The sequence below is a fragment of the Dendrobates tinctorius genome, unplaced genomic scaffold (genome assembly GCF_039654945.1).
Source record: "Dendrobates tinctorius isolate UK_male_01 unplaced genomic scaffold, ASM3965494v1 ptg000062l, whole genome shotgun sequence".
Lineage (NCBI taxonomy): Eukaryota > Metazoa > Chordata > Amphibia > Anura > Dendrobatidae > Dendrobates > Dendrobates tinctorius.
The window spans coordinates 32,133,947-32,206,035 of record NW_027361730.1 but is presented as its reverse complement, the minus strand read 5'-3'; positions in this window follow the sequence as shown (position 1 = coordinate 32,206,035).

The following is a 72,089-nucleotide window of genomic DNA, read 5'->3' as shown; positions in this document are numbered from 1 at the left end:
CCTTCGTTGCCCTGGCGGTGTGCTTTGGATCATTGTCATGTTGAAAGACCCAGCCACGTTTCATCTTCAATGCCCTTGCTGATGGAAGGAGGTTTGCACTCAAAATCTCACGATACATGGCCCCATTCATTCTTTCATGTACCCGGATCAGTCGTCCTGGCCCCTTTGCAGAGAAACAGCCCCAAAGCATGATGTTTCCACCACCATGCTTTACAGTAGGTATGGTGTTTGATGGATGCAACTCAGTATTCTTTTTCCTCCAAACACGACAAGTTGTGTTTCTACCAAACAGTTCCAGTTTGGTTTCATCAGACCATAGGACATTCTCCCAAAACTCCTCTGGATCATCCAAATGCTCTCTAGCAAACTTCAGACGGGCCCGGACATGTACAGGCTTAAGCAGTGGGACACGTCTGGCACTGCAGGATCTGAGTCCATGGTGGCGTAGTGTGTTACTTATGGTAGGCCTTGTTACATTGGTCCCAGCTCTCTGCAGTTCATTCACTAGGTCCCCCCGCGTGGTTCTGGGATTTTGCTCACCGTTCTTGTGATCATTCTGACCCCACGGGGTGGGATTTTGTGTGGAGCACCAGATCGAGGGAGATTATCAGTGGTCTTGTATGTCTTCCATTTTCTAATTATTGCTCCCACAGTTGATTTCTTCACTCCAAGCTGGTTGGCTATTGCAGATTCAGTCTTCCCAGCCTGGTGCAGGGCTACAATTTTGTTTCTGGTGTCCTTTGACAGCTCTTTGGTCTTCACCATAGTGGAGTTTGGAGTCAGACTGTTTGAGGGTGTGCACAGGTGTCTTTTTATACTGATAACAAGTTTAAACAGGTGCCATTACTACAGGTAATGAGTGGAGGAAAGAGGAGACTCTTAAAGAAGAAGTTACAGGTCTGTGAGAGCCAGAAATCTTGATTGCTTGTTTCTGACCAAATACTTATTTTCCACCATAATATGCAAATAAAATGAAAAAAAAACAGACAATGTGATTTTCTGGATTTTTTTTTCTCAGTTTGTCTCCCATAGTTGAGGTTTACCTATGATGTAAATTACAGACGCCTCTCATCTTTTTAAGTGGTGGAACTTGCACTATTGCTGACTGACTAAATACTTTTTTTCCCCACTGTACACATCACACATCCTCCATCATATAGGCACCTCTTCCCTCTTAAAGGGATCATTGGTATTGAAGTCAGAGCAAATTCATCCAGCGCTTTGGTTTTGATCCCAGGCCTCTCTTAAAGGGATCTCTGGAATGGAAGTTAGGACAGTTCCACTCAGCTCTGTGGTTCTGACCCCAGTTTCTCTTAAAGGGATCATTGGTATGGAATTTAGGGCAAATCCACTCTGCGCTTTGGTACTGACTCCAGGCCTTTCTTAAAGGGATCCATGGTATGGAAGTCAGGGAAATTGCCTTCAAATGCTCTGGTACTGACCCCAGGCTCTCGTAAAGGGATCTCCTGTATGGAAGTTAGGGCAAATCCCTCAGTGCTCTGATTCTGACCCCAGGGTTCTATTAAAGTGATCATTGGTATGGAAGTCAGGGAAAATCCACTCAGTGCTCTGGTTCTGACACCAGGCCTCTCTTAAAGAGATCCCCGGTGTGGAAGTTAGGACCGTTCCACTTAGCGCTCTGGTTCTGACTCCAGGCTGGCGGGATGATGTGGGATATTAGGGGTAGCAGTCCGGTGGCTCTGGCTGACGGGATGATGTGGGATATTAGTGGTAGCTGTCCGGTGGCTCTGGCTGACAGAATGATGTGGGATATTAGGGGTAGTAGTCCTGTGGCTCTGGCTGACAGAATGATGTGGGATATTAGGGGTTGTTGTCCGGTAGCTCTGGCTGACGGGATGATGTGGGATATTATAGTGAATGTGGCTATGCGGAGTGGGCGGGGCTCTAGACTCAGCTTTATTTATATATATATATATATACATATATATATATAGATATAATCATTATAATTTGTTATAACTAACCGTAGTTAGTTACTATGCCCGGGCAGCGCTGTGCTCTTCAGCTAGTTGACTATAAAATGTTGTTACTCTCCCGATTAAAGCATTAATGGTTGGGGAGATATGGAGCCTGAAAGTCAAAAGTTCAAAACATTATTACCTCTTTGCTCTTCACTGTACTAGGATGGGTCCAAGATGGGGAACGGATATTTACCAGGAAGGAGCTCAACATAGAGCACATTACTACATAACGTGGAAAGGAGTGCAACTCGTATGTCCTTATAGGATTTAGAACACTCATACATTTGACCAACATGCGAGGAGGGAGGCAAGTCCAAATTTTACGTCGAGGCCCATTGGACTCTAATTACGCCACTGTATATACAGTCATAGCCGAAAGTTTTGTAACCCAGAAAATTAATGTAATTGCACATGTTTTGTTATACACATGTTTATTTCCTTAGTGTGTATTGGAACAACACAAAAAAAAACAATGGAAAAAAAAAGCAAACCAGACATAATTTCACCCAAAAACCCCAAAACTGGTTTGGCCAAATTATTGGCACCATCAGCTTAATCTTTGGTTTCACACCTTTTGGATTTAAATAACTGCAACAATTGCTTCCTATAAGCTTCTTACACCTCTCAACTGGAATTTTGGTCCACGCATGTGGTCCAAAATTATGTTCAGTTTGACTTATTTTACAAATAACATGTGTAATTGCAATAATTTTCTTAGAGAATTACTTCATTTTCTAGAACAATTTCAGGGGTACCAACACTTTTGGCCTTGACTATTGTGAGGAGTTGACTCACTCTGCTACTTCCAAAGGTAAACACAGGAATGTGTATTGAGTAAGTCACCTGCTGGTTTACTATAGTACAATATAAACCATGGCAGGGTTTAACTAAATAAACATGCTATTTCTGGTAAAACGGCAAAAGACAATGTATAGCAAAATCCTTGTGTTGGTAGGACTCGCTCGCAGTGGACACCACAAGTCTCCAGCTCCACCTGGAGCCACTGTCGGTATTCTTTCCTCTCCAAACATAGAATCATAGAATTGTAGAGTTGGAAGGGACCTCCTGGGCCATCTGGTCCAACCCCCTGCTCAAAGCAGGATTCGCAGTGAATCATAGAATCGTAGAGTTGGAAGTGACCTCCTGGGCCATCTGGTCCAACCCCCTGCTCAAAGCAGGATTCGCAACATACAACGCAGAAAAAAAACCAGTGGCCACTCCCATGAGGTGGAGATATGGTGAGTAGGCTTCCCGCCCATCTCTTACCTACTCACCCAAAAATACAACAATCCCTTATCATGGCTGGTTAATCCCTTCGGCACATAGCATGCTGGAGAGAAACTTATGGGTTTTTAGATCACGGAAGAAAGCGATCTTCGTGACATATATCTCCCCTCACATACTGTGCCAGTGACCCTGTCACACTATATACAGTATACATATATATATATATATATATATATATATACACAGCATATATATTATAAGGGCCAGGACATTGCTGGAACATGGTCTGAAAAAACCACATCTTCTAGGCAGCAGAGGAAGCAAAGTAATGTCACAGCTGATTCTTTTGTGAGAAAAAACATTTCACTGCCTGTTTTTAATCAATGTTTAATGTCAAAGAAAATTCAGCTGTGATCCAGTTCTGTAATGTCTGTATATATTCTTTTTTCCTCTCCTGCCCAGGAGCTGTGGTATGATCAGACCATGTTCCTCTACGAGAAGAGAAGAGAAGAGAAAGACGCGGACTCTAACTGGTTTGGTGCAGACTGAGTGTGGATAATCCACAGATTATATTCACGAAGATAGACAGTCGCACTCACAATTCGTTATTGCAAAAAAAGGTATTTTTATTCTTTTTTTCTTTTTTTTGTCAATTCACCAAATAATGTTTCACCACAGTTTTTAAAGAGAAGGAAGAAAGTATCCCAGAAGTATATTGTATATGGTTATGTTTCGACCTAACCATAGGTCTTTCTCAAACCATACTTAAGTAGAAATTTCAGAGTGTGGGAGGCAGGAGTCTGCGGTGAACTCCTGCCTCCCACACGTTAGTAGCCCCTAACGGGACTTTGAAATATCGCCACTCTCCACTTTGAAATTTCTACTTAAGTATGGTTTGAGAAAGACCTATGGTTAGGTCGAAACGTAACCATATACAATATACTTCTGGGATACTTCCTTCTATTTAAAAACTGCGGTGAAACCCTATTTGGTGAATTGAAAGAATTGAAAAACAAAGAAAAAAAGAATAAAAATACCTTTTTTTGCAATTACGAATTGTTTTGAGTGCGACTGTCTATCTTCGTGACCATGTTCCTGTACGGGCAGACACAGCCATTATAAAGGGAGACACATCAGGGGACATGGATTATCTCAGCACAGGGACATTTTTTAAAACACATCCAATTGTGGAACTTTGAATAATGACAAGATTTATTTATTAAAATGTTGATTAAAATTACCATGTATTGTGTATGGGATCCCCTGACTGTTCCCTGACGTAAGCTGTCAGAGAACACTACAGGGGCTCCATACACATTGGGTGGTCGGGTTATCTTCCTGAGTTTGGACAACTTTTAGCTAATGTCTATGGGGGCTTAAGAATTTAAACCAATATGTATTAGAGTAATCTAATAGATATTGAACAATTTTTCAATTCTTTAGCTGGACCTCCTCCAGAGCAAAGGTATGTATCAGGCAGTTGGAGTCAGAGTGCCACAGTACAGGGTCCTGATGCTGCACATATTGGGTCAAGGCACACACAATGTATATAAAAGTAGTACTCAGGACTAGCGGTGGATACAGCGTCATTGCTAGCAGTCGACTCTCTCCTACTGGACCGATGCATGGCCTTGTACTGCTTTTCTACTACCTAATGGACAATTTACCCTATTATCACGAGCTCACAGTACATTACATGGTTCATTGATGAAGGTCGTTGAGACCGAAACATCTTACTGTATGTACTGTACTTTATTAAATCACATATTTCACTGGATTTGATATGTGTGTGCCAAGTTAATTTAAAGAAGGCGCACACAATGTCCAGATGCTAGAATGGTCAGGACTGAACTGATTGTGCAAGAGTAATAGGAACTCAAGTTAATGTCCTGCGTCCTTATATCTCAGCCCCTAACGCAATGCAGTCAGACGGACAGATAACAAGATATAGACCCAAGACCAAGAAACCCGCATTGAAAGATTACTAGATGGTACAGGTAATAACACTAAACCACTCTCGTAGAAAGGCTATAAGAATCCTCTGTGAATGTGAGCTAATCATGGGATAAAGTTATCAAAGGAAAGGTCGTAGATGAAGCTGGATCATCCTGATTAGGGTCATCCCAATTAGACAACTCGACTTGATAATCTGATTTTGGGGTGGGAGAATGAGAAAGTGTCACAACTCAAATTATCTCAGTGGTGACCCGAACTGATTGAGTGAGAACTTATAGTACATTGTCTGATATTAAAAGGATCTTCCCTCAGTAACATTATTTTTAACAAATTACAGTATGCATACTTACTGTTAATATACAGACTTAGCCCAACATAAGTTTCTTTCTTGTAACTTTGTGTCTTTCTTCATCTCTACTTGCCTCTCTGTGCTTGCAGCTTCACATAGTATAATGGACGGTCCTATTCTTACATTACTAAAGCCACATTTCCCAGCAATACTTAGCTCTCCTCATTGCTAGACTCTAATCCTTCCCTCTCCTGTGTGCTCAACAAGCCCAACCTCTCTGTGCTGCCTTCATACACGTTGACACAGTGTGCAATCTAGCATACAGCATAAACCACCTTCTATATTCCAAAATAAGCAGACCGTTCTCTGTAGTCTAACTTGTTTATTGGTGAAGAGTATAGAACATGCGGTAAAACTATAAAGAATACAAACGACATGGGTAAGTATTGGGTAGATGATCACACAGCTTACACTACAATTACAGGAAGTATACAGTGTGGTGCAAACTTTACATGGAATACACAGGTTTCTAATTACATCTACTGAGCACTGGGTGCTATACAGTTAATAACATCTCTGAACTATCATCAATCTAAGTGCAGAATTCACCTTGTGCTTCTGTCCAATCTGCTCCTGTACAGTGCACTGCATGACTGATTTTATTATCTGATATCTACATGAGTATAGCTTCCTCTGGTCTTACATAATTGTTAGCTGATTTCTAGTAGAGCTAAATTCTCCTGCACTCCTACTCAGCAGAGTATGTAAATACTAGTTAGTGCAGTACAGAGCCTTGTTTGTTGACTGATGCTTAGAGATCAGTGAAGTAGAACTGCAAATGCTGCTCCCTTGATCGATGTGACTGAGGATTATCTTCTGCCATATGCATTAACAGAGCAGAATTTCCAGCTTCACATCACTGATCTGTCAGCATCAGCCAACAAACATAGTCATGCCCTTCGCTGACTAGTAATGGCAAGCTGCATTTTTGAGACATGCAGAAGAGATTTGCTCTAACAATGATGTAAAAACACAAATGCATCTGTACTGATGCAGATGGCAAAAGATAAAATCGATCAGACAGCGTACTATACAGGAGCAGAGCATTCATAGAGCTATAGAGTGGATTGAGCTATGATGGCAGGAAGCCATCTGAAGAGAGAATGCACTCTGCATAATCTACCAGGAGCACTGGAACTACTGTGTGACGGTTCCACTGGCAATTGGAAAGAAAGTAGAGCCTTGAGTGGCATTTTTTTGGGAGGGGTGATATGTGGAAAATGAAAAAAATTTAAAAAAGTTATATAGTCACAAATAATTTAAGGGGTTGTTCAGTCTCCTGTGACTGCAGACTTCTGAATCTTTACAGCATGCACACCATATGCTTTATGGTTTTTCTGGTGTTGGTGGGAAAAAAGAGGGCAGTCATGTGACCTCAAGTATGCAGTTTGCATACATGTGGTCACATGTCAACTGAACACGCTCGGCCTCGCTCAATATAAGTGAGGATGTGCATATCTAGTTGAAATGTGAATGGAAATATGGAAACCGCAAGCTTGCAGTCACATGATCACCCGCTTTCAACGGAAACAATGGAGGATCCAGAAGTCTGCAGTCACATAAAGAGCAGATTTTCACCAGAAGACCATCAAATATATTTGTGCATTATTATAAGACCACATATGGATTTTGCAAATATGAACTTTAATATGGAGGAGCTATATCTATCCAGCCATGCACTTTTTTTTACAAGCCATATCCTTCATAAAGGCCGATCTCCTTTTTGATGTGACTCTCAGCTGAAGTATCATTTTGTGAGGTGTTGTCCTGGGCAGGGTCCGCAATAGGGCAAGTCAGACTAGGCAGCTGCCTAGGGTCCCTATTATCTTGGGGGCCCCCAGTGTCTACAGCAGAAGCTTCCGGATAATAACATTATCTGTGAAGCTTCCGATGTAGAGACTGGTTGAGGACCTTAGTGACATCACGATCATTGCCAAATGACCGTGATGTCACCACAGGCCATGTAGTTATTAGCCACTGCTTCTGAACTCCTACATGGAGCCTCTGAATGGGAGGGGGAGAGAGACCTACAACTTGAGCTGTCAGATAAGTAGTACAGCACCCACTGTGTGTTGTGCTCCAGGTGAAAATGGCTCCTGTCCTGCTGTCAGCTCCTCCTGCTCTTGTCCGTAGTCACAGCACAGGAGAGGGCAGGGAGTTGTCTGCTGGGACAGTGAGGCTGGGAGCAGGAGAAGCTGCAACTGATAGTGTGGAACATCACATTCAATCCAGAATAAAGCAGTGTGTGTATCTGCTGTGTGTGCAGTGTATGTATCCGAGGCTTGTGTGTATCTGAGATGTGTGTATCTGAGGTGCGTGGGTGGGTCTGTGTGTATCTGAGGTGTGTGTGTATCTGAGGTGTGTGTGTGTTTGTGTCTGAGGTGTGTGTGTGTATTTGAGGTGTGTGTATGTATCTGAGGTGGGTGGGTATGTGTGTATCTGAGGTGGGTGGGTGTGTGTGTGTATCTGAAGTGGGTGGGTGGGCCTGTGTGTACTTGAGGTGGGTGTGTGTGTATCTGAGGTGTGTGTATGTACCTGGAGTGTGTGTGTATGTATGTATCTGAGGTGTGTGCAATGTGTGTGTATATGAGCTGTGTGGTATGTGTATTGTGTGCTGTCTGTGAGTTATGTGTATGTGTTTATATGAATGACATGTATCAAACGAGCATTTGTTGTGCAGCAAGTGTGTGCCATGTACATGTGTGTGCCATAGAAGTGTATGCCATGTACATGTGCGTGCTATGTATGTGTGTGTAGATAAATGTGTGCTATGTACGTGTGTGTGTGTATATATATATATATATATACATTTTATTGCATTATTGCATTATTCTAACTTGAATATATATTAGTATATGTAGACTGCCGGGTATAGAAACACAGTGGCAGTGTGTGTGTGTGTGTGTGTGTGTGTGTTTGTGTGTGTGTGTGTGTGTCACATTTGTAAATACCGGCTGCACAGACGAGAGTTCATACATAATATAAACATCTTAGCAATGGTCCAGCGAATGAGCAAAATGCTGCTCATTCATCGGGTGATTGGATTATTTATGGCAGAACATTAATCATTGTTCTCAACAGCACATCACTGGTGTAAGCTGCTGATATGCTGCTATCAGGGCTGTGGAGTCGGTAAACCAAACCTCTGTCTCCAACTCCTCAACTTCCCTGACTCTACAGCACTGGTCACTCACAACTGAGCATGTGTATAAAGTGCAGCATAGATTCATCTCCACAGCACTGCCTCAATAATAATAATAATAATAATAAATTTTATTTTTATAGCGCCGACATATTCCGCAGCACTTTACATTTCAGAGGGGATTTGTACAGACAATAGACATTACAGCATAACAATAATCACATACAGTAGATTATAACAAATACCAAGAGGAGTGAGGGCCCTGCTCGCAAGCTTACAGTCTATGAGGAAAGAGGTAGACACGAAAGGTGGGTGGACTGAGCATGTGCATAAAGTGCACCACAGATTCATCTCCACAGCCCTGCCTCACTACTGAGCATGTGCATAAAGTGCAGCACAGATTCATCTCCACAGCCCTGCCTCACTACTGAGCATGTGCATAAAGTGCAGCACAGATTCATCTCCACAGCACTGCCTCAATACTGAGCATGTGCATAGAGTGCAGCACAGATTCATCTCCACAGCCCTGCCTCACTACTGAGCATGTGCATAAAGTGCAGCACAGATTCATCTCCACAGCCCTGCCTCCCTAGTGAGCATGTGCATAAAGTGGAGAACAGATTCATCACCATAGCCCTGCCTCACTACTGAGCATGTGCATAAAGTGCAGCACAGATTCATCTCCACAGCCGTGCCTCACTACTGAGCATGTACATAAAGTGCAGCACAGATTCATCTCCACAGCCCTGCCTCCCTAGTGAGCATGTGCATAAAGTGTAGCACAGATTCATCTCCACAGCGCTGCCTCAATACTGAGCATGTGCATAAAGTGCAGCACAGATTCATCTCCACAGCCCTGCCTCCCTAGTGAGCATGTGCATAAAGTGGAGAACAGATTCATCACCACAGCCCTGCCTCACTACTGAGCATGTGCATAAAGTGCAGCACAGATTCATCTCCACAGCCCTGCCTCACTACTGAGCATGTACATAAAGTGCAGCACAGATTCATCTCCACAGCCCTGCCTCACTACTGAGCATGTGCATAAAGTGCAGCACAGATTCATCTCCACAGCCCTGCCTCACTACTGAGCATGTGCATAAAGTGCAGCACAGATTCATCTCCACAGCCCTGCCTCACTACTGAGCATGTACATAAAGTGCAGCACAGATTCATCTCCACAGCCCTGCCTCACTACTGAGCATGTGCATAAAGTGCAGCACAGATTCATCTCCACAGCCCTGCCTCACTACTGAGCATGTGCATAAAGTGCAGCACAGATTCATCTCAGCTAAAAGCCCAGATCCTTAGATCAGAAACAGAACAGACATTTATAGGACATTTCATAACTTTCCCAAATTCATATGAGAATTTACAGCATATGCTGCACCCAATGTATTATATACTGTATTTAAGGAGTTGGAGTCTGTCCATTTGATATGGACTCCGACTCCACAGCCCTTCTGCTTATAAAATTATACTACATGTGGACAGATTGATCTACTAGCAATCGCTCTGTCCCCATCATTTTTCCTCAGCCGGTGTAAAGAGGCTGGAAAACAAGAGCCAAACAACTTCAATATTGTTGACGTAAATGCAACCAAAATGTTTGAGTGTAATGGTGCAATATGTGAGCACTTAGGGCCTCATTTTTAAGCTTTGCATAGGGCCCCACTTTGTCTAAAACCAGCTCTGGTCCTAGGTTGACTTTTCTGTTGCTGTGTTTTTTAGGGATATTCTGGAAGTGTTTTTGCTGTCACTTCTGTAACATTTTGTGGGTAATATGTGAATGGTTTTCACTTCATCAGTTTGGAGTACCCTCAAGAAGGATCACTCTCTTCTCTGTAGTCAGTATGTTACAAAGTGTAGTTTATTTCCTTGTTATTAAATTAACCTTAGGCAGCATTGGTTTTAATATTTGTAAAGGGATAAGATACATTTTGTAGCATAGTGGCTGTAGAGAAGAGAACATACTGTATATGGTTATGTGGAGGCTCCGACTGATATCTCTGAGCAAAGATTCCCAGTACATCACTATATTTGACCTATATTTGACTTTGCTTTCCATCTTTTTTTTCTACTCACACAGTCCACAGACTCTACACAGGGGATGGTACAAAAAAAAGCTGAAAGTGAAGTTAGCAGTTAGAAGGCTGTAGCAAGGGAATATTGTGCTGCTCAGAGTACCACCATTCTGTGATTTAACCTGTAGACATATCAGCTTCATCCCTTTGGCTCCTCTACATTCAACAGTGGCACAAGTGCAATTTTATTTCCCGCAAAAATGTTACAATTATTTTCCTAGTTAGACATCACGCCAATTCGAATATTTGCACTTTTATTTACAGATAAGGAAAAAATTACTTTATTAAGAAGGAAATAGGCTAATCACAGAATGTGTCACTGGTGGGAGCCCCGCAGTTGTCTGTAATTTCTCAGGAAACCTGCAACAAGTGTTAATTTTACCTGCGCACCACCACAGGGAAATTAGGTACAGTATTACATGTTTCCCTTCTCTGTCGCCTTATCTCCAGATAAAAATGCTCTTTGTAGTGTAACAACTCGGAGTATAGAACTCATGGAATCGACACCTTCTTTGATTGAAGGTTAGCATGCAAAAAGATTTCATTCTTTCACATACAGGTTTTTTTTTTAGACTGACATCAACCAGCTTTATTTTCTTGCCACATGGCAAATAGTGACTGTACAAATTAAGATCTTAACCTGGCCAGTCCCGAATTAAACATTACAGAGTCTAAAACTATCAGGCTCTTAGCCTGTTGCCCTTCACCAAAACACAGTGTTTATGCCAGCCATGCCAATAACTCCTAATGATGGCTATGCACACCAAACTGGGTCAGCTTCATGTGAGCGAACCACAACTTATGCAAATATTATACCACCCTGCTAAAGTAAAATTAAACAGCTAGAAATGGGATTGTCTGCAGTGCCGATTGGCATAGCGAGGGTAGGGTACACAGAGACCCCGCAATTTCACCCCTATCTCTTCCTTCCTGCACCACTCACACTGTTGAATGAGCAGTGCCTGCAAGAGTCATATCTTCTTGGCACAGTACTGTGGGTGACCAATGGGCAGTGTTTGTGGAGAACACAACATAAGAGATTAGTTTGAAATCAGCAGTGGCGCTCTGCATAGACAGCAACTGACATGACAAAGCCCAGTATAATCAAGTAAGCTTATCTTGGTCATCGCAGAGTACAGCAGCCTGTGACAAGTTGAGCTCAATTTATGTTAACTGCATAAGCTGCGACGAGATGACAGAAGATGAGCAGCTATTGAGTAAAGACCATATTGCTTTGTGTAGTAGTGCAGAGCACATGATTTGTTACAGTCTTTTATCAGTATTTAGACATGTTTTTGTTACACATTTACAATTTTTTCTAGCCCTAGCAATGGATGTGGGGATAGAGTTAGGGTATGGTTAACCCTAAAGGATAGGGTTGGTGTTAGGGCTAGGGTCAGACTTATGGTTAGGCTTCAGGTTAGGAATAAGATGAGGGAAATGGAAGGTCAAATAAAGCTAGGAAATCAAAGCACAAACTATAATAACATCAGTACCTTCCTCAAATTATAATACATGCTCTTGGGCAATAATAGTACAATACTGGACTGGTAGAAGAGATTCAGGGAGTGCTAATGGTTCATAGAATAGGGGGCACAAAATTCCTGACGTGTCCCATTCGCTTACAACTCACGCTACATCATTTTTCAGAGTCTACTCTTCTCTCCATGCTCCGACAACTAGCCCTATACAGACCTTTGCTCTGCAGCACGCACTCCTTGTTTACTTAATATTACATTTTATGACACATATCGGCCTCCTTAGTAACTGACCCACTGCAGTGGTTGCCCTGAAGACTGGCTAAAATGGGGAATTCTACTGAGCATTTGATTTTTTTTCTTTTTTTAATTTTTAAATCCAGAATGCAAATTTTAGTTGCCATGTATCGAGTGAACTGCTGAAGCTCTGGGGGAGGTTGCTGTGATATTTGATTAAAAACAGACCAACCCCTTTTTTGAAATCATTAGCCATATTAGTAAATGCAGAATCACAACTAATTAATTGTATAACTACCGAGAAGAAAGCATCTACATTCCTCCTCCTAGTGCCTTTAAATTAACATGAGGCTTACAGTCATTGTGTTGTACAAATTAGTGAATTGGCATGACTTAATGGATCCTCCTTTTATTTTGTTGTCAATACACAGCTGCTTTGTTTCTTTCTGCATTTCTCATTTTCTACCTGTATCGTTTCCGGATGTAATTCACTTGGTGGTCCTATGTAAAGCAATGTTATTAGAACATGTGATATTATTCTACGTTTCTGAGACTGCGTCTGCCTGGTGCTTCCTTCAGATACTATGTATCCATTGCCAGATCTTACAACAGTTTGATTTTTGTAATTTTTTCACAAACTATTTATCCTTTTCCTGGAGATTTTATTTTTTTTTTTTTTAAAGCTGGCCGTACATTATGGCTAGTGGAGTAATGTATGACTAGTACTTTTCATTTTAATTACTGACATTACCGTCGGTAATGACAACCTAAAGTGTCTGAGCAGCTGTAAAGACTAAGAGCCCTCTAAAAAGTACCAAAAGGGCTCACGTGCCCACATTTGCATACAGCGTGCATAATCTTTAAGCCTCCCCCGATTGGAAGATTGGGGGCCATTTAATGGATGCAGGTGCGCTCACTATCTTCCTGTAGCGGGGCATGTTATAGACACTTACAAAGCCATTTCTGGTGACAAATGCTCTTTATATCTAGAACCCCATGATGAGGTGTCCCAGGTGGTGCATTACTGGTATCTCACCCTTTATTTTACTGTAAATCACTGCAAGGAAAATTTCACTTTTCCTGAAGGTCTGGTTTCCCTCCCAGTAAATCATTAGGCACCTGACAACATAAAGATTATACTTTAATTCTTCCTTAATACTTTGAAGATTTGTGTGTAATGTAAGAAGAATGATATCTTGAGTGACATATAAAGTAAGAATGTGATGAAAGAAAGAAAGAACTAGAGCTCAGAAAGCCTTGATCTTAAATACCCTATTAATTGATGCAACAGCCAGTTGAAAATGTGTCTACTGTGAGAACATTTTAGGGAAAAAAGGCGCATTTAAAGGGGTATTTGTACCTTATATATTTATGGCATATTCAGAAGCCATGCTCTTAAAATCTAAAGCAATAATATCCCTTTTATTTTTTATGTCATATTGCAGCTTTGAGTTTTGGGCCCTGATGTTTCACTTTGGTAAATAAAAACACTGCACAAAATTGCCAATGCAGTGATGGATTTTGCAGTCACCAGTAATTAATTAGTCTCCTGAGTGCAGGAAACCTGCACTATCCAGAAGCAGCTCACTTAGAAAAAATAGTACAAAAACCTTACAAAGTTTGAGGGTAGAACTTGACTTTTTGTTAATACATCATTAAAAATTAAAGCTTACAGGTTTACTGAAAAAGAAAAAAACAGATGAAAACCAATGCAAGAGGCAAAATCACTGATCAGTTTTCAGTTACATATTATTTCTTGAATTTAACTGTTTATTCTTTCTAAAGTTAAAGGAGTCAACAGTTCGAGAAGAATGATTCCGCCTGTTGGAAGTATTGACACTTGTCTTGCTCCATAACTGCAGTATTGTAGAGGTTTCCCCTCTGGCTGACCCCTCTACCAATTGCCTTCAAAATCCAGGCCTCTTTCCCGGATCTTTATCAAATGAACAGACAGACCAGACCACAGTTTGGAATTAATTTGGCCAAATCGATCTTTTTTTTATAACAAACATTATACTAATAAATAACTTTACAATAACTTAAGAATTTAAATCTCCTGGTCCAGGTGAATTACATGTTAGGGTACTGTAAGAGTTAGCAGAGGAAATGGAAGAACCACTAGCCAGAATCCTGGAAAAATCCTGGAAAACAGGAAAAGTCCTAGAAGAATGGAGAGTATTACCCCATCCTCAAAAAAGAAAAGAAGTCGGAGCCAGGAAATTCCAGGCCAGTGAGCCTTACTTCTATACCAGGAAAGATCTTTGAACAAATTATTAAACAGCATGTATGTACTCTAAGGGCTTGGATAAGAATATAAAAAAATGACAAAAATCTTGGCACTCAATGTGTGAAATATTCAGACACTTATTTTGTGCATTTTGACACGTCTGGCGTCGGAGAGCATATGTGGACTGAGCCGTCCAAAATTAGAACAGGCAGCTGTACAGAGTAGGGCTGCAGAAAAGGAACCTCCTGGGTCACTAAAATAAGGAGTGAAGACAGCGTCTTCCAAATAGGGCAGCCAGACCACGGACCAGGGTGTCACCAGTGCAATTCAATTCTAGAGGTTGTATACCCACTGCTATCAGCGCTGTCTTCACTCCTTATTTTAGTGACTCAGGAGGTCCTTTTTCTGAAGCCATATGTTGTACAGCTGCCTGTTCTAATTTTGGATGGCTCAGTCCACATACACTTTCCAGACGCCAGCCATTTAACATTTTCACAGGCCATCCAGACTCTCTACTTTGTCCTTCTTTTGGATACCATTGAAAGGATTTATTTATTTCAGTTTTTGGTGAAAGTCCTATGCTAGACCAAAAACGTTTAAACCTTTCTGTCTAGATGCACAAAATAAAAGTGTCTGAATATTTCACACATGGAGTGCCAAGATTTTTGTCATTTTTGATTGATGGTTGGATACCCGACTTGAGCACCAACAACCAAGCCTGAGGGCCGTGCTCTCTTCATAGGCTAGGATAAGAATATAGTAATTAACGAGAGCCAGCATGGGTTTGTAGCAAAAAAGTCATGCCAGACTAATCTAATTTCTTTCTATGATGTAATCACTGACTGGGTGGATCAGGGAAATGCGGTAGCTATAGTATATCTTGACTTCAGCAAAACATTTGATATAGTATCTCATACTATCCTTATTGAAAAAATTATGGGATTGACAAGGCTACAGTTAGGTGGATTCATAACCGGCTCTGTGATCATACTCAAAGAGTGGTGATAAATGGTTGCACATCCAATTGGAAAAGTGTTTCAGGTTGGGTACCACAAGACTGTCCTGGCCCTAGTGTTGTTCAATATTTTTATAAATGATATAGATAAGGGAACTGAAGGTAAACTGATGAAATTTGCAGGTGATGCATAGGTAGGAGGGATACTAACAGTAGAGAAGGCAGAGAAAGGATTCAGAAGGATCTAGATAAGCTCGAACCATCTCCCTTTTTCCACCTCTTAACCTTTTGACACCACAAAAATCCACACTTAACTTGAAACTTTGCTTAAACCCTGCTTCCCTAACAAAGTTGAGTAATGGGTCACTATACCCATGGCTCTGCTGGGTATTCATTTTTCCTTGACTGAAGTATTGTAAAGGCTTACCCTCTGGTTGACCTGCACACCATACGCCTTTAAGCGGGTGGGCTTTTCAGGATACCCTGCCAATAAAACAGACAGATCACCATTTTGGATTAATTTGACCAAATCGACCTTTATTATAACAAACCTTACAATAATAAATAACTTGAAAGTGAAAAGGTTCTTGGAGCTCCAAAAACCTGACAGAAACCACTATCATAAATAAACCATCCAGCATTAACCCAGCTGCGACCACAGTCTTGGGGGCACCTCTGCTACTGGAAACCCATTTTCATATTACCGACTCCCATGGACCCCACCCTGGAGAGTCCAAAAATCTGCCAGGCAATTAACCAAATTCCAAACATAACATGAGGGTTACTATATACCAGATGTGCAACCCTCCCCACCACAATTTTACCACCAACTCCAAGAACCCCCTCTTCACTGCCCCAGTGAGCATTACTTGACCCCTTGCTAACAGAAGTGCACCCCATCGTGCACCCACCCCCAGCCCCCCACCCACTCCCTAAGTATTTATATTCCCTTCTAACTGCCATCCACATCTCTTTTTTACCCGTTAAACTTTTGACCCCCCAAATGGCCACACTTAACTAGAAACTTGGCTTAACCCCTACTTTCCCTACAAAGCTCAGTCATGGGTCACTACACTCATGGCTCTGATGGGGCTTCGTTTTTCCTTTCTTGGGCATATTAGCAACAGTAGTGTGTAGAAGAATTTGTGGCTAGAACTGTTGCATGAAGAAACAGGTGTAAATGAAAAGTGTCAAAATAGAATTTAAAAAAAGTGTGGAGACAACTCAAGAGCACCTATTTTGGTGGATTTTATTGATTTTAAATAGAAGTGCTCTATAAATACTATAAGACAATTCAGATGCTTGAGTGACACGTCATTGTGACAACATTGCTTTTTATTAAAGGCAAGGTTGGGGAACCTCCGGCCCACGAGCTACTTATGGCCCGCAATGTCCTTCTCATTAGCTTCCGGGTAGATTTCCAGGGACCCCAGTAATTGAGCCAAGGATCACAGAGCTCGGACCAACTGCCGTGAAAACGCCGATTGCCAGCGCTTTAATTACTCTTGATACTGCATGCATGCGTTCACAGCGTTCACTACTCTGAGAAGAGTCAGCTCCAGCTTTGCGCTCCAGTCCCACTAAAGACATCAATGGCTGCACCTTCTGTGATGTATATTTGCCCCTAGCTCTCTTGTGATGTATATATGCCCTTGCCCCTCCTGTGTTGTATATATACCTCTCAGCTCATCTTGTCATGTATATATGCCCCGGCATTTCATGTGATGTAAGTGCCCTGGAATCTCTTGTGATATATATACCCCAGCCCCTCATGTGATTATATGCCCCGACGTCTCCTGTAATGTAAATGTATATTTCCCCAGCATGACCTGTGATGTATGAGAAATATGTTGTGTGCACTTCCGGACACTACACATCAGAAGTAGCTGCTATATTACTACTAAAAGACATTTACTTTACATCTGCCCCACTCCACCCCCCACATATTTCACTGCATAAGCCAAATTCTTTAGGGGAAATGACACTGCCTTACTCATGCTCAAAATTTTTGTTTGTATGTCATCAAAGTTGTGTTAACACTTAAAGGGGTATTCCCATCTCTATTCCCATAGGCGTGGAGCGCGTATGAATTACTTTAATGAGCTGTACCACATGACCGCTGAACACAGGAACAAAGTGCTGGCGCCGGAGACCATCGGAGAAGCAGGGAAGCGCAGAGACCACGCCAGGAGGGAATAAGTATGATGGGGAGGACGGGGGGAGCCGTGCATACAATAGGGTGAGGACTGAGTAGCTGTGCATGCAACAAGGGGAGAACGGGGGAGCCATGCATACAGCAGGGGAGAACGGGGGAGCCATGCATACATCAGATGGAGGATGGGGGAGCTATGCATACAGCAGAGGGAGGACAGAGAAGCCATGCATACAGCAGGGGGAGGACTGAGGAGCCATGCATACAGCAGGTGGAGGACGGAGGAGCCATGCATACAGCAGGGGGAGGACAGAGAAGCCATGCATACAGTAGGGGGAGCCACACATAACAGGACAGGGATGAGGGGACAATGCATACCTGGTTTATACTTGAGTCAATAAGCTTACCCAGTTTTCCGTGGCAAAATTAGGTGCCTCGGCTTATACGCGGGTCGGCTTATACTTGAGTATATATGGTAACTGTGGGTGCCTAAGGTCCTGCAATGTCTGGACATGAGGAAAGAGACATAGCTAATAACATCTTTAACTATTCAACAAAAGAATTGCTGTTTCCTTCTACATTATATTTAATTGACAGGTGGCTCCACCAATCAATATGCATACATCTTAGCCTATCAATGTAATTTTTGGCACACACGCTCTCCTATTTTTGTACACTACCTAGAATATTCCAAAGACATTCTGTTACTACATTATAATTAATGTAATTTGTAGAAAAAATACATATTTTTGGAACAAATGTAAACTGGTATCTATATGGTTAGTATGAACAATAAAATATGAGGACACAAATCCTCTTATCAAATTGGTTAGTCTTTAATGACTTTGTTTATGCTGCAATTTAAGTTGACAATCAAATGAGAAAACACTGACTGGCACTTCCAAGCTAGTGTGAACAGGTGCATACTAGGAGCAGCCATCTCCATATACAATAAAGAAAAAAAGTTGCACTCTGTAATGCTAAAGCATGTCAATATGAAACCGCCTTACCGTTGGCTGCTGGGCATGCATGAATTGGCCAAATTATGTACTAAGCGTCTCCGTTTTTTCCTAGTATCCAGAATGCTATTCATATTTCATATTAACATGCTTTACCACTACAGCATGTAACTTTTTTTTTTAGTATGCACCTGTTCACACTAGCTTGGAAGTACCAGTCAGTCTTTTGTTATTTGTATATTAGCTCTCTGATTGAACACTCCGCCCTCCAGCATATGATGGATTTTAATTTCAACAGGGTCCTACCTACCCATAAATTCAGGCTTTAAAGAGAGGTATTCACACCTACCCAGAAATTCAGACTTTAGTCTTAGAGAGGTATTCACACTAGACATATAGGTCCCAGCAGTTCTGAGACCACTGTATCGTTTGATTCGCTATGTATCTTTCCTCATGTGAAGGCATTGCAGGACCTTAGGTATCCATAGATATGACCACTAGCAACTAGCTAACTGTCACTTTACAGGCTTTAAAGAGAGGTATTCACATCTACCCAAAAATTCAGACTTTAGTCTTAGAGAGGTATTCACACTAGACACGTAGAATCCAGCAGTTCTGAGATTGCCTTATCATTGGCTTCTGGGCATGCTTGAATTGTCTAAATTATCTGCTAAGCGTCTCAGTTTTTTTCCAGTATCCAGAAGCAGTATTGCTATTCATTTTTCATATATTTCATATTGACATGCTTTAGCACGACATAGTGCAACTTTTTTGTTAGTTTAGTTTAAAGTTGACAATCAGGCATACAGAGCTGGCATCACTTTAATATATTTACCACTAATTTCTAGTTTAAGTGCCAACGCATATGCTTTTGTTTCATAACATACTAATCCTCATTTTCAGCTCTATTTGTCAACGCATTTGGTCTTGTGCTGGAATTGATTTGGAAGCTAAAGGGGGTTTTCACATAGCGATATCGCTAGCAATATCGCTATAACATCACCGATTTTGTGACGTTATAGCAATATTGCTAGCGATATCGCTATGCGTGATACGTGATACTTACCTCCGACTGGCTCCCCCACTGTCTGTCGCTGATCACGCGAGATTGGCCAGCTCGATTTCTCGTCGGGCACTTCCTGCTGGGCTTCCTGTGGCGCCGACGAGCGACGTGTGGACGCGGGCGGGAGGACGTCAGGATCGCCGCGTCTGAAAGGCGTCTGAAAGGTAAGTATCATCCTCGGTATCGCTGCTGCATCACTATGAGATCTGCCTGTGTGGCAGCTCACTAGCGATCATTTAGCGATGCATCAGCGATCCTGACCGGGTCGTATCGTGGTCGGGATCGCTGGTGCATCGCTAAATGTAAAAGGGCCTTTAGTCTAGTAATATGTGTGCATATTAAAGAAGAAGACGGAGCCAGGAAAATACAAGCCAGTGAGCCTAACTTCTATACCAGGAAAGATCGTTGAGCAAATTATTAAACAACATGTATGTAAGTACTTGAATAAGAATATAGTAATTAACCAGAGCCAGCATGGGTTTGTAGCAACCAAGTCATGCCAGACTAATCTAATTTTCTTCTATGATGAAATCACTGACTGGGTGGATCAGAAAAATGCAGTTGATATAGTATATATCGACTTCAGCAAAACATTTGATAAAGTATCTCATAGTATCTTTACTGAAAAAATAACCAAGTATGTGATTGACAAAGCTACATTTAGATGGATTCATAACTGGCTCAGTGATCGTACTAAAAGAGTGTTAGTAAATAGATGCACATCCAATTGGAAGAGTGTTTCAAGTAGGATACCACAAGGCTCTGTCCTAGCCCCAGTGTTGTTCAACATTTTTATAAATGATCTAGGTAAGGGAATTGAAGGTAAACTAATCAAATTTGCAGATGATGCAAGGCTAGGAGGGATAGTTAGTACTAAAGAAGACAGAAGAAGGATTCAGAAGAATATAGATAAGCTTGAATATTGGGCAGTGACTAATAAAATGGCATTTAACAGGGAGAAATGCAAGATTGTACATCTGGGCAAGAAAAACATATACAAAATGGAAGGAATAGATCTAAGCAACAGAACGTGTAAAAAAACACCAGGGTATATTAATAGATCACAGACTGCACATGAGTCAACAGTGTGATATAGCAGCAAAAAATTCAAACACATTTCTAGGATGAATTACGAGTCTAGATCACGTGAAGTAATTATCCCCCTCTACTCCTTCTTGGTCAGGCCTCATCTGGAATACTGTGTCCAGCTTTGGGCAGGACATTTTAAAAAAGGCATTGAAAAACTGTAACAAGTTCAGAGAAGAACTACCAGGATGGTGAGTGGACTGCAAAGTATGTCCTATGAGGAAAGGTTAAATGATCTGGGAATGTTTAGCTTGCAAAAAAGAAGGCTACAAATATCTGTAGGGATGTCACAGGGTAGAGGGATCATCCTTTTTCTCATTTGCACATGGAAACACAAGAAGCAATGGAATGAAACTGAAAGGGAGAAGAAACAGTTTAGATATTAGAAAAAAATTTTTGACAGTGAGGGTGATCAATGAGTAGAGCAGGCTGCCACAAGAGGTGTTGAGTTCTCCTTTAATGGAAGTCTTCAGAGGCTGGACAGACATCTGTCTGACATGCTTTAGTGAATCCTGTGCTGCATTGAGCAGAAGGTTGGACACAATAGCCCTAGAGATCCCTTTCAACTTTAACATTCTATGATTCTGTGTTCATCACTTCGGACATGTGAGGATGTGGTTCTTTTTTATTTTTGTTTTTTTTTTTGCAGGAGACAAGGGCTTCAATGGAATGGTTGTAAGGTGAGTATAACTTTGTTTTTTATTTTTAAACACATTTGTAAAACAGGGTGTGGATATTTATTTCAAATAAAGTACTTTATTCTGGGTGTTTTTTTATTTGCAAGGGAAGGAGAAAAGCGTTTATGAACTGAGAAGAGTCGCCAGATCAAAACCAGCGATGCTCATCAGACCAAACTGCCCCTTATAGGGACATTATAAAAGATATTTTTGGGCTATGCAGAGGGTATTGTAAACTGATATACAGGCAGTAAAGGTAGTAGGAGTATTTTATATTGGTAAAACCTGGTTAAAGGTTCCCTTTAAGTACTAAACCCAGCCAAGTAATTATTGACCTTTGATTAAGCGTAGAGACAATGAAAAGTCATAGAAGGAGTGAACGATTCTCAGCAGACAGGATCTAGAGCAGAAGGCATAGCGGAGAGGTCCTGAGTTTCTAAGCCAAAGAGGTAACGGGACAAATCATAGCAGGCAACACAAGACGAAGAGAGTGCCCCACTGAGTAGTTCCGAGGTGTGGACAAGCAGAGAATGAAAGTAATGGCCATACTGGCAGAAGTAGCTCCTCTAAGGGGAAATGATGTGAAACTGCGGGTTGAGAAATAGGACTCTCGCTTACTGGACTGTAGTGTCATTATTGGAGACAAGGAAAGCTCTCAAAGCACTGTGCTAGGTTGTGGTGAAGGCAGAGGAATGAACCAAGAGAGTTTAGGAATGACATAAAAAAATTTGTATAAAGATGTTCTATGTGTTAAGAGAAACATCCATGAAGATTTTCACCCACTATCCACTGTATATACTCTGCCCTATGTTATTGTTCAGTTAAACACTGATTATTTTTGAGTGGTGGTCTCCCTTATTGAACTCTACAACAAATGATCCTGGACAGCCAAAGTCAACGGGTACCATGAGGCATGCAAGGGCGTAGACCCTCCATAGACAAAGTCCACACACCCAGCCAGGACCCCCATTTTCATGTAACATGGTAAAACCTGGTTAAAGGTTCCCTTTAAGTACTAAACCGGTTTCCGCTCTTTACACTCCACTGAAACTGCCCTCACTAAAGTCTCTAATGATCTGCTAACAGCGAAATCAAATGGTCATTACTCCATGCTAATTCTCTTGGATCTCTCTGCAGCATTCGACACTGTGGATCATCAGCTCCTCCTCACTATGCTCCATTCCATTGGCCTCAAGGACACCGTTCTCTCCTGGTTCTCCTCCTATCTCTCCGACCGCTCCTTTACTGTTTCTTTTGCCGGTTCCTCCTCCTCTCACCTTCCCCTTACTGTTGGGGTTCCTCAAGGATCGGTTCTAGGCCCCCTCCTCTTCTCCTTGTACACTGCCCCTATTGGTCAAACAATCAGTAGATTTGGTTTCCAGTACCATCTCTATGCTGATGACACCCAATTATACGCTTCTTCTCCTGACATCACGCCAGCCTTTCTAGAAAACACTGGCGATTGTCTAAACGCTGTGTCTAATATCATGTCCTCACTATATCTGAAAGTGAACCTGTCAAAGACTGAACTCCTGGTGTTTCCTCCCGCTACTAATGTACCTATACCCAACATTGCTATTTCTGTGTGTGGTTCCACTATTACTCCCCAGCAACATGCCCACTGTCTTGGGGTCATACTTGATTCCGAGCTTTCCTTTGCCCCCCACATTCGATCACTGGCTCGCTCTTGTCATCTGCACCTCAAAAACATTTCTAGAATTCGACCTTTTCTTACTTTTGACTCTGCAAAAACTCTTACTGTTTCTCTTATTCATTCTTGTCTCGACTATTGTAACTCTCTTCTAATCGGTCTCCCTCTTACCAAACTCTCCCCTCTCCAATCTGTCTTGAATGCTGCAGCCAGGATCATATTCCTCACCAATCGTTACACCGATGCCTCTACCTTGTGCCAGTCATTACACTGGCTACCCATCCACTCCAGAATTCAGTATAAACTTATTACCCTCACCCACAAAGCCCTCCATGGCTCAGCACCACCCTACATCTCCTCCCTTGTTTCAGTATACCACCCTACCCGCGCCCTCCGTTCTGCTGATGACCTGAGGTTAGTATCCTCAATAGTCAGAACCTCCCACTCCCGTCTCCAAGACTTTACACGTGCCGCGCCAATTCTTTGGAATGCACTTCCCAGGTCAATACGATTAGTCCCCAATCCCCACAATTTTAAGCGTGTCCTGAAAACGCATTTATTCAGACTGGCCTATCGCCTCAACACATTAACCTAACCTATCCCTGTGTGGCAGAGCCAAAAGTTTTACCATAACCAGGTTCCCAGCATCATGTTCCCACATGCTTTATGCATCCATTAGCCCTCTGTGTCTGTACTGTTACACACTTAACATTATGGCTGGTCCATACAATCAGAGCAACTGTTACCACCCACCTTTCGTGTCTACCTCTTTCCTCATAGACTGTAAGCTTGCGAGCAGGGCCCTCACTCCTCTTGGTATTTGTTATAATCTACTGTATGTGATTATTGTTATGCTGTAATGTCTATTGTCTGTACAAATCCCCTCTGAAATGTAAAGTGCTGCGGAATATGTCGGCGCTATAAAAATAAAATTTATTATTATTATTAACATGTGGGGGCTTGGAAGACAAGTATCTCAGCCATGGCTATTGCCCCACACCACGTTACAAATGCCTATGAAATTTTTTGGTCAATTGACTCCTATTTATTTCAGCTGCCAAAAAGCACACGTCTTGATGTACTGCCTATACCGACAGCACAGGCCAGTTAGTGTGTGTTTCCAATATGAAACCCCCTAGGGAATATCACTTTTAGCTTGACTATTCAGAATAACAAGGGATGCAATGTTTTCTCACTTACCCTAATTGACACTTAACAACAAGTATAGAACACACAAAAAAATAAAACAACATTTTTGTAATCCGAATACATCCAACACAGTGTCACGGGGTCCTGATTAACACTAACGTATTTTGGTTTGGGGTTATTCACTGAGCCAATGATATACAGATAAGTCTCCAGAGTCAGGCACAAATACTAATATACCCTGTTTGCCTATGTAAATGGTGCAATTGGGGCACTTTTAATTCCGCAAGCACTATACGTACTCTTAAACCTTAGACAAAGTACGTATATTTGGTATGGGATAATTAAAGACATTGTTGGATCAATTCCATAGGGCAAATCAATGGCATTGGAGCACAATGGAGTACATCAAGGCCATATAATGAGGGAGGGATATTGTCTGGATCAATCTCTGTTAGCAACAGCGGTCCACAATTATTCTTGGATTAAGGTCCCTGTAGTCTGAGATACAGGGAAGTATTTCCAGGAGAGCAGAATGCAGATAGCTGAGGCATTACAATATGGGGATTGGAAGCAAATGGTCTTTTTTTATTGACAAACAACCATGAATACTGAAGAACTAAAAACCATTTTTAATGAAAGGTTGCACAAAGCATTCACATACAGGGGATTAATATGAGTTATATGGAACAAGAGGAGGGGTTCCCAAATGCAGAGAGATAGGAGGAGTTTATAGGAGCATTTACAGACACAATCTGACAGGATTCTTCCTCCAGGTCCTGCAGTTCTTCAAAGCGTGTGATATGAGGGGCTTGGACAAAATTGGGCTAATGAGATTAGTAGCCGGGAGCAACGGGATGGCATTAATACGGAGGGGGTGTTAGACCAGCGTCTATAATCAGCAGGATGGGGGCAGCAGCCCTGGGGGGAAATCAAATTACTGCTTATCTCAACTCGTGTCAACATAGATAGCAAGAGCTTAATATGCCATTATAGAAGCACCGAGAAGATGCTCTTCTGAGGGAGACTTTCCACTAATAGAGGTTTCAGTATAGAATATTCCTATTTAGAAGAATAGATGGCGATTTTCATTCCAGAATGTTTTGCTTTTAATAGCAATGAGGAGATCTCTGTCGGCTGAATGGTTAAAAATAAAAAGCCTTGCACTGTGTGGTACTGGATTTTTAGAAGGTTCTTTTCCTAAAATCTACACAGAAGGGAAATCATGAACCAAAGTCTCAAAAGTTCTCCCCCCTGGTGATCACTACGTCGCATACTCTCATACAAAAGTATCTGGTCCTCTGATGCACAGTGGTCAATCTCCCCAGACAGTGTGATCAGTCTCAGGCTAGGAAGCCCCCAACAGTGAGGTATCCTTACAAAGCCGCACTCTTTTCCTTTTTTTTTTTTTGCTCCCTTACAGCAGCAAGTTATGTGAGGGTCATTTATCAAGGCAGCAGAAGGGAGAATGCGGTGGCCTTAAAATATAAAAAACATTAATTACACTAATAAAGATGCATGAGCAACAATAATGCTACAAGATAGAGATAGAAACATGCAAAATAAGCCATACATAGAACATAAAGTGAATGTGAAGCCACAATGCCCTGTATTTCATGGTCCAGTATTCTTTAAGGTCATCCTTTTTTATTTTAAATGTATAATTAGATCCTATGAATATAAAACAAAAAGGGTGACTTCAAAGATCACTGCACAAATGTAAAAAGTGCTGGTGGAGAGAGCGCATGAAAATCATGGCAGTACACTTCTCTGCCCCTACTATAGGTGCTGGTGTTTCTTTGTTTTAGGCCGGGATCACACATGCGAGGAATACGGTCGAGTCTCGCATCTTAATACCTGGCACTGCCGTCGGCACTCGGATCGGAGCGTGCCGCCACATAGCAATACATGGAGCCGCGCTCTCCGCTCCTGAGTGCCGGCAGCAGTGCTGGGTATTGTCATGCAAGACTCGGCCATATTCCTCGCATGTGTGATCCTGACCTTACTTGTACATTGTTGTAACAAAATTAGTATGGCGATGTATGTATATTGTTGGCTACAATCTATTTGCTATATAGACCGGCAGTCCTAATAATGTACATGAACTATACAAGAAGGAATTCAGAAAATCCTGCTGATTAAAGGAACTTGTCACATTGGATAAGGCTATTAACTGTCAGATATGGGGCAAATCTGTAGATTAGGAAGGTGCAAATTCGCCATACTGAAAGTTCGGCACCTGGTAGAAGAGGAATTATTTCTCCAAGGAGCCACCGGATTTCAGTCATACAGGTGTGTCAGTGTGGCTATGATTACTGCTCCCTATACTGTGACTGATGACTGTAAGCACGTCTCGGCACTGTAATTGACAGCTAGTGAGATAGAGCTTAAGTGCAGAACCGGCTGTCAGTCAAAGTGCAGGGGCCACCAATCACAGTATAGTGCCACAGCGGCACGCCTGTATAACTGAAAGTTCATTTTTTCCCCAGGTGCCGCATTTTCAGTACAGTGGCCGGCCACCTTCCTGAAGCAATTAACCTGCAGATTAAGCCATATTAACTGCCAGTTAGTAGTTATCAGATGTGACAGACTCCCTTTAAATCCCACAATACAGCTCCCACAAGTATTGTCACCAATACTTCTAGTTTCTCACACATTAATCCTACCTAGTAATGCAGTGCGGTATCACCTGTCCCTCTATTGCAGTAGAATTTGGCAGATTCGTCTAGGAAGACATTGCATTTGGAAAACAAATAGAATATAAATTTTAAGAACTTGTTAGAAAATGAATTCCCTGGGACTTTATAAGTGCATTACCGGCAATGTGACAGGTATGTAACACATTCCTTGCAGTGTGTAGGCAAATTTATTTATTTTCTTTGCAAAAATAAGCTTTAGTAAGGCTTAGTTCACACTTATACAGCGATATGCACTGATATCTATGTTCTCATTTATACAGTGTTCTATGCTGTATACTGCATCGTGTTTTCTATGTAAATCTTCAAAATATAGGATTTAGAACCCCTGATGGAGCTTTTTAATATAATGTCACTTTGGACTTTGTCTTTGATCTGGCTGTATTTGCTTTTCTTAGGGTGGGTTCACATTGCATTGTGGGCAATGTGCTGACGGCATCCATTACATATCGGCACTAATGTTAAGTAACGGATGCGTTAACGCCGCCGCAATTGCATGGGCAATTGGGACAGAGTTGCTGATTTCCTATTTAATTTTGTCTCAAAATTCTACTAATCATGGACAGACACAATTTTTTTCTAAATAGCCTAGAAAGCAAAAATTAATGATAAAGATTTTAATAAATATGTTTAGAATTTAGACATACAATATGTACAAGTAAACTAGGGATATAGAGGAAAAATAGAAACAAAAAAGAATTTAGATTATAAGTTGAAATACCTGAGCCATATAGTACAGGGTGACCTAATAGTTACATTGTTCAGTTAAAAGTACTCGGATTGGCCTACATTACTCTACGTTTACCTCTATGAGGCAAAATATTCTGTAGGCTTGTAATTGACAGTGTTCATATTAATAGGGGACCTCAGCTAAATGTTTCTGTCCTCATAATAGCCAAAATTATTTCTGGCTCAGTTAAGTGGTCAGGGCTAAGTGTATAATTAATAAATGTGAAATAATGTGCGCAAGACAGGAAAAATTATTTTATTAGAATGACATTTTAATGAAGTGGAAATCAAAGTTCTACTTTATCTTCTATTCACATTTTTCTCTCTTTCTGTTATACCATTATCTTTACTGGTATCAGTTACTTACCAGTTGTGTACACCATATGGGAATAAATGCAAACACGTTGGAGGTTCACTAACACTTTATTTGTGTCTAAGGGTAGGTTCACACTAGAATAAGGAAGTCCGAAATTCAGTTCCGTTACAGGAACTTAGAACGCCAACTTATAAATTTGTGCAGGAATCGATTAAACCTCAGCAGGAAACCTGTCACCTACCAAAATCTTATTTAACAGCAGATATAGTGTAAATCTGCAGAGGAAATAGCATTTTAATCATATTAGAGTGGTTTACTGGCAGTATGGCTATGGAGTGAGAATGATTTTATATTCTCACTGCAGCCACTCGCTTCCAGTCATCGGGGCAGTGCAGGGAAGAGCTACAGTCACCACTCGGTATACAGTGAGCGCACTATGGTCACTCCCACTGCCCCCTAACTAATGGCTAGCTCTGCACACACTCTGTACAGCAGGCTGTCAGTCAAAGCACAGTATGTCATCACAGCACACTCACTGTATGACTGTAATGGCTCCCTGCACCATCCAGATGACTGGAAGTAGGTGGCTGCAGGGAGAACATAACTTAATTTCCTCCCTGTAGCTAACAGTATAGTAGCTGTACAGTTACATGATTTACGATATATGCTGTTTTCCTGCAGATAACTACTATCTCAGCTGGCAAATAACATTTTTGGAGGAGACAGGTTCCATTTAAAATTTGCAATACAATCTTTAAAAATAAATTTAATTTACAAATACAAGTAAATCAATGCATTAAAAAGTGCAAAGTACAAACTGGTGGGGAAAAGAGAAAAGGAGGCTACCTCATCTGAGAAAAATCTCATGTAATCATGAACCATATATTCAAAGTATATACATAGACAGAAACATCTTTTCCAAGGTATAGTGTCACAATGTGTAATAAACCATAAACCTCAGAGTCGAGGTGGCCACCCACATCCATTGCCTATTTTTAGTTAATGTTTTGTCCATTATAGAAACAGAAAAATTGAGTTTTTATCCACTTAATATATTGCAATCATCATATTATTTAGCAATGTGTAGTTACAATTGCTCATTTTGTCTTTCTACCCAGGTAATTCTTCTCTTTTCCATTAGGGCTATGACATCACATGATTAAAAACTGACTAGCTGAATACTCTAAGCTCTATGTAGAAACAGGAGGTCAATTTTCTCTGCAAAAAGTCATGAGTCACTGTAAAAGTGTTTAGGTCACTTGTGGGTCAGGAGTTGAAAAGGGGGGATCATAAATGCAAGAACAAGAGACTTCCTGTTTCAACATACAGCAGAGAAAATCGAAGAATTAGCCTGGTAGAAAGGCAAAATGAGTAATTGTAAGGACACAGTGCTATATAATATGATGATTTCAATATATTAAGAGAATAAAAACTTTGATTGGCGTGCGACTTTAATGCAGGAAATGAATGCATCACTTAACCCACACAAATGGCAGTGAGAAAGACAAAACCTTCAATAGTGCCTTTTAAGATATATGCACACAGTGTCTTTTTCAGGTGGATACATTATGTAACTTACCTGAAAAAGCGATAAAAAAACTCTAAAAAGTATTGACATATGCACTGCAATATAAAAATGACTTGCTGTTCATGTGTTCAGTGCATTGAACATCTTTTAACCATTTAATTTCTCCAAAGACACCAAGTGGTTAAAAGAAGTGATCTGACCATTTTCAGGTGGCTTCTGTTTGGAACCTGCTGTTAGGAATACCTGCTGTAGACACAATCGTCCTCCGCCGGTTTTCAGAATTCTCTTCCGGTCTGTTGGGTTGGGGCGGAGCTATCGCGTGCTTGGGTGCTGCGACTACATATGGTGCTGCCTCGTGTTTGGAAGTGGTGAGTGAAGAGGTAACACGGGATACTGTGCTTCCTTCTTGTTTCGTAGCCCGGGAGACAAGTGACATTGTGTCTTCCGATTGCCAGGCAATGCAGGACTTGTCTGGTGTTAGCTAAAGGTGTGATTGTGCCCACCCTGCTGTACAGGTGAGCAGGGAGTGGCTTTCTCTTGGACATGACAGGGGTGGTATGCATCACCTGATTGTTATTTTTAGATTTGTATTGGATATATAAGACCTGCTACTAATCCAGTACAGTGCTGTTTATTTAGTTCTCTTGCGCAGTGGTGGTATGGTGAGTGCTTCCTAGTTGGATGCTGGTTGCTTCTGAGCAGTTGCTAATGGTTTTTACTGGTTCTTCTTCATTAGCTATTGTCTCCGAGTTTCCCTTTGGTTTTCATTTGGGTTTTATGCTGCTAGCTTTGGATTTATTCTTGTTATCTGATTCTACATCGTCCACGTCACCAGACGCCAGCTATCCTGCAACAGCAGTCTGGGAAGGGACTCTTCAAGAGAGGGTAGTGGCTTGCGCAAAGTGTGTCTGTGACTGCGCTTTTGCTGGTCCGATGTGAGTCGCTACAGATTAGTTATTTCTGCTCATTGATTTATACAATACACGTAAAAAAATGGTGGCAGCCAAAGACGTTGTAAAAAGTGCTCAGGAAACTATTGAAAAAGTATTAAAAAAATGCTACAGGACAGAAGACGCCAGCATGTTCCTTCTGAAAAACTCAGCGGGTTCACTCCAGTCTAATTGTTGTCATGTGCGAATACGCTAACAGAGGCTTCAATACAGGTGTGACCAAAGCCTAAAAGTACTGTCACACTTAGCGATGTACCAGCGATATGACGCGGTCAGGATTGCTGGTGCATCGCTAAGTGGTCGCTAGTGAGCTGCCACACAGGCAGATCTCACCAGCGACATCGCTGGGGTCGGGGGTCGCTACTTACCTGTCTCACTAGGCGATCCTGACGTCCTCCCGCCCGGCCCCACGCTCGTCGCTCGTCTCTCCACAGGAAGCGCCACAGGAAACTGACGACGAGAAGCGGTCCTGGACGTTCTCGCGCGATCAGCGATAACCAGCGGGGTAGCCGGTCATAGGTAAGTATCAGACACAGTGTTATCGCTAGCAATATCGCTATAACGTCACAAGTTATAGCGATATTGCTAGCGATATCGCTTAGTGTGACAGTACCTTAACATGACAATACTAGAGTTATTGTTAAATGATAACTATAACGGCAATCAGTGTCTGGCATTTTATTAATATGGACTTTGCACAAAAGTCTCCGTTTTCATATAATAAGCTTAGGCAAGTAGTGTACCCAAGTCTGAAAGAAATTAAGATTAGTCTTATCAGGGGCAGAGCTTATCTCAATCTTTTGTATAATTCTGGAAGATGAGAAGAAGCTCATCTCCAGACTTTTAATCATTTTTAAATATTTGTATAGGGCACAATAGAAATTCACATTTACTTTTCCTGGAGAATAATGTAATGGGCACACTTTTCAAGAGTTTTGTGAATGTATATACTACGTTCCTTGTATTTTTTATGCATTGTATATCAATATTTTACCTGTAGTTGCCTTTATACAATTATCTCTATAATATCTATGACTATGTTGATATGTTTCATGGGTAATTTTTGTGTTTATGGAAATATTTAAATTTATGTCTGAAATTGTGTTTTTTTTTACAGCATCAAAATGAAGAGTCAGCTTATACTGAATACCATGGGAGCTGCTGCAGGATTGGGCTGCCGAGATGGTAGAAACAACCTGCTTCATTACTTCATTTAGATGACACTCAGACATCAAGAAAGATGTACTGTACTATATGGATTCTGGGGTAATTTTCTATGTCCTGTGGCTTCCATCATCACATAGACCCATCATCTGTATCGAGCAGGCATTGTCTACTGCAACTGTCCTATAATGAGGCACAACTAAGTGTTTGCTTCAGGCTGCAATTCAGTCAAAGTCAGTGACTTGGGATGTAGCACAGACTCTGTCAGTAATATATTGAGCAGGAAGATAACATTAATTAATTGTATGAGTAAACAGTGCTTTGGTATACACCAATAAAAGCTAGATAGACCTGTCCTTTCTCATGAATAATGCAATATCCTACCGCTACCTGTCCTCAGATAACCTGATTTTTCAATTAAATTGGCAGTCATGATATGTTCTACTGAACCCTTGCCACATGCAGGAGCGCCCTTTATTCCCCCATACTGTACCCTATTATACTACCATTGTTATGGCTGTGATCCTCAGTGGAGTTAAATTAATATTGTACTGCATCTAATGTTAGTTACACTTTAGTTAAGTAGGTCAACTTCAAATGCTGATGTATTGTATGAAAAATCCAAAAAATCTGGCACTCAGTCTGGTGAGATTTATTTACAGTTTGAGACAAACTGTATGAAACCGTTTTGGTCATTAAACCTTCATCAGTAATACACTAAGGGATTTGACAACAAAACCATATATATTGAGACAGGTATGGCCTGTTTCATGTTTCAGTTGTTTGACGTCAGTCAAAATCCGCCGTTTTTAGAAAAAAACGGATCCGCCATTAATTTTGGCGGATGCGTTTTTTCCCCATAGACTTACATTAGTGACGGATTGTGAAGGATGGTCATCCGTTGCATCTGTTTTTTAACGGATCCTTTAAAATTTTGGCATCCGCTCTCTTGAGTGGACGGACAATGAAACGTTTTTTGCCTGCACTGAAATGGCGAATAGCAACGGATCTGTCGCTGTCCGCCATGTGATATAATGGATGCCTATGGGCGATGGATCCGTTGGCAACTTTTAATTGACGGAATCCGCCAGCGGATTCTGCTTTTTTAGACTGAGCATGCCCGGAAGAGCTTCCATTCATATAATTTAACCCTAAAACCCGTTCTGGCACCGTAATATTTCTCTCTCTCTCTCTTTTTCCAGGGTCCCGTTGCTTTAAATTTCAGACATTCGCGGCTGCATCGGACCCGTCAAAAAGACGGATGCGTTGCATCCGTTTGTTGCAAAGCGGAAACGGATCCGTTTTTTCACACTCTGATGGATTTTGACTGACGAAAAAAGCTGAAGTGTGAAACAGGCCTCATTAGTTGAATAGCAACAATGTGAGTTGAAAAAAATCATAATGATATAATGCAAAAGAAAGCATATTGTTGAAAATTGTGTACAATATTACATTACATTGATAATGCTAATTATATATATTCATTCTTGTATGTAATTCTACATAAAAGTAGCCATGATAAAGATAATTACCTAGTTAGATTCAAATAAACAGAGAAAGGTTCAAACATATAGTATATACGTATCCGGCTCTTTTTTTGTTTCAAGCACATGCCTGTTACAGATAAGAGTGATAGCGAGTAGAGTTGAGCAAATATCTTCGGTTCCCTGCTTATTTGGCTTCCTGGATCGCACCGGCTGAATAGCTGATGACCGCTGCAGCTGTGTGTGTCGTGGCTGTATCACAGTCACAACACATGCATGAAGAGCCCAATGCACAGGTTCTCCATGCATGTGCTGTGACTGTCATGTTTGAGTTCTTAGTAGGATAGGGTTAATTGTAGGAGGGGCTGTCGGGAGATAAGGCTAAGTTAGAAGGAAGTTAGTTCAGACAGGGCCAGGGTGCCTGAAGTGGCCACATGAACTCTAGGCCCAAGACGGCTCAGCAGCCACGCAACATTAAGTAGCGACAGTCCAAGTTACCCACAGCTATTGGACATCAATTCAGTGAGCCAAAACAGTAGAGAAGATGCAGCGACTCATAGCCTGGGCGCACGCTCTTAGGGCAGGAGTCGGACGGAGTGAGGAACAGAAGGATGATGTAACTTCACAGGGAGCGGTACAGATGAGTGGGATGCTTTTCCAGAGGTAGCTAAACCAGGTGACAGATGATTTCAAATCTGGGGCGAAACAGGCAGAAGGAATTGTCATCATGGCAAGGTTAGGCCAGGAAGATGCTGGGAAGCAGTCTAAGAAGGTCCGGTCCAGGTACGTGCCGTATAGAAGCGTCAGGAAAGTAGGGAAAGCTGAGAAAGCAAGTAAAGACGGATGTGTTATCAATGATGTGCCAACTGTGGATATATTGTATGAAGTTGTCAGTAAAGAAATCGTTCAAGTTACCATGGACTGTGTCTCAGTTACTGGGGGTCGCCTCGGAGAAGGGCCATTGCCGCTTGGGAAGTGCCCAGGGGGGACCCGAACCTGGAGACGCAGGTACGCTGAACAGTGGATTGTATTTTTCTGTGAGGGAAGGCCTGGACACGGATGCTTTAGGGTCTCTGGCCATGACTATAGTCCTGGCTGACCCTTACATTTGCAGGCTGTAACAGGCTCACCTCTTCTTTGTAAGTCATGCTCTTACCACTTTTAACAAATTTGGCTGAGATTCTGGCTCAGCATTGTGTATCATCTGCCCACACGTTTAGCAGAGGCATTTATCAATAGCACTATGACTGCCTTATCCTTTATAAACAGCATCTAGCAATGCATTAACCAGAGCCATATCACCATAATGGGCTCTAGATAAACCGTGTGTCTGAACTCTGCCCTTTATAAAAGAGGACGGATACACATGAGCCTGAGCAGTTTTACTCTACATACAATACTGGGGATCCATGGACTACTTTAAACTGCATCACCATTTATTACTTTACAACATAACGCCTTCAGATGTCTGGCTAGGACCTGCAGTGCCGTGCAGTCTGATAGTTTAGGTGTGTGTGCCGTATAGCTGGAGTTATCTGCTCCTTGCTTCTGCCAACTGAAAAGAACCACACCTACTAAAACATCCAGCTTACTGCTGCCAGATATAGCTTTGTTCTCCTCTGGTTTTGGTCTGTGTTCCCTGTTCTTGTATAGCAGACAATTTTGTACCTTTGCTGCCTTCTTGGTTTTGCTGAAGCTACCGCACCACTCTCTTGTCTCTGGTTCACTCTTGTGGTCAGTAGCCCTTCACTAGAAGCAATGCAGAGGACCCCATTATAAGACCAGATCCCTCTATAGGGGTTAAAGGGTGAAGGCAAGAATTCCACTGGTATCCGCCAGACTGAGTGGCTTCCTCCTTTTTTGATGTAGAAAAATGAAATAATATATCAGCACTCAAGAATAAGAAAAATAGTTTACTAAGCAAAAAAAGAAAAGAAAAAGAAAGGGAAAAATATGATTCTATAACACAGCAGCAAAGTAAGGTAATTAAATAAAACAATTTAAATACAAAACCTATGTACAGTTGAAACCAGAAGTTTACATACACTATATAAAAAGACACATATTCATGTTTTTTTTCAATATCTGACATGAAATCAGAATAAACCTTTCCCATTTTAGGTCGATTTGGATTACCTTAATTATTAATATAAACCAAATGCCAGAATAATGAGACAATCACTGACCTCAGGGAGACCAGTCAAAGAAAACACTGCGGCAGCAGGCAAAGGCGCTCAATCAGTGAAATCCTAGGTGCATTGCTCCCTGGGAAATACGAATATGCAAATAAAGTCCGTGGAGCCTCATTTAAGAGTCTCAAACACGGGACTAGCCAGATCTTCCTCAAGGGAAGGACCCAGCCAAGGAGTGGCTCCATTCGGAAACCACCATTACCACCATATTAAGTGGCCCTTTAAGTCAATATCCAGCTCTTTACGAGTTTACAGATATGACAAGGGAAATACCAAGGCCAGGTATCCATCCACAGACAGCTGTTTCGGGATGTTGCCCCTCATCAGTGTGGAGTAGGATTCTGGCTTGGTGGGAGCAATGCCTAGTAGACCAACATCACGAAACAATCACTGACTTCAGGGAGACCAGTCAAAGAAAACACTGCGGCAGCCGGCAAAGGCGCTCAATCAGTGAAATCCTAGGTGCATTGCTCCCTGGGAAATACGAATATGGAAATAAAGTCGGTGGAGTCTCATTTAAGAGTCTCAAACATGGGACTAGCCAGATCTTCCTCCAGGGAAGGACCCAGCCAAGGAGTGGCTCCATTCGGAAACCACCATTACCACCATATTAAGTGGCCCTTTAAGTCAATATCCAGCTCTGTATGAGTTATATTAATATAAACCAAATGCCAGAATAATGAGAGAGAGAATATTTTAAGGCATTTTATTACTTACTGCTAAGTCAAAAGTTTACATACACTAATATTACTATGCCTTTAAACAATTCTGAAAAAATAGATAAAACACGACACTCAATGAGGAGGGAGGTGCACAAGTCGGGTATCCAGCCAACTAACAATGTAGTACAAAAACTTGGCACTCAAAAGAAAAATTGATTTGACAGTTCCTTTATTGTAAAAGGCATCCAGTTAAATATACTTCTTTTACTAATAAAGGAACTGTCAAATCAATTTTTCTTTTGAGTGCCAAGTTTTTAAACATTTCTGGTCTGCCCATATGATGATGTCATGTGTTTGGAAGCGTCTAATAGGTTTTTTGGCAACATCTGAGTTAATTAAAGACACATCTGTGGATGTATTTTAATGCACACCTGAAACACACTGTTTCTTTGTGTAGCATCATGTGAATGTCTCAAGAAATCAGCCAAGACATCAGGAAAAGAATTGTGGACTTGCACAAGTCTGGCTCATCCTTGGATACAATTTCAAGATACCTGAAAGTGCCTCGTTCATCTGTACAAATAATTATATGCAATTGCAAAGAAGATAGGATTGTCCAGCCATCATACTGCTCAGGATGGAGATGGATTCTGTGCCCCAGAGAATAACGTGCTTTGGTCCGACATGTGCATATCAACCCAAGGACATAAAAAGCAAAAGACCTTGTGAACATGATGGCAATATCCACAGTGAAATGAGTACTGTATCAAGATGGGCTAAAAGGCCACTCTGCCAAAAGAAGCCATTACTCCAAAATAAACATATAAAAGCAAGATTAATGTTTGCAAATGCACACAGGAACAAAGACCTTAATTTTTGGAGACATGTCCTGTGGTCTCGTGAAACTAAAATTGAACTTTTTGGCCATCATTACATTTGGAGGAAAAAGGGAGAAGCTTGGAAGCCTAAGAACAACACCCCAACTGTGAAACACAGGGGGTGGCAGCATCATGTTGTGGGGTTGTTTTGCTGCAGGAAGGACTGGTGCACTTCACAAAATAGATGGCATCATAAGAAAAGAAGAATATGTGGCAAAAGTGAAGCAACATCAGCCAGGAGTTAAATCTTGGGCGGAAATGGGCCTTCCAAATGGACAATGATCCGAAGTATACTGCCAAAATGGTAACAAAGTGGCTTATGGATAACAAAAGTAATGTTTTGGCATGGCCATCACAAAGCCCTGATGTCAATCCTATTGAAAATTTATGGGCAAAGCTGAAAAGGCCGGTGCGAGCAAGGCAACTTTAAACCTGGATCAGTTACACCAGTTTTGTCAGGAGGAATGGACCCAAATTCCGACCAACTATTGTGAGAATCTTGTGGAAGGATATCCTAAACGTTTGACCCAAATCATTCAGTTTAAGGGCAATGGTACTAAATACTAATGAAATGTATGTAAACCTTTGACTTTGCAGTAGTAATAAAAATGCCTTAAACATTCTCTCTCTCATTATTCTGGCATTTGGCAAATAATAATTCTGGTAATCCTAATTGACCTAAAATGGGAAAGGTTATTCTGATTTCATGTCAAATATTGAGAAAAAGATGCTTACGTCTCTTTTTATATAGTGTATGTAAACTAATGGTTTCAACTGTAAATAGAACCATTGGAATCCAGGAGACATAAAGGGATATAACACCTTATTATGCTAAAATAATACCTGACCACTAAAATATAAATTGAAAAACAAATATTGTATTTTTATTGCTTTTTCTATTCCTTAGCATTATTTACTCATATTATATTTGATTTTAATACATTATATGTGATAGCTAATTGTTTTAATCTATAGTTAGTTATGGAAAAATTGTAATCAGCCCATGATTCTTATTTATCTATTGAATCATTGGAATCCACTACATATTTTCTTTACTGCGCTATGCATATAAAAGAAAGTTACAGGAGTTCATACTGCTACTGAAAAAGCAATCTTATAATTGACATAGTACTGACAACTATAATTTATTTTAATGTGTCTCAGTATCTGTTGGTGTAAACTGTCTATTCAGCTGCTGCACAATGCACTAAAATTGCAAATGGGAGACATGAATGTACAGATAACCAATGTACCTGTGTCGACACATGTAGTTTGGAGCCGGGTTTTGTATTCCATCCTGGCCGGCTTTTAAGCAGTTGCTTTAGTTTCATTGAGACTGACCCTCATCCTCCTCGCACGCTGATTGGCACACAAGCTATTGACAGGGGGTACAGCGAAGATCAGAGGAGGTGAAGTTGTCAGTGTTATCCAGCGATCAGTTGAAGAATGGCACATTTATCATCAGGGTGGACTACATAGAGAGGTGTTCTTGGCAGCATCGGGCAATTATAGTCCATTTAGTGGGAAAGTGAGCAGCATATGAATGCCGTTGCTTACTTATCTTACTCACCAAACCTTATGAATGTAATTTACCTGCTTCCATTTATCTTTTTATACTTTGCAAATACCACCTAAGAAACTCGCCTTACTACAGTTTACTTCATTTGTAGCACAAAAAAACTTCAATTTAATTATTTAAACTATATACATGGATGCCTTTGTCTTTACTAACATCTCCTTAGGGTGAGTGCACACAGTGCGGATTCAGCTGCGGATTTTTCTGCGTGGATTTGCAGGTAAATCCGCAGGTAAAATGAAAGCAGGTTACCTGGAGATTTGCCTGCAGATTCCCCCTGCGTTTTGACACCTGGACAATGGAACAGCTGTCAAACCGCGCGGAATCCGCAGAATGAATTGACATGCTGTGGATTTAAAACCGCAGCAAATCCGCGCGGAAAAATCCGCAGCATGTGCACTGCAGTTTTTAAAAGCCATTGGATTATATTGTACTGTACTCTGCTTGCGGATCTGCAGCGGATCCGCAGAGGCAAATCCTCTGCGGATCCGCAGCAAAATCCCCACCGTGTGCACATACCCTTACAGTGATGCTATTAGATTCTACTTAAAAAATTGCAGATTCACATCTATGCAATCTAGGATGTCCACAAAATCACAAGACTTTTTTTTAACACTTTCCAACATATGATGTACCTGTATGTCATAATAGGAAAGGGTTTCCCTGCATATGATATACAGGTACATCATGATGATTATGCCGACACAGTATAAAGTCTTAATTCATGGATGAGCACCGTCACTGGCTCTTAAACCTTCAAAATTCTGTAATCAATAGCGATCACAGCATTTAGAAGATTGTCAGAGGGATGGGGCTCCCTCTCTCACCCCATCCATAACCCTGTGACATGATCGCGGGGTGCTAATGGTTGTCATAGTGACTGAAAGTCATACTTTGATCTACTGATCTGCTAGGTACGGTGGCCTGTTAAGATATTTAACTATAAAGCTGTCTCATTATTTATCCATGAACACTTTCAAAAATGTAAAATAAACACAGCAAAAGCGCTCATTATTCATCATACCATTGAACAAAAAGCATATTGAAACGCGTCAAAAAGTTTATGTAGTGAACAATGGTATCATTGAAAATATCATCTCTTCCCCCAAAAAATAAGCTCTCACTCAGCTTTGTGAGTTTAAAAAGAAAAAGTTACAGTTCTTAGAATATGGTGATGCAAAAATTAATTATTTTTGTAAAAATATTTTGATTGTGGAATAGTAGCAAAACCTAAAAACCTATATAAATCTGAAAACGATAATTTAGATAATTTAGAACAGAGCTGTCTTATCACTTTTACAGCACAGCGAACGGCATAAAAATACATAAAAAAAATTTGTAAATTTGTGAATAACTGCATAGCTCTTTGTTCATTTGGTCTAGTGTCGGGCTGGGCTGGCAAAGGCCCCCCCAGTGACATTGATTCTTGGAGCCAACTGTTCAGCTACAAGCAAAAATAAATAGACCCTAGCACACAAATCTATTCTATTATTTATAAACACTGTTTTTCGGTGATTCATACTGCACCCACACACACAAATGATACATCATTTGAAAGGTAAACTTGCCCCTTCAGCAAGAAAATAGCCAAACAAATCACACATCCACAATTTGATCACAAAATACAGTTTAAACATTCATTTTCATAAACCTGCAGTAAGGAAAAATGACCTGCAGGTGGCACCACAGTACCCCAAAGCACAATACCAACACATTTGTATACATGCACTGCTTTTTCGCTCATTACTTCACCCCCCACACACACACACGATACACCATTTGAAAGGTAAACTTGCTCCCTTCAGCAAGAAAACAGCCAAACAAACCACACATCCACGATTTTATCACTAAATACAGTTTAAACATTCATTTTCATAAACCTGCAGATAGACACAATGACCTGAAGGTGGCACCTCAACTGGAAGACTTTTTTTGGCCTCTACCTATCAAAACAATTTATTGGATTAGCAATCTACATATATAAATACCTGTCTGTGTTCATCATCTCATGAAATACATTTACATTTGACCAGCTTGCTTTTTCTGAAATTGCCTGCGCCCCTGACGTCCAATGTGCGGAAATATTTGCACATGCCAAGCTAGTTTTCTTTTGTTTCTATGCAATATTAATTCGGCTAAATTGTGTAACGAATGATTAGATGATACCTTTTTCTGCAAATTCTGAATCAAGTGTAAGATCGCTGCTCATTAGTAATCTTTCACAGGGGCCTACCGGAGAAGAATGGGATGATTTTGCACTCATGTTATATTGGCAGAGCCCTTTGGGTACCATGGCACTCACAAACCATTTCACTAAAATCTACACTCCAAAACGATGATTGTGCTGTTAGCTGATCTTTTGCAAAGACTTTCAGTCATTATAGGACATTATCGAATGTATATGATTTAATTCTATCTATTGTGTTTGTCTATTTTGCTGCCATCTACTGGCCGTTGTTATTATATTGTTCAAGTATTATTACTGGGCTTTACCCATAATACCTTTCTTTCTGCCACTCCTCCTATCTTTATCTCACTTCCTTCTTCTTGGTCAGTGCCATCTTGGACAGCACATGCTTCAGAATTGGAGAAAGGATTTTCTTGTTACCTCTAAGGGTACGTGCACACGCTGCAGATTCCGGTGCGGATTTGGCGGAGCGGATTTTGTAAAATCCGCAGGTAAATCTGCAGGTCAAAAGACCTGCGGTTTTACCTGCGGATTGCTCTGCGGTTTTGCCCTGCGGTTTTTCATCTCCTCAATGGAGGAGATGGCAAACCGCAGCGGAATCCACAGAAAGAATTGACATGTCAAATCTTTCTGCGGTTTCAAAACCGCAGAAAAACCGCATGGAAAAATCTGCACCGTCTGCACTGTGGTTTTTAATTCCCATAGGGAATAATGGTACTGTACACCGCAGCAAAAATCAGCTGCGGACCCGCAGCGGCCAAAACCGCTGCGGAACTGCAGCAGAATCCGCAGCGTGTGCACACACCCTCACTTCGTGCTTCTAAATTGCAGTACTAACTCCTACCTCATCTTCATCCCTTCAACTTCCCTGATATCTCACCTCATCTCTTCAAGGTACTGTAAATAAGACCTGTTGAATTCATCACTGCATCATCCTGCCGTACTAATCACGTGCAGCTCATCAGGGATAGAGGCACAAGTTAGGGAGTTAACACTACCTGCCATTGCTTATACAGAGAACCGATGTTCACATCCCTCAGACACATCTCACCTATGTACATCGGTGGCAGAATAATGATTCTTCGCTTTTGAACCCTTTGGTGTGCCCAAGCAGTAGTTTCTGACCACATATGGGATAAAGGCGTCCTCAGGAGAAATTGTATTATATAATATACAGTTCTTTAACTTCTGTTACCTGTTCTGCAGATGAAATATTTCAGGCTAAAGCAGCATTTTATTGGACAAAACAAACATCATTTTTCAATTGCACAACCCAACATTAAAAAAATCCGTAAAGAATCTGTGTTCAAAATGCTCACTACACTCCTAAATTAATTCCTTAAGGGATGTAGTATGCAAAATGGTTTCACTTGTGAGAGGGGGTTGCGTTTTTGATACCTTGGGCAGAGGATCCCCAAATCCAGGTGTGAAATACTTGTTGCATCATTCCCAAGAAGACTCGTGGCTGTACTAGCTCAAAGGGTGCTTCTACTCAATACTGAGCAAAGGGTCTGAATACTTATGACCATGTGATATTTCAGTTTTTCTTTTTTTAATAAATTTGCAAAAATTTCTACATTTCTGTTTTTTTAGTCAAGATGGGGTGCAGAGTGTACATTAATGAGAAAAAAAATGAACTTTTTTGAATTTACCAAATGGCTGCAATGAAACAAAGTGTGAAAAATTTAAAGGGGTATGAATATTTTCCGTACCCACTGTACACAGACTAAAGAAGGCAGACATGTTTCATTTATACAGTCATGGCCGAAAATGTTGACATACTTGAAATAGTTCCAGAAAATGAAGTGTATCGCTCAGAAACTTATTGCAATTACGCATATTTTGTTATACACATTTTTATTTCCTTTGTGTGTATTGGAACAACACAAAAAAATGGAGATTTTGTCCAATTTGCCTTTTTCCCCCTGTTTTTTTGTATTGTTCGGATACACAGAAAGGGAATAAACATATATATGGAGCGCCCGGGGTGCGTGCGGCGGTGAGAGGGCGCGCGGTGCAGGGCCGTGGGGTACTCGGTACCGGGCCCGTCGATTTCAACGGGTGACGGTGTCACAGCGGCGGCGACCCGGTCCATGGCCCTGGGGCATCCATTAAATAAAAATGATGAAAGGGGAAGGGGAAAAGTTGTTGGTGATGTGGTAAAAATGAAGATAAAGTTTATAGATGTTAAATACGTGAAGCCACCTGTGTATTCTGGTCAGAGGTGACCAGCGCTGCGGTGTTGTTCCCCTGAGACTGTTAATGTGGCGCAGCTGAGGTGAAAATAGCTCTCCACAAGTAGAGCAATAGTCCCAGGGCAAAGATGTTAGATTAATAGTCAAAATGGCTGTGAACATTGGGGTGCAGAGAAATGAGAGGACACAGAGATGTGCAGTTTCTTTACCTTTTACTGGTAATTGGTTGCAATCCGGAGTACCACATACAGGTGATGGAATGAGTACGGCTCGCCTGGAGGCGTTCAGGGGATCCACCTTGCCAGGTGGGGATTTTGGACCTTCCTTCTGCGCTTTGTGTGTGGGTCTCCGCTGTTTATAACTAAGCTGCGACCCTCAATTGTGTGATGATTTCACTAACCTGTACGGCTGTCAGCATGAGCCTATTCCACGGGTACCGTCCTTTTCGCCGTCAGCCCCGGGCTCCTTATCTGCTGCCGTGCCCTCAGGTGTGCAATGTCACACAGGAGCTTACTGTTCCCTGTACTTTCAGATTCAGCGGTCAGGACATACAGCTCCTGACCACCAAGGGCTCTGACGTCCCTTTTCTCTCTATTAGCGCTTCGCTCTGGAGTCTGCTAATGCAGTTTTTGAGCTTCCCCAGAGCCTCTCTGTCTCTGCTCGTGTCCGTTCCCTCTTCACAAATCAGCTTCCTCTCTTGAACTGACTGGATCTTCCAGAAAGATCTTTTTACCTCACGTTTAACTGTCTTGTCATTTTTCCTCACAGCTCACAGCTGCTCTTGTTTCCATGACAACTCCCTCGGCTGATTTCTAGATGACTCACCAACCCCATCTGCTGGCCAGAATTTATAAGGCAACTCCCTTTTCTGATCTGCAGCAGAAATTGTGATTTAATCTATGTTACCTGGCATGGCGACCCCCTTTCTGCCTCCAAGCATGACTTCACCTCTTAGAGGGAGGCAATGTCACTGTGACAACCGGACTCTGGGGTGTCACATATACAGGGTGGGTCATTTATATGGATACACCTAGAAAAAATGGGAATGGTTGGTGATATCAACTTCCTGCTTGCGGCACATTAGTGTATGGGAGGGGGAAAATTTTTCAAGATGGGTGGTGACCATGGTAGCCATTTTGAAGTAGGCCATTTTGGATCCAACTTTATTTTTTCCAATTGGAAGAGGGTCATCTGACTCATCAAACTTATTGAGAATTTCACAAGAAAAACAATGGTGTGCTTGGTTTTAACGTAACTTTATTCTTTCATGAGTTATTTACAAGTTTATGACCACTTATAAAATGTGTTCAAAGTGCTGCCCATTGTGTTGGATTGTCAATGCAACCCTCTTCTCCCACTCTTGACACACTGATAGCAACACCGCAGAAGAAATGCTAGTCTAAGGGTTCAGATTCCTTGTAGGAATGCTTGGACCTGACACCCATAATGTGGTGGTGCACCATCTTGCTGGAAAAACTCAGGGAACGTACCATCTTCAGTGCATAGAGGGCAACACATCATCATGTAGCAATTTCAGATATCCAGAGGCATTGAGGTTTCCATTGATGAAGAATGGCCCCACTATCTTTGTAACCATATATCACACCATACCATCAATTATGAGTGTCAGGTCTGAGCATTCCTACATGAACAATTTCCAGGAAAGTGAATTAGTTGTCGTGGGCCAGTTGAATGGCCACCAAGGTCTCCTGCTCTGATCCCCTTAGACTTTTATCTTTGGGGCCATCTGAAGGCAATTGTCTATGCTGTAAAGATATGAGATGTGCAGCATCTGAAACATTGGAAACTGGAAGCCTGTGCTAGCATTTCTTCTGCGGTGTTGCTATCAGTGTGGCAAGAGTGGGAGAAGAGGGTTGCATTGACAATCCAACACAATGGGCAGCACTTTGAACATATTTTATAAGTGGTCATAAACTTGCAAATGACTCATGAAAGAATAAAGTTACGTTAAAACCAAGCACACTATTGTTTTTCTTGTGAAATTCTCAATAAGTTTGATGAGTCACATGACCCTAGCTTCCCATTGGATCCAAAATGGCCGACTTCAAAATGGCCACCATGGTCACCACCTATCTTAAAAAGTTTCCCCCCTCCCATATACGAATGTACCACAAACAGGAAGTTGATATCACCAACCATTCCCATTTTATTTAGGTGTATCCATATAAATGGCCCACCCTGTATAACAAAACATGTGCAATTGCAATAATTTTCTGGGAGAAATAGTTCATTTTCTGGCACAATTTCAAGGGTGACAAACACTTCAACTATGATTGTATATATTTATCACATGTAAAAACCATTTTATAAAGAAATGTAATGATCACGTTTTGATTTAATGTTTGTCCTTGCTCATTTCATCTCTGTTCTGTATGCACCCTTAACATAAAAGGGTAGCATAAAACTCTGCACATATTGGATATTTAAGAAGCCAAGATATATGCAGGCTCATGGCTCTGCAGAATTGCTTTAGTTGGTATGGAGAAATGCATATATTAACAATGTTTGCTGTAAGAGTCCAGTAGTCCAGATGTTGAAAATATATGACTAAAATCTATTACAAAAGAGCAAGCAACTAAGTGCCTTCCAGTAGCTATAACCTAATCAGCCAGGATCAGCAGTGGTCGTTGCAAAAATCAATATACTTTAAAGAATTAAGATGATGGTTTGCTAGAAACTGAAAAGTACTGTATATAGCCATTGAATTTGTTTCCATTTTACTTTGATGGCCACCTTGGTTTATACAATGTGTCGCTATTGTTAGCATTAAAGAGGTTGTCATCATTGAGCACCTGATCAGCTGGGGTCTTGCACCGTCGATCAGTAGTTGTCGGTGTTGGCCACAGCTGCCGGCTGGAATGCTTGGTTGTGGAGCTGCTCTGTCTTATGATAATGGCTGCTGCAGGGTACTACACATTTGCCTCTTATTGATTTGAATAGGAGGAGGATGTGCAGTACCCAGAAGACAGAGCAGATCCGCAATTGAGTAATTCAGGCTGGCAGTCACTGCCGTCGACACCGAGAGTGGCTGATCGGCGAACGTGTGGGACCCCAACTGAGGATAGGTCATCATTAATAAAGTAGTGGTTAACCTCTTTAACTGGCTTCTTTCTATTACAATTTAATTCTGCTTGCATTGATTTCTCTAATTGATACGTCTCTATTCTGTTAATTGATAAACTTGGTGCTAAAAACTTAAATTAAAAGAATAAATTGAAAAGAAATTGCCTAAATTGGAAACTAATGGAAAATACGGTAGCTTAGGAAATTGTGTACACAGAAGGCCTGTACATGAAACATACTTCATGGAAATTGAACTTGATCATTGTAGGTAGTTTTATGAAAGTTAGGTGTCTTTATTTTATGTTTCTACCCATCACTATTTTCAAAATCTTAGCTAAATTGAAGTGAATGGTAACATTCCTGCATTGATACAGTAACCAATAACCATTGTAATTCTCTGCATAGCTGAAAGTTTGTATTTAGTCTACACAATATAAAACAGCCAAGAGTTAAGGCTGTTTAACTTACAAAAGATTACATAGTTAATAAGAATAAATTATCTTTATTTCCATAGTTTCATAGTTTTTATGGTTGAAGGTAGACTTTAAGGGGTTTTCCCACAAATAAAGTAAATTTTAATGTTGATTTTAATCAATACATCTTGGAATAATAATAATTTCCACAAATAGATGTTTTTTTAAATGTTCCCATGCTGAGATAATCTTATAAATGTCTATATTCTTTGTAATAGCTGTGTCTGACTTTACAGGAACACGGTCTGATCACACCACAGCTCCTGGGCAGAGGAGGAAGCTAAAAAGAGTATAGAGCCATTACAGCATGGGATCACAGCTTATTTCATTTACCATATATATTCATGTATAAGCCGACCCGTGTCTAGGCCGACCCCCCTAATTTCGGCACAAAACCTGGGAAAACTTATTGACTAGTGTATAAGCCTAGGGTGGAAAATGCAGCAGCTACTGGTAAATTCCAAAAATAAAAATAGATACCAATAAAAGTAAAATTAATTGAGACATCATTAGGTTAAATGTTTTTGAATATCCATATTGAATCAGGAGCCCCATATAATGCTCCATACAAAATACACCCCATATAATGCTGCACAAAGGTTAATAATGGCCCCATAAGATGCTCCATAGAATAATACGCCCCATATAATGCTCCATAAAGGTTATGGCCCCATAATATGCTCCATAGATTATGCCCCCATAAGATGCTCCATAGATTATGCCCCCATAAGATGCTCCATAGATTATGCCCCCATAAAATGCTCCATAGATTGTGCCCCCATAAAATGTCCCATAGAATATGCCCCCATATGCTGCTCCATAGAATATGCCCCCATATGCTGCTCTATAGATTATGCCCCATATGCTGCTCCATAGATTATGCCCCCATATGCTGCCCCATAGACTATGCCCCCATATGCTGCCCCATAGAATATGCCCCCTTATGCTGCCCCATAGACTATGCCCCCATGTGCTGCTCCATAGAATATGCCCCCATATGCTGCCCCATAGAATATGCCCCCATATGCTGCCCCATAGAATATGCCCCCATATCCTGCTCCATGGAATATGCCCCCATATGCTGCTCCATAGAATATGCCCCCATATGCTGCTCCATAGATTATGCCCCCATATGCTGCTCCATAGACTATGCCCCCATATGCTGCTCCATAGATTATGAATCCCATATGCTGCTCCATAGAATATGCCCCATATGCTGCTCCATAGAATATGCCCCCATATGCTGCTCCATAGATTATGCCCCCATATGCTGCTCCATAGAATATGCCCCCATATGCTGCCCCATATATTATGCCCCCTTATGCTGCTGCAAAAAAAAAATGCCATACTCACCTATCCTGCTCAGGACCCGGCACCTGTGATATTCACCTGTCCCCCGGTCCATCGCTGCTCACTGCTGTCTGCGCATCCTCTGTCAGTGACTGTTCAGCCAGCAGAGGGTGTGGCGCGCACTAACCACGTCACCGCGCCCCCTGCTGGCTAAACATCACGGACACAGGAAGCAGCAGACGGAGGTGAGCAGCGTGGGAACAAGGACAGGTGAATATCGATATACTCACCCGTCCTGGAACATCTCTGCAGCCTCGCCTCTCCACTGTCTCCCTTCCTGCCTTCAGCGGTCACGTGATACCGCTCGTTACCACTCATGAATATGCGCATATTCATGAGTTTAATGAGCTGTACCACGTGACTGTTGAAGGCAGGAAGGGAGACAGTGGAGTAGCGAGGGGGCTGCAGAGATGTTCCAGGATGGGTGAGTATGATCTGTGACACCCCCGCCCCCCCTCCCCAGCTGACCCCCAGGTATATGACTTGTGTATAAGCTGAGAGGGGGACTTACAGCCCAAAAAAATGGGCTGAAAAATCTCGGCTTATACACAAGTATATACGGTATGTGAGGTAAAGCATTTCACTGCCTGTTTTTAAAAAATGTTTTACCTCAAGGAAAGAATTATTTGCGATCCCATACTGTCCTGTCTGTATACTCTTTTGCTTCCTAACCTGCCCAGGAGCTGTGTTATGGTCAGACCATGTTTTTTTAAACACATCCAATTGTGGAAATTATTATTATTCCATGATCTATTGATTACAATTAATCTGTTTGTGGGAAAACCCCTTACAGTTTAAAATTTTGATCCAGAGGAGGACAAAACCCCATGGGGCAAACACTACTAGCTCCATGCTAGGGTAAAAATTCCTTTCCAACTCCACAAATGGCAATCAGACTAGTTCCCATGATCAACGCCCCATCACAGAATTTAAAGCCCATAACCTGAAATATTATATTTTTAAAGAAAGGCATCAAGACCCCTCTTGAATTTTAGCAGTGAATCAACCATTTCAATGTCATGTGGCAGAGAGTTCCATAGTCTCATTGCTCTTACAGTCAGGAATCCGCATCTGTGATTATGATTAAACTTCTTTCCTCTAGATGTAGAGGATGTGTGTATATGCATTGTATAGTGTGTATGCATTATAGTGTGTGTATGTGAGAGTGTGTGTGTACACATTATAGTGTGAGTGTGTGTATGCATTATAGTGTGTGTGTGTCTGCTGCATTATACTGTGTGGAGGGACTGCACTGTACTGTGTGGGGGGCTGCACTATACTGTGTATGTTGGGGGCTGCACTATACTTTGTGTGTGGGGGGACTGCACTATACTGTGTGTGGGGGGCTGCCTTATACTGTGTGTGGGGGTTGCATTATATTGTGTGGGGGCTGCATTATACTGTAAGAAGGTTGCATTATACTCTGGGGGGCTGCATTATATTGTGAGGGGGGTTGCATTATACTCTGGGGGCTGCATTATACTGTGTGTGGGGGGCTGCATTATACTGTGTGTGGGGCTGCATTATACTCTGAGGGGGCTTCATTATACTCTGAGGGGGCTGCTTTATACTCTAGGGGCTGCAATATGCTCTATGATGGGACCACATTATACTCTATGAGGGGGCTGCAATATACTCTGAGGGGGATGCATTATACTCTATCAAGGACCATAGGGAGAGCATTTTACTATATGTACTATATGGGACCTGCATTATACTGTATAGAGGACTACCTGCACCAACCATTCTTCCTCAGCTGGAGTAAGGGAAGGTGCACACAGTCAGTAAACACTGCAGCTTGGACTCTGCGAGCACAGATGCTCGCAGCTCACCTGTGGAAAAGGACATGTGACACGTCTCTCCAGACTGCAGTATGTCTATTTATCTTGCAGAGATGCGAATCTCCACAAGATAAATTTCACCTATACAATGCATTGGACGTAGTTAATCTGTATGGTTCAATGAACACATTCGAATTCACGTCCGTTCAATAGCCGGCAGCAGACATATGATGTGTCCACAGCACTGCAAATTACTGAATATGTACACCTACCCTAAAGAGGCCAGGAAACAAGGGTCGAACGACTTCAATATTGTCGATCATGCTGGTTTACCTGCCTGAACTTAGCGCTTGTAAATACACAGAAATGTTTCTGTGTGATGGTGCAATATCTGAGCATTTGGGGCCCCACTTTAAACTTTTGCCCAGGCCCTCACTTTGTCTAAAACTGGCCCTGCCAGGGAGAGAAGAGTTAAATCATACACTAAGCATAGCCAGACGTAATCCTGGTCCGTGTATTCCCGTTTTCATTGTAGGAAAGGTAGTAAGCTATGAGAGGCCTGGAGAGGAAGTTTTACAATAGATTGAAGATGAGGATGATAAAGTCCCCCATAATGAGAGTATGAATGTCACAGGAAGTACGGAAAGAAAGTATAGAAGCCAGGTTGAAAAATGATCTAGGGAGTGTTGGGATTGGACTAAAGGGTCCTACACAACCTCCACTTGCAGAGAGAAGGGGAAAATAGTCTAATGGTGTAGACCTAAAAAGAAGGGAAGATCACTGAGGGTACCTTTTGGAAGCAGATCAACACTGTCACAATGTCTGGTCTCTATTCTGGGGATAAGAGAAAAATGTAGCCCAACATGAGAGAGCAGCAGCAGAGATAATGTCTAATTGTTGATTCAATGTTTCAGTGAGAGCCAGAAGGTTAAGAAAATAAGAAAGGTAGAAGTCATCAATGTAGAGGAGTTTGCTTCACACTGATTGAGAGTTCCAGAGGACACACTTAAAAGGGAAAGGAGAAGACATGCAAAGAATGTAAATGAACTAAGCAGGGTTTCTATGTGTAGCAAAAAATGAGTTAACCCTACTAGTGTAAGGAGGGTCAGGATAGGGATGATGTCTCCTGCAACTAAGAGAAGTAGATTCCAGAGAGAAAGAGAGAGAGAGCAAATAGTTTAGTGATTTCTGAGCGTGTATCCTACAGCGTAAGGTGGAGGAGTATGACCATGAGTGTTTTAAGTAGAGGCTGTGAGCTGTACATGGAAGAGCTGAGGAGAAAGGGACTACTGTAGATAGTGTGATGCATGTGTGGAAGGGTGGTATATTTGAGAAAAAGCAGCAGAGAAAACAGTAGATGCAGCAAATAGTTGGGAGAACAATGTTTAGCAGCTCAAGTGAACAGGACACACATTTGTTTATCTTCGATTGCTTACCTGCCTCCTGTCATGTTTAACAGTGTAGCACTTTAAAAAATATGGTACCTCAACAAATTCTGCACAAGTGCCTTCCCTTTGCCCAGATCTAAATTTATAGGGAAGTAGATGGTTATAACTGGGTCTAATTTAGCATGTTAATTAATCTACTGACTTAAGATTGGAGAAGGCAATAATATGCAAAGATAAACAAGAAACTTCGAGGCCAGAAGGACCATAAAACCCATAACATAAAAGTGATAACCTTACAGCAATTTGAGAAACAGAAACAGGACGATGAAAATGTACTATTAATTGTAAGCTTGCAGAGGTGACAAATGATATAGACTTTGAGGGTTAACTGCGGATAACATGAAAATGTGCCATTAATTATGAGCTTGCAAAGGTGAGAGATGAGTCAGGCTTTAAGGGTTATCAGCAGATAACATGAAAATGTATAATTTATGAGCTGGCAAAGGTGAGAGATGAATCAGGCTTTAAGGGTTAACAGCAGTTAACATGAAAATGTACTATTAATAATAAGCTTGCAGATAGGGTAGAATAGTAGCAAGCCCTCAAACCCTATTTAACCCTTAAATACTACGTCTAAATGGGCTTTAATAACTTTAAAAAAAAAATCATTTTGCCTCTGTTTCAGCAGCCATAATGTTTTTATTTTTTCACTTATCTTATACCATGTGGCTTTGTTTTATGCAAGACAGCTTGTGCTATTTTGCAGCGCTGTTTAAATTAAATTACTGTTCAGTGTACATACATTTTTTTATGATGCAAATATCAAAAAAGATAATTTTTAGTTTTGTGTTTTTGTATATATTGCTATTTCACATTTGACCCAAATAACTTATTAATTGAATTATCCACATTATTATGGTATTATAGCTAATTCTAGAGATGAGTGTCTCATAGTCCTCCATATATTAAAATACACTCCTCAGTCCTCCATATAATATAATATACTCCTCATAGTCCTCCATATATTAAAATACACTGCTCAGTCCTGCATATAGTATAATACCTGCCTCATAGTGCTCCATATAGTATAATACGCTCCTTTATAGTCCTCCATATATTAAAATACACTCAGTCCTCCATATAGTATAATACATTACTCATTCCGCTAAATAGTAAAATACATTCCTCATAGTCCTCCATATATTAAAATACACTGCTCAGTACTACATATAGTATAATACACTCCTAAGTCCTCCATATAGTATAATATACTCCTCATAGTTCTCCATATAGTATAATATACTCCTCATAGTCCTCCATATATTAAAATACACTCAGTCGTCCATATAGTATAATACACTACTCAGTCCTCCTTATAGTATAACACACTCCTCATAGTCCTCCATGTATTAAAATACACTGCTCAGTCCTCCATATAGTGTAATACACTCCTCAGTCCTCCATATAGTATAATACACTCCTCAGTCCTCCATATAGTATAATACACTCCTCATAGTCCTCCATGTATTAAAATACACTGCTCAGTCCTCCATATAGTGTAATACACTCCTCAGTCCTCCATATAGTATAATACACTCGTCAGTCCTCCATGTAGTATAATACACTCCTCATAGTCCTCCGTATACTAAAATACACTGCTCAGTCCTCCATATAGAATAATATATTCCTAATTGTGCTCCATATAGTATAATGCACTGCCATAGTCATCCATGCAGTACAATTCACTTCCCATAGTATAATGCACCCCGTAGTTCTACATATAGTATAATGTATTCCCCATAGTCCTCGCGACACTATAATGCAGCCCACATATAGTGTAATGCTGCTACCCCACAGAGTATAATACAGCACCCCACAGAACATAATCATAATGTAGCCCCCTGCCATACAGTATAATGTAACCCCCATAGTATATAATGCAGCCCCCATATAGTATAATGCAGCCCCTCCCTAGAATATATGGTAGACCCTCATAGAGTATAATGCAGCTCCACATAGAATATAATGCAGCCCCCATAGAATATAATGTAACCCCTCCATAGAATACAATGTAGTCTTCCTCATAGAGTATAATGCAGCCCCCCATAGAATATAATGTAGCCCCCTCATACAGTATAATCTAGCCCCCCATAGAATGTAATGCAGCCTCCCATAGAATACAATGTAGCCCCCTCATAGAGTATGATGCAATAACCCCTCAGAGAATATAATAAATTTAATACAACCCCCATAGAAAATAATACAGCCCTCCATAGAATATAATGTAACCCCCATAGACTATAATACAGCCCACTTCCCCATAGAATATAATGTAGTCCCATCAAAGAGTATGATGCAATCCTCCCCATAGAATATAATACAACCCCCCATAGAATATAATACAGCCGCCATAGAATATAACGCAGCCCAATCAAAGAGTATGATGCAATCCTCCCTCATAAATTCTAATACAGCCCTCCCCCTTAGAATATAGTGTAGCCCCCCCGGGAATGGCCTAATAGTCCAGTACTCACTCATTGATATATTAAAAACACACAATCCTCACCTCTCCTTATGCCCCGCACTGCTGTCGGCTCAGCTCCGGTCTCAGCAGCTGCACTGCCTGGCACACAGCAGGTATGCGATGAAGTGATGTCATTGCGCACCCGTAGTATCGGAGACAGAGTGGAATTATGGAAGAAGGAGTGTCAGCTGATGCTCTCTCCTCCATCATTGATTTGAACTGTACCAGCGTTATAGACACCAGTATAGTTGAATGTGTCGGCGCTGGCGGGGGGATTCAGCGCTGGCGGCAGACGACTGGCTTGGGGCCCCAGCGGGAGTGAGGGCCCTAGGCAGCTGCTTGGTCTGCCTGCCGCTTATGCCGGCCCTGACTATAAGAGTGAGAGAAAGGATGCCGCTGGCCATAAGAGCTTACACTCGACAGGAGAGAGAGGACTACATTGACCATAAGGGCTTACACTCTTAGGGAGAGAGAAAGAGGACCCCAATGACTATAAGCATTTACACTCTACAGGAGAGATAGAGGACCTTGTTGGTTGCAAGAGCTTATACTCTACAGGAGAAAAAGACCCCAATGACCATAACAGCTTACACTACAGGAGAAAGAGAGAACGCCATCACCATAAGAGCTTACATTTTAAAGAATAGAGATACTTCTGTAATGACTGTGGAGATGGAAAAGGAAAGCTGTACAAACTGTGCACCACTGGGAATTGGTGTAGGCTCATGCAACAATGCAAAATAACGTTAGACTGCTCTCTGATGCTTTCGCAGTTGGGAAATGGGGACGGGCACAGAACAGGCTGTAGCTTCAACACACAGACTGCTCAGTTTCCTAGTTGACCCATGCAGTCTCCATTCATAGAGAGATGCTGGTATGTCTTTTTTTCAGCTATAGTTAATATTTTGGCTGGTCACTCACCAACAGCACATGCGAGTCTGCTCCATCCAGCAGACAGACACGCTTAATGAACACAGGCTAATAGTTCTTAGTCAAAGCAAGTCAGGTCCATCTAATCAAGGCCTGCAGAGCTAGGCCTTAACCCTGTACTACATGGCTCTGCTACATATTCTACATTTTCATATGTCTACCAATTACATACTATGCATTATATATATACACACGGTCAAAATTGTTGGTACCCCTCGTTTAATGAAAGAAAAACCCACAATGGTGACATAAATAACTTGAATCGGACAAAAGTAATAATAAATCAAAAATCTCTTAAAATGAACAAATGAAAGTCAGACATTGCTGTTCAACCATGCTTCCACAGATTTTTTTTTAAATTTTGTGGAAGCTTGGTTGAGTCCCAGATGGAGGGAGATTATCTGTGGTCTGGTATGTCTTCCATTTTCTTATTATTGCTCCCACAGTTGATTTCATCACATCAAATTGATTGCCTATTGCAGATTCAGTCTTCCCAGCCTGGTGCAGGGCTACAATTTTATTTCTGGTGTCCTTCGACAGCTCGTTGGTCTTCACCATAGTGGAGTTTGAAGTGTGACTGTTTGTGGTTGTGGACAGGTGTCTTTTATACTGATAACAAGTTCAAATAGGTGCCATTAATACAGGTAATGAGTGGAGGACAGAGGAGCCTCTTAAAGAAGAACTTACAGGTCTGTGAGAGCCAGAAATCTTGCATATTTTTAGGTGACCAAATATTTATTTTCCACCATAATTTGAAAAATAAATCTTGCCAAATCAGACAAGGTGATTTTCTGATTTGTTTTCTCATTTTGACTCTCATAGTTGTGGTCTACCTATGATGTCAATTACAGGCCGCGCTAATGTTTTTAAGTGGGAGAACTTGCACAATAGGTGGCTGACAATATACTTTTTGTCCCCACTGTATTTTTTAAATTGTATTGAAAGGTCACATTGAAATCAACTATGTTGCAAAAATAAGGAAGTATCTGGTCCAAACTGATGTCAAGAACATGCAGTTTTTGCATTAATTAGGACAATAAACTGTGGGCACACTACACAAGTGGTGTGTTTGAGCCTGTGGTCACTTTTAAACTACCATGACAAAGTAGCACTTTAGCATCTGTTTTACAGCCTCAATGCCTGGAACTTTTCCAAGTATATTTAACTAAACGAAGATTCACATACTTTCCTAGGTCTTCTCACCATATTGTGGCCACTAAAATGCAGTTGTATTATGGCTGTCAGTAACATAATATAGATTCGCTAATTTTTGCTTTTGTCCTTAGTTACCTGGACAATCCTAATTTTAATAATAACTATGAGATATGATTTTTCTAAGTTCATCTTCTTACGAGATTCAGCTGGAACCTAAATCTCCTAGAGAGGTGCACAAATAATCAAATCAACTCAACCACAATTTTAATTTGTCTCTTCTGGATTATAGGATACAGGTCATTTTATCTTTCTCTCCTTGTTGGTTGATTTCTGTTTAGAAATCAAATTCTCCACCTGTGAATTGATGTGTAACACTAATTCTATCAGTCTACAGTACTCTAATAGATAAATGCATTTCCAGCAGAAAATCCATCATTCTGTTCTCATGAACTGATGTCTGGCTAGCGATAAATCTTCCATTCTACTTTCTTGTATAGATACCTGGCTTGAAGTAAGACCCTTTTCTGCAGATTCATGCTTGTCACTGGGGGAATGCATTTCTGGAAATAATGCCAGCACTTCAGATCGGCTGTTGTAGGATACATTGTGGTCTTAAGGCTCGGTGGGCTCAAGTATGAGTTTGTTTAGTGGCCTGCAAAGGAGATTGCTAATGAATGCTTATTGACCTTTTCAGCTACATAGCTACACACATGTTGCCAAATCTATCATTCTTTATGGACTGATTAATGCCAAGTCAGGAGAAGATGCTTCTGGAATATATAACACTTTACATGTATCTAATCCAGCATCTCTACCTACAAATAGGTCTAGATACAGGTAATACCAGATTTTTGTCATTCTGTTTGCAGACTAAATTGGAATAAAAAAAAACTATTTGAATATAAAAAGTTTTTTTCTGAATTTTTTTTATTTTACACTAAAAAAAAATAATAGAAAACACAGATAAAAAGGGAGAAAATACATTTTCATAGTTATCTGAGTAGAGAAATAATGGTAATAGCTGACAAATGAAAAAACAACCATTCCCAGTCCCCAAGATTCCTAAAATTGATGACATAGAATGATGCTTGACTCCTAATAAAGGCAATACTGGGAAATACATAATTCTGTCTCCATGGATTGATGTTTCACTTACATGAAATGCACAGTTCCTTCCCTATATATGCTAAGTTCACATAATTAAAACTACCATTCTGATTATATGAATTTATGTCAAGGAAGCAAATACCCATATATCTGGCTTATTGTTCTGACATTTGACTTTCAGAAAATACATTAATCTTTTCTAGTAGAGTGATATATGACTATCAATAAATCAATCATTCTGCACTCATCTGTTAATGCCTAACTAGCGGTAAATCCATAATTTTGTTTACTCATATCGATGTCTGGCTAGCAATAAATGTATCTTCCTACTCTCATGGATTGGTGCCTAGCTAGTAATAACTTAAATGGGTGCTATATCAAAAAAAGCTTAGCTGACACAAGCAGGCTTCATTGTCACCCATTCTCTGTGCTCAGAGATTTACAGAGGGAAATTGTTCTTCAAGTTAGTCCTTGAGTTAGATAACTATGCACACACATTATAGGCAATACAAGCACTAGAAAATATCAGCTACAGGATTTATGGCACCAACTTCACAATAAAATGATCATACAAAAAGAGAGGCCATTATTTTACAGGAAAAAATTTGCTTTTTCAAGATAGTCATCATTATGGGTCAATAGTTTTTTTTATTAAATGTACGTAACCAACTGAAATCTTTTTCTTTGCCTTTGACACTTAAAGAAGCACCTTCATCAAAGTCATGTGATTAAAAACTGACTAACTGAATCCTTCTAATATTTATGTAGAAACAGGAATTATCTTTTTGCTGCATGAGTCATCATTGGAACTTCAATTCTATATAACTAAAAAGTCCCAGGCAGCTCAGCTCTACACCCCTCTTTAACTCCTAACCCAACTGCTCCGCTCTTCCCCCTTGCCAGGGAATTTGCAGTGATATTGTAGGTCTAATGATGACTTATGCAGAGAAAATAGACCACCTCTTTCTACATAGAGCTTAAAAGGATTCAGCTATTCTGTTTATATTCACATGATGTCATAGACCTAATGGAAAAGAGAAAAATTAACTGGGTATAAAGGCAAAATGAGCATTTGTAAGTGCACATTGCTATATAATATAATGACTGCAATATATTAAGAGGATAAAAGCGTTGATGGGAGTGCTTCTTTAGGGTATGTGCACATGTTGCGGATTTTGAGGCGTTTCCGCAGCATTTTTGGATGCACGGAATTGCATCAAATCCGCAGTGCAGAGTGCACACAATGTTAATCAATTGGAAATCCAAAAATGCTGTGCACATGCTGCGAAAAAAAATCACAGTGTTTTATTTTCCACAGCATGTCAATTCTTTTTGCGGGTCTGCAGCGTTTCTGCACCCATTGACTTGCATTGATGCTGGCACTTCCACAGCAAAACCGCAGGTCTAAAGAAGATCTGCAGTTTTGCTGCAGATGAAACACTGCAGATCGGGAGGAGGGAAGTGTGTGGGCGGTGGCTGTGTGCATGTCTATGTGTGCGGGCGGGGTCTGCATGTCTGTGTGTGGGTCTGCGGGGCTGTGTGCGGAGTCAGCGGGGCTGGGTGCGGAGGTCGGCGGGGCTGGGTGCGGGGTCGGCGGGGGTCGGCAGGGCTGTGTGCAGTGTAGACGGGGATGTGTGCGGGGTCGGCGGGGCTTTGTCAGTGTGTGTGTATGTGTGTGTGCCAGTCTGTGTGTAGGCTGGCATCGTCCGATGGGACTACAAGTTCCATCCGGCTATGCCTGCTACAGTGAGAGTGACACATTAGCCAATGATGGGACAGTAGTAGTCCCATCATTCGGCTAATGTGTTGAATAAAAAAAACCACAAGCAGTACACATATAGTACATACTCACCATGTTCTGCTAATCCCCAAAGCACTTGCTCACCTGAAAAAAAATTAAAATAAATAAACACTATACTCCATGTGTCCGACGTAGTCCAATTAATATGATTGTCCCACGGTAGTCTCCCGTGGTAAGCTTGTCACATCTGCTGATGCGACTGCTTTCCAGGGGCTCCAGTGATACAATGACAGAGATAATCCTCCGCATTGTATCACTCTGAACCTGAGTTCACCTGTCACTTTGCGGCACTACAGTGTGAGAATTTTATCACGCTATAGTGCCGTAAAGCGAGAGGCTTATCTCAGATGACACACTGCTCTATAGGGATGTGACAGCTCTATTGGGGAGATCGTCGTGGGACTGCATCGTACAGGGAGTATACTGTTGGTTTTTTATTTTTCATTTTTTGCAGGTGATCGAGGGCTTTGAATTGATTTAGGTGTGTAATAAAAATTATGAAAAAATGTGTTGTGTTTTATTTAATTAAAATACTTTATTCTGAATGTGTGTGGTTTTTTAACCCTTTATGACGCATCTCCATTATTAACCGGGCTTAATGTCACCTTACAATAGCAAGGTGACATTAACCCACAGTTTACAAGACCAAATGGGCCCAACTACACCCTGAAAAATTAAGTGCAAAAAACACATAAAAAATGTGAGGTATTAGTTGATATTTTGGCCAGAATATGTAAGCTGTGGTGTCTGTTCACATGGGATGCATTTTGATAGCGATGGGCAGCACACGGGCGCTCCTTCAAAAGTGCGCAGCGCACGGCAAAATCCTGCTAGCGCACGGCCAGCGCACGATCTGCTCACCTTATGCTAAAGATAGGGTGTGCAGATCGCAAGCATCCATGTGCGCTAGTAGGCGGCGATGACCGGATGGGGCGGGCAGGGAGCCGGGAGGGGGCGGGGCTTAGCGGCAGCCGTGCGCAGGCCGTCGCTGCGCTATAAAGCGCAAATGTGAAACCGGCCTTAGATTCACACATATGGATTTTAAAGGTGGAAAGAATATAAAGGAATCACTTTTGCTTCTTTATTTATTTATCATTACAGACCACTATAGTAATATGCTCCTAGAACTGAATCTAAGAAAGAAAGGATCACAAGACCTCTTTTAAAAATGTCAATCTCAATTTTTAGAGGCAGGGTCGATTGCTGAGTTTTACCCATTCAAGTCATTACTGCAACAAAACCAGAACCAATAGAACATTGTGCGGTGCTAAAAAGCACAGCGAGCCCTGCCTTGTACTGTGTGACTGAGAATTCATAAAAACGCATTTACTGCAACTTCTAACTTCTGTAGCAAATAAGCACAGTTGCAAAAATGTGAATCCATCGTATGTACAGGTGCTCAAGATATAATATCACATAGATTTCATGCTCAATTAGTAGCTGCCATAAGAGCAAATTCGAGAAGCAAGTCATGGCTCACTGTTTTACCTAGGGGAAAAAAAGACTGTCAAGAACAAGAGTCAGACAAGGCCCGCTCAGTGTACGCTAGAAATGTGAAAACTCTTGGGATGTGATCACTTGTAATTAAAAGACCGAGTGTATACTACTATGGGAATGTTTCCACGGGCATAAACCGGCAACGCTTTGGACGCAGCACATGTCCGCTCCATCCAAAGCGCTGCTGGCTTTTGAACGCCGGTGATTCCGCATGTGTTCATTGAACCATGCGGAATCACTGTGTCCAATACATTGTATGGGTGACTTTATCTTGAGGAGACAGAGAATCTCCGCAAGATAAATAGACATGCTGTGGTCTAGAAAAACACGCCACATGTCCGATTACGCAGCAAAGCCGGAGGCATCCCTGCACGCATAGTGGAGATGGGATTTCATGAAATCACATCCACTATGCTGTAACATCTGGCTGCTGCAATTTGGAAGCTGCAGATGTACGCAGCATCCAACCTGCAGCGTTTACTGACCATGGAAATATACCCTAAGTGATTCTAACAACAATACCTTCCCTTCTGACTTCTTCTGACCTTGAGTGTTTTATATGGATATTCCCATCTATAATCACAATGATATGTTATCACTTTATGATTAGTAGGGGCTAAACCTCTGGTACCCCATATAATAAAGTCATCACAGTGCTGATTTAGTCTCCATCTTCTACACTGTTCTTACTTGTGCAACAGAGCCCTTACCACCTGTTATGCAGAACTTCAGCATAGCCCCATTTAAATTATAGGGGCCACTTCACAGCCAGTGAACAGCAACGCTGCTGCGCAAGTACAACTTTAAAGGGGATGAAGCTCTAAGGCTGGAGTCACACACAACGTATAAAAAAATCAGTCCATTTTTGACCGACCAGAATCACACAAATGTTTCCTGAACAGTGATCCATCTGTCATCTGATTGGAATGCGAAGATGTGATTTTCTCGCATCTGAGCGTCCGTATGACATCCGTCTGACGAGATTTTGTCGGCGGCTTGCAAAATTGACATAAAATGGATCCCAATAACAGGTTAAAATAGAAAAGAACGATTAGATATATACACATAGAATACATATATATGTAAATATATATATATATATATGCAGTATATATATATATATACATACATGTCATTGAAAAACATATATATATATTTATATTTCATGGAGTTCTACATAGCAGAATAGCCGCTAATTCAATTGCCGGCTTCTGTAAAATCATTCAAATACCCGACATGAAATGGCACATGGTTTACATACAGTAAATCATTTAATTTCATTTATTTTTTTATATGTCTTTAAATAATAATTAGATTAGGTTTTTTTTGTAAAAATTGGAAAATGTAGGTGTTAAATAAAAGGGTTAATTCGTTGAAAAAAATTGCGTGGCTCCAGCGCGAAATGTGCAACTAGAGAGGGAAAGCCAGTGAGTAAGGGCAGATATTAATAGCCTTGAGAGGGACCATTGTTTCTGGCCCCGCCCTGGCTACAAAAATCTGCCCCCAGACACCTCAGAAAAGGTGCATCTACAAGATGCACCTTTTCTGGCACTTAGCCTCTCTATTCCCATTGCCCTGTAGTGGTGGCTAATGGGTTAATGTCACCTTGCTATTGGTAGGTGACATTAAGCCAATTAATAATAGAGAGGTGTCAATAAGACACCGATCCATTATTAACCCTAGACTATTAAAGGGTTAAAAAAACCGCACAGACATTAATTAAAAATTCTTTTAATGAAACAAAGACATCAAGTTTATGACCAGATTTATCCATCCTGGCAAGACAGGATGTTGAGTAGGCCGAACTTTTAAATTCCTATTTTGCATCTGTTTTCTCTCAGAAAGGAAATGTAACATCAACTGTTCTTCACTGTCCTAATAAGGGAATAGAAGAATCTAGGATATCTATAAACAGAAAGATAGTGAGGAAACACTTAGCTAACCTAAATTAATTCAAGTCTCCAGGTCCAGATGAATTACACCCCAGAGTACTGAAGGCGATAGCAGAAGAAATCTTTGAACCCCTCTCCATATTCTTTGAAAACTCTTGGAGAACAGGAGAAGTCCCAGAAGACTGGAGAAGAGCAAATGTTGTTCCTATCTTCAAAAGGGGAAGAAGGTGGACCCAGGCAACTATAGGCCGGTGAGTCTGACTTCTGTACCAGGAAATATCTTTGAACAAAATATTAAACAACATGTATGTAAGTACCTGGACATTCATATTAACCCATTAGCCACAACTACAGGGTAATGGGAAAAGAGAGGCTAAGTGCCAGAAAAAGCGCATCTTATAGATGCGCCTTTTCTGGGGAGTCTGGGGCCAGATTTTTGTAGCAGGGGGGGCAAAAACAATGGTCCCTCTCAAGGCTATTAATATCTGCCCTCAGTCACTGGCTTTCCCTCTCTGGTTGCGCATTTCCTGTGGAAGCCCACGCAATTTTTTTAACAAATTCACCCCTTTATTTAACACCTACATTTCCAAAATTTTGCAAAAAAACCTTAATTTAATTATTAGTCAAAGGTATATAAAAAATAAATGAAATTAAATGGTTTACTTTATGTAAACAAATGTGTCATTTCATGTCGGGTTTTGGAATGATTTTACAGAAGTCAGCATTTGAATTAGCGGCTATTCTGCTATGTAGAACTCTATGAAATATAAATAGATGTATATATATGTGTGTCTCAATGACATGTGTATATATATATATATATATATATATACTAGCTGAAGAGCCCGGCGCTGCCCGGGCATAGTAACTAACTGTGGTTAGTTATAGCAAATTATAATTATCCTCCATCCCATAGTCCCGTGCCCATATACCCATCATACATATCCGCCATCCCATAGTCCCGTGCCCATATACCCGTCATACATATCCTCCATCCCATAGTCCCATGCCCATATACCCATCACACATCCTCCATCCCATAGTCCCATGCCCATATACCCTTCATACATATTCGCCATCCCATAGTCTAGCGCCCATATACCCATCACACATCCTTCATCTCATAGTCCCATGCCCATATACCCATCACACATCCTCCATCCCATAGTCCCGTGCCCATATACCCATCATACATATCCGCCATCCCGTAGTCCCGTGCCCATATACCCATCATACATATCCTCCATCCCATAGTCCAGTGCCCATATACCCATCACACATCCTCCATCCCATAGTCAACCATTATGACATCATAATGAGCGGTGGAGCTTGCAACCTATGATGACATCAGCGTCGCCATGGCAACCATTATGACATCATAATGAGGGGCGGGGCTTGATACGCACACACTGTTTCCCCATTATGTAGATAGGGGCATTATGACATCATGAGGGGCGGGGCTTGACGCGCACACACTTTTTCCCCATTATGTAGATAGGGGCAAAATTGTTTGGTGAATTGGAACGCACGGGGTTAAAATTTTGCCTCACAACATAGCTTAGGACACTCTCGGGGTCCAGACGTGTGACTGTGCCAAATTTTGTGGCTGTAGCTGCGACGGTGCGGATGCCTATCCCGGACATACACACACACATACACATACATACACACATACATACATACATACATACACACTTTGAGCTTTATATATTAGATATGTATTCTATGTGTATATATCTATTCTTTCTTTTCTTTATTAAACATGTCAGTGTGACAATCGGTGACAATCGCAGCATGCTGCGATTTTATCGGCCCGAGGAAACCGGCCGAAAAAAATCGGATGATGGGAGCTGCCCCATATATTAACATTGGGATGTATGCAATGCGATTTTTTATCACATTGCACTCGTCCGTTTTTGTCGCTAGTGTGACTCCAGCCTAATTCAGCATTGCAGCCTTTTTATTCTCAGGACTAGTGAGGATTAGAGTTGAGCGAAACGGGTCAAAAAAATTCAAAAGTCCCCGACTTTTGGCAAAGTCGGGTTTCATGAAACGAAACCCGACCCTAGGATGAGGTCGGCCACGAGGTCGGCGACTTACGCACCAAAGTCGCGTTTCAAAAGTTTGTTTTGCGCTCTTTTTCAGCCAATCAGGATCCACGGACACTGTGGGCAACGTGATGACATAGGCAGGGGTCACCACCATCTTTCAGAAGGGCATGCAAGTGATTGGCTTGCTTTGGTGGGCGTCACAGGGGGTATAAAAGGGCGTGCACGCCGACCGCCATCTTACTTCTGCCGATCTTAGCATAGGGAGAGGTTGCTGATTCTGTAGGGAGAGTGTTAGGCAGGGAAGAAGAAAAAAAAACTGCTTCTGCTGTTAGCGATTTTGCCTGTACAACACACCAGTCACTGTGTTTGCAGTGCAAGGGGAGGCTATATTGTGGTGGATCAGCGGTGTTGGTTGTTAGGCTGCCTTCTAAGGCTTCCTGACAGCTGCATTGCTGTTTCCCCACTGCTCTGCAAACTGCTTTTTTAAAAGCAATCCCAATTTTTTTTTTGTCCTGCTGAGGTACTGAGCGTGCATTTTTTCACACCATACAGCGGTGTACGCTCCTCACACAGTACCGTGTAACGGCTGTTATCACAGCCACAGTGAAGCTATCTGTGTGTCACTGTGGAAGGATAAGTGGAGGACTTGTTCCGTTCTTATAGACCTACACTCTAGGGAGATTCCTATTCTGCCCAATTCTACATACATCTTGTAGTTTGTGATACACTAGCCAATTTCTGCCTGTGACATAGCGCTCTGATATTCAGTGGGCCTCACACAATCCAAAAGTGTCCAGTGTCCACAAGTGTCTGCAGAAATTCAAAATCTCCCTTATCCTGTAGTCACTTTTTTCACACCTGTGCCATCGAGCCTGTGACATAGCGCTCTGATATTCAGTGGGCCTCACACAATCCAAAAGTGTCCAGTGTCCACAAGTGTCTGCAGAAATTCAAAATCTCCCTTATCCTGTAGTCACTTTTTTCCCACCTGTGCCATCGAGCCTGTGACATAGCGCTCTGATATTCAGTGGGCCTCACACAATCCAAAAGTGTCCAGTGTCCACAAGTGTCTGCAGAAATTCAAAATCTCCCTTATCCTGTAGTCACTTTTTCCACACCTGTGCCATCGAGCCTGTGACATAGCGCTCTGATATTCAGTGGGCCTCACACAATCCAAAAGTGTCCAGTGTCCACAAGTGTCTGCAGAAATTCAAAATCTCCCTTATCCTGTAGTCACTTTTTTCACACCTGTGCCATCTAGCCTGTGACATAGCGCTCTGATATTCAGTGGGCCTCACACAATCCAAAAGTGTCCAGTGTCCACAAGTGTCTGCAGAAATTCAAAATCTCCCTTATCCTGTAGTCACTTTTTTCACACCTGTGCCATCGAGCCTGTGACATAGCGCTCTGATATTCAGTGGGCCTCACACAATCCAAAAGTGTCCAGTGTCCACAAGTGTCTGCAGAAATTCAAAATCTCCCTTATCCTGTAGTCACTTTTTTCACACCTGTGCCATCGAGCCTGTGACATAGCGCTCTGATATTCAGTGGGCCTCACACAATCCAAAAGTGTCCAGTGTCCACAAGTGTCTGCAGAAATTCAAAATCTCCCTTATCCTGTAGTCACTTTTTTCACACCTGTGCCATCGAGCCTGTGACATAGCGCTCTGATATTCAGTGGGCCTCACACAATCCAAAAGTGTCCAGTGTCCACAAGTGTCTGCAGAAATTCAAAATCTCCCTTATCCTGTAGTCACTTTTTTCACACCTATGCCATCGAGCCTGTGACATAGCGCTCTGATATTCAGTGGGCCTCACACAATCCAAAAGTGTCCAGGTCCACAAGTGTCTGCAGAAATTCAAAATCTCCCTTATCCTGTAGTCACATTTTTCACACCTGTGCCATCGAGCCTGTGACATAGCGCTCTGATATTCAGTGGGCCTCACACAATCCAAAAGTGTCCAGTGTCCACAAGTGTCTGCAGAAATTCAAAATCTCCCTTATCCTGTAGTCACTTTTTTCACACCTGTGCCATCTAGCCTGTGACATAGCGCTCTGATATTCAGTGGGCCTCACACAATCCAAGTGTCCAGTGTCCACAAGTGTCTGCAGAAATTCAAAATCTCCCTTATCCTGTAGTCACTTTTTTCACACCTGTGCCATCGAGCCTGTGACATAGCGCTCTGATATTCAGTGGGCCTCACACAATCCAAAAGTGTCCAGTGTCCACAAGTGTCTGCAGAAATTCAAAATCTCCCTTATCCTGTAGTCACTTTTTTCACACCTGTGCCATCGAGCCTGTGACATAGCACTCTGATATTCAGTGGGCCTCACACAATCCAAAAGTGTCCAGTGTCCACAAGTGTCTGCAGAAATTCAAAATCTCCCTTATCCTGTAGTCACTTTTTTCACACCTGTGCCATCGAGCCTGTGACATAGCGCTCTGATATTCAGTGGGCCTCACACAATCCAAAAGTGTCCAGTGTCCACAAGTGTCTGCAGAAATTCAAAATCTCCCTTATCCTGTAGTCACTTTTTTCACACCTGTTGCATCGAGCCTGTGACATAGCGCTCTGATATTCAGTGGGCCTCACACAATCCAAAAGTGTCCAGTGTCCACAAGTGTCTGCAGAAATTCAAAATCTCCCTTATCCTGTAGTCACTTTTTTCACACCTGTGCCATCGAGCCTGTGACATAGCGCTCTGATATTCAGTGGGCCTCACACAATCCAAGTGTCCCGTGTCCACAAGTGTCTGCAGAAATTCAAAATCTCCCTTATCCTGTAGTCACTTTTTTCACACCTGTTGCATTGAGCCTGTGACATAGCGCTCTGATATTCAGTGGGCCTCACACAATCCAAAAGTGTCCAGTGTCCACTAGTGTGTGCAGAAAATCTAAATCTCCCCTGTCCTATAGACACCTTGTACCTTGTTTTACATTACTATATAGTTTGTTGGATTTTGTCTACATTTCTACCAAAAATGAGGAAGGCTGGTGGAAGAGGCCGTGGAATTGGGCGGGGGTTGGCAGCTGGTAATGATGGTGTTGATGGTGGATCTGATGGTAGTGGCAAAAGCAAAATAGGACCGAATGCAGGAGGTGTTGAGCCTGCGTCATCGTCTGGCTCCATAAGGCTTCGAAGGCTTAGTTTTCTAGGAGTTGGCAAACCGCTTTTAAAGCCAGAGCATCAGGAAAAAGTTTTGTCTTACATTGCTGACTCAGCCTCCAGCTCTATCGCCTCCTCTTCTGAAGTTGTAAAAAGTAAAAGCACTGAGTCGTCATTGGAGGCTCATGTTCATGAACCACACCTTTCCTTGTGTCCTTCACCCCAACCAAGATTGAAGGATGACGCAGGCCATACTACTGATTACTCCATGGAGCTGTTTTCACATACCATGTCTGGATTATCAAGTGAAATGGTGAATTACCCAGGCCAAGATGAATCTGACATGGAGTGCACTGATGCACAGCCGCTGATAGATGATTCTGCTGGTACATTCACTCAGAGCACTACATTGTCCTCGCAGTGTACAGAGCCAGATTCTGACCCTGATGAGACTCAGGTGCCCCTTCCCGCACACTATACCACCATACACGGTGACACAGAGGAAGGTGCACATGACATTGAAGAGGAGGTGATGGATGACCCAGTTGTTGACCCAGATTGGCATCCATTGGGGGAAGAGGGTGCTGCTTCCAATAGCTCCAGATGAGGAGCATCCACAGCAGACATCGACATCGCAACAGCTGTTATCTGGCAGGCCCGGAGCACTCCAAAGACAGGTTCCAAAAATCAAAAGAGTTGCTGGACAGCTTGTCCAGAGGGTCAAAACATCACAGAGTGCTAGGCCGCAAAATGTCTGCCAAAGTAGGAAGAGTGCAGTGTGGCACTTTTTTGAACAAAATCCTCATGATCAGGCCATGGTTATCTGTAAGAAGTGCGCAAAGACCTTTAGCCGAGGGAAAAATCTGAAAAATTTGAATACCAGTTGCATGCTTAGACATTTAACCAGCATGCACTTGCAAGCGTGGACACAACACCAAACCTCAAGTGCCACATGTGCAACTGATCACAAAGAAGGTAGTCAGCAACGCTACATTGTTTCCCCCACTGTAAGCCCACCGGTTAGCACAGCAGCAAATGTTGAGGTGTCGTTGTAAGGCCACAGCAGTCAGGGAATCCCACTGTTATAGCAACGAAATACTGAATCTAGGCCATCAGAAAGAACACCAACTCCATCACCATCATCAACCCTCTCTCAGTCCACCCTGTCCACCGCTACTTCCACCATATGCAGCTCTCAAGTCCAACTCACCCTCCCAGACACTATGAGTAGGTCAAGAAAGTACTCAGTCTCTCATCCGTGTACACTGGGTTTGAACGCCCACATTACCAAACTAATCTCGTTTGAGATGATGCCCTATCGGTTGGTGGAAAGCGCAGCTTTCCGCGAACTCATGGCCTATGCAGTACCACGCTATGACCTACCCAGTCGCCACTTCTTCTCTCGCAAAGCCATCCCAGCCCTCCACCATCATGTAAAAGACCGCATTGTCCATGCACTCAAGCAGTCAGTGAGTGGAAAGGTGCACCTCACAACTGATGCATGGTCCAGTCGGCATGGCCAGGGCCGTTACATGTCCATCACTGCGCACTGGGTTAATGTGGTGGATGCAGGGTCCACAGGGGACAGCGGTGGTGGGACAGTGCTGCCTAGCCCATGGTATAGGAAACAGTTGGCTGTAGGCGTTCGACCCTCCTCCTCCTCCAGAAGCGAAAGCTCGTCCTCCGAGCGCAGTCGTACGAGCACTCCATCTGCAGCTGCCACTGTTGCACACGAGGTGTCCCCCTATCGAGCAGCTAGTGGAAAGCGTCAGCAGGCTGTGTTGCAGATGATGTGTTTGGGCGACAGACACACCGCCGAGGTGCTGGCCGAGTACTTGAAGCGACAAACTGAGTCATGGCTGGGCAGTGTACATCTTGAGGCAGGCAAGGTAGTTAGTGATAACGGCCGTAATTTTGTGGCAGCCATAGCCCTTTCAAAACTCAGCCACATACCTTGCTTAGCTCACACCTTGAACCTGGTGGTGCAGTGCTTCCTCAAAAATTATCCGGACTTAACAGCCCTGCTCCAGAAGGTGCGAAGACTGTGCGCGCACATCCGCCGGTTGCCTGTACACTCCGTTCGTATGCAGAAGCTGCAGCGATTGCTCCACCTTCCCAACCACCGCCTCATTATCGACATTGCAACAAGGTGGAACTCCACCCTGCACATGGTGGAGCGGCTGTGCGAGCAGAGGCAGGCCATAATACATTTGTGGGAGGATACACGGCCAGGCACTTTGAGAGCAGACATGGAGTTGACAGGTGTGCAGTGGTCGAAGCTGAAAGACCTCTGTAAAGTCCTTCAGTGTTTTGAGGAATGCACATGGCTGGTAAGCGCAGATGACGCCATCCTAAGCATGAGCATCCCACTTATGCGTCTGCTCATGCAAACTTTGACGCACCTTAAGGAGCAGGCGTCTGCAGCCAATGTTGACGAGGAGGAAGAGGTGGAGGGAATCCTTGATGACATTCAGCCATTGTCTGCTCAGGGACCTCTCCTGGACGAGTTGGAGGAAGAAGAGGAGGAGGAGGATGATGATGGGGATGATTACTTAGGGGAGGAGGATGCATCTCGTGGGGCAAGTGAAAATGTTGGCGTGGCAAGGTCTGGTACAGGGTTTGTGCGTGACTGGAGGGATGTGGATTTGCCAGAAAGTGCTCCTCCAACCAGCACTCGCAGTGCATCATTGACACCGGGAACATTGGCCCACATGTCAGATTATGCTTTGCGGATCCTAAAAAGGGACCCCCGCATTGCCAAAATGATGAACGATGACGACTACTGGTTGGCCAGCATCCTGGATCCACGCTATAAAGGCAAATTACAAAACATTATGCCACAGGAGAACCTTGACCTAATATTGGCTAATAAACAAGCAACTCTGGTAAATCGGTTGCTTGAGGCATTCCCAGCACACAGCAGTGGTGATGGTTCTCACACGAGCCGTACGGGCCGGGGGCAGCTTGGCAGAGGTGTTCATGGTGCACACAGCAGAAGTGGCGTTGGAGACAGGGGTTTCATGACAATGTTGTGGGCTGATTTTTCAAGTACCGCTCACACAACTGGTAATACAGCATCGATGGAAAGTGACAGGAGACAGCAGTTGTCAACTATGGTTACAAACTACTTTTCCTCCCATATCGATGTTCTCCCACACAGGTCATTCCCCTTTGACTATTGGGCCGCTAAACTGGACACCTGGCCTGAATTGGCACAATATGCCTTACAGGAGCTCGCTTGCCCAGCTGCAAGTGTGCTATCGGAAAGAGTCTTCAGTGCAGCTGGATCAATCCTGACAGAAAAAAGGACCCGTCTGTCAACCCAAAATGTGGATGATCTAACCTTCATTAAAATGAACCATGCATGGGTTTCCAAGTATTTTGTCCCACCTTCCCCTGATGACACATAGGGTGACAGAAAAATGGCTTGCTTTGGTCCACCTCTTCCTGGGACTTGACCTATTTCGCCTTTTGCATCAGCTGAATGTCCAACATCAACATATGCCACTTTCTAAAACTCCCTAACTGTGCTGCCCCCCCCCCCATGGCCGGGGTCACCACCTAGCTCACGACATCGTGCGAGTGCCGTTGCCCTGGACAGGTGGGTAGGCCGACTCTTGGGCGCGGGCACTGGCACAGGGTCCCTCATAGTGCAATCAAGTGTCTCTGACGGTGGTGGTGCACACCCGCCGTCAGACACACCGCCGTACTATGAGGGGCCCAGTGCCAGTACCGACGCCCACGATTGGGCCCCCCTTGCTTGGGCAGGGCCCCAGCATTTGCAATCTTTACCTCTCCCTGCTCCTCAGCTGTGTAGTCTGGGCCGTCAAATCCATACTGTGCCTGACACCGTCTGAGCCTGCCTCCTGATGTATAGACATATATTTTGAATGTGTACGCTATCCATACATGTTATCCGGGGATACGGTACCCTTTCTCACCTTTGTGCAATCACGTGGAAGCCATACTGGGCCTAACACCGTCTGAGCCTGCCTCCTGATGTATAGACATATCTTTTGAATGTGTACGCTATCCATACATGTTATCCATGGATACGGTACCCTTTCTCACCTTTGTGCAATCACGTGCAATCCATACTGGGCCTGACACCGTCTGAGCCTGCCTCCTGATGTATAGACATATATTTTGAATGTGTACGCTATCCATACATGTTATCCGGGGATACGGTACCCTTTCTCACCTTTGTGCAATCACGTGTAATCCATACTGGGCGTGAGAACGGCTGGCGAGCTGTTAAGCAAGCTACAGCACCTGTGGTTTGCACACGTAAGTTTTTCATTTTTTCAGGAATGACGGTTAGGCCTAATTCCGGAACTGCGGTTGACCTGCACTTACTGGGAAATCATCGTTCGCGGGTAATAATTGTAATCAGTGATCCCCATCACTAACGTTGTTCAGCGGGTTATCTGCACCTGTAAGCGACAAACGCTGGCCTTTTCAGTGTAGCGCACATGCAGCCACGGACATGTAAGGGCATGACACACCAGTTATTGGCTAATCTCATGTGCCAGAGCCTCACGTGTCCCTCTAGTAAGCCGGACTCGGACCGCGGGGCATGACGGAGTCTCGTTCGTTAACGGAATTAAGCTTGCAATGTGTGCATCTGTTCTGTAGCTGGCATGGTTGAGGTTTCCCAGGTGGAGTCGAATTTAACCGTAGGCCCCACTCCTGGTGGTGCCCTTCTGGACATTCCTTTAAGGTTCAGCTTTGCAACCATACTGCCCACGTAAAGCAAACACTTTGCCTTCATGAACGCTGTTTGGAGGGTCATGACTCGTGGGAATAATGCCGCCCAATCAGTTAACCTGCTAGAGAGATCCTTCGTTGCTCCCAAGCATGACATCACACTCCCTAGGAGGAAGGTAATGCCACTGTGGCGACCGTACTCCTGGGGGCGACACAAGTGCACTGATGCCCAGCCACTGCTCAATGAATCTGCTGGTACATTGACCCAGACCACTACATTCCCTTCGCACGCTACACGGCCTGAATCTGACC